The sequence below is a fragment of the Lolium rigidum genome, chromosome 3 (genome assembly GCF_022539505.1).
Source record: "Lolium rigidum isolate FL_2022 chromosome 3, APGP_CSIRO_Lrig_0.1, whole genome shotgun sequence".
Classification (NCBI taxonomy): Eukaryota; Viridiplantae; Streptophyta; class Magnoliopsida; order Poales; family Poaceae; genus Lolium; species Lolium rigidum.
In genome coordinates this window covers 270,257,344-270,329,432 of record NC_061510.1, presented here as the reverse complement: position 1 = coordinate 270,329,432, position 72,089 = coordinate 270,257,344, and the positions used below count along the sequence as shown (strand labels likewise).

The 72,089-nt window shown below is 43.8% G+C and overlaps 1 protein-coding gene, 1 long non-coding RNA gene and 1 pseudogene across 2 annotated transcripts; all 3 read right to left on the bottom strand.

The window, feature by feature from the left end:
• Positions 1 to 26,153: 26,153 nt before the first annotated feature.
• LOC124703424 lies at positions 26,154 to 26,841 on the bottom strand. The gene is made up of 2 exons (XR_007003108.1): positions 26,536 to 26,841; positions 26,154 to 26,412 (listed from the first exon to the last, which is right to left on the bottom strand). It is a non-coding gene; the product is annotated as an uncharacterized LOC124703424 (long non-coding RNA).
• A 1-nt stretch (position 26,842) lies between these two features.
• LOC124696508 lies at positions 26,843 to 28,068 on the bottom strand (annotated as a pseudogene).
• Positions 28,069 to 30,971: 2,903 nt separating this feature from the next.
• LOC124703423 (exocyst complex component SEC3A-like) lies at positions 30,972 to 43,076 on the bottom strand. The gene is made up of 25 exons (XM_047235639.1): positions 42,905 to 43,076; positions 40,925 to 41,001; positions 40,542 to 40,622; positions 40,381 to 40,448; positions 39,859 to 39,961; positions 39,539 to 39,702; positions 39,185 to 39,302; positions 38,907 to 39,011; positions 36,508 to 36,609; positions 36,285 to 36,422; positions 35,854 to 35,982; positions 35,680 to 35,760; positions 35,507 to 35,581; positions 35,159 to 35,332; positions 34,927 to 35,077; positions 34,773 to 34,837; positions 34,418 to 34,588; positions 34,236 to 34,315; positions 33,944 to 34,025; positions 33,637 to 33,734; positions 33,437 to 33,545; positions 33,271 to 33,339; positions 32,263 to 32,328; positions 31,589 to 31,678; positions 30,972 to 31,392 (listed from the first exon to the last, which is right to left on the bottom strand). The coding sequence occupies exons 1-25, from the start codon at positions 43,074 to 43,076 to the stop codon at positions 31,282 to 31,284; spliced, it is 2,679 nt and encodes an 892-aa protein (XP_047091595.1). The 3' UTR covers positions 30,972 to 31,281.
• Between the last annotated feature and the right edge of the window lie 29,013 nt (positions 43,077 to 72,089).

Genomic DNA, 72,089 nt, shown 5'->3' with positions numbered 1-72,089 from the left:
TCTAACAGAGGTAAATGATTTTTTTTTAGAATTTACGGGTTCGGGCCGATATCCGAGAAACCGAGCGCGCGGCCCCTATTGTACAGGCCGTGGAGGGGAGCTCGGTTCCAAAACCCTACTCCCACTAGTAGAAAAAAGGGCTTCCGTCCAGCTCCATTAGTCCCGGAATTATTCGAACCGTGACTAAAGGGGGCTTTAGTCGCGGTTCGGGAGGCGACCCGCGACTAATGCTCCAACCGCGACGAAAGGGTACCCCTTTAGTCGCGGTTGGTAACACCAACTGGGACTAAAGGGCTATGGAGGGAAGCGGCCGGCGGAAAAACCTCACCTTTAGTCGTGGTTGGTGTCCCCAACCGCGACTAAAGGTTTACCCGGTTAGCCAATTTTTAGATTCTCAAAATTTCAAATGGAAATATGAAAGCAGGAAGATTTTAGTTTTTGCCAGAAATTCCGTATTTTATATTTTTTTAAAATTCTAAATTAATAATTGCATCTTGCATAAAGATTACTATTACTTAACCATAAAGTTAGCCAATTTTTAGATTTTCAAATTTTCAGGTTTTAGGTTTGGCAAAAAAATAAGTAAAAAAATAAAAAATTAATTATAATATAAATTTAAAAAGTTAATATTTATTTATTTATTCAAGATTATTATTACATCATTACTTTTGTTTATTAAAATAATTATTTGGCATTCAAACAATAAAGAAGTGTGACATCGACCAACATGTTAATAGGATTGATATGATACTAGTATCAACAACATGTGCGCGAAGCACTTGGAAGGAGGATGGGAAAGGAACTTGGAAGTTAAGCGTGCTAGTGATGGAGTAGTGGGAGGATGGGTGACCGAGCGGGAAGTGCGACCACATGTAAGAAATTTGACTAGAGATTAAGTGTAGTTAGTGACTAAACTTGGCCAATAACTGAAATACTAGAAATTCTGAAAAAAAAAGAAAAAAAAAAAAGAAAAAAGGGAATGGAAAATAATTAGAAAACCAAATGGATTAAATTTTTTTTAACGAAATAGCCTTTAGTCGCGGTTCGTGTTACAAACCGGGACTAAAGGTCCTTCACCCTGGCGCACGCCAGCCGCCCACGTGGACGGGCCTTTAGTCGCGGTTCGTAAGCAACCGCGACTAAAGGGGGGCCTTTAGTCGCACTTCCTTAGTCGCGGTTGCGCAACCGCGACTAATGGCAGTTGCGGGCCGCGACTGAAGCCCTTTTTTCTACCAGTGTCCCCTTCGTCGCTCCGCCGTCTGCCGCTTCCACTTCCGGCGAGATATCCGAGCCAAGCCGCCGCCACATCCGCTCTTCCGTGAGCTCCACCGTGTCCGCATGGCTGGCGCCGGTAGCTGCGGGAGGGGAGGCGGCCGGATTGGCGGCAGCAAGTCGCCGCCACGCCCCCATCTTCCGCTCGGAGGCGGAGCGGCGGAAGTGGAACCGCTCCGAGGCCACGCGGAAGCGGAGCGCACGCCGGTGGACCAATTGGGGCCTGACGCCTCCGCGAAAGCTCGCCCAATAGCCGGCGAGGGCTCTTCCTCCGGCGCGTCGGGTCGTGCCCTTGCGCCGCCCATCGACGGCAGCATCATCGAGGAGGAGAAGGAGGCACCGCGCACCGTCTTAAACTCCGGGACTACGTCCTCAACAACGAGGAGGAGGCGACGGCGATCCAGCAGGTCGCTTCATTTCGGAGGTCGAGGCGCGTGTGCTTCCGCCGCGAGGAGGCGGACGCCGTCCGTCAGGTGCGCATATACGAGGCAGCGCAGAGGGAGGCCGCCCTCCACCGCGTGAAGAAGGAGGTCGTCGACCTCGTCTCCGAGTAGGTTGTCGTCGCTGTCGTCCGATGCCTCGTCCTCCGCCGCGCGCAGAGGCCCTGGTGGGGCTGATTTTTAGTTTAAGTTAGGTCGCGCGGCGGAGAAACATCTATATGTAATGTCCATTTTGCGATGGCAGTGTAGATTATGCAACTATGAAGTTTCAATTCAGTTTACGAACTTGTTTGCGATGAATAATTCTCTCGCTATATTTGAATTTCATTTTTTCGTTCCGAATACGCATGATGTTCTACGCCACCTCCGAATTCGCTCGAAAAACATTTTTCAGAAGATTGAACTCGCGCTTTTCAGTTCATCTGTTTACGGACTTGTTAGAGATACTCCAAGGTGTACTACTTACCTAGTCTTCTTTATCATGCATGTGCCTTTCTACTTTGCTTCTGAATTTGGCATTTTTGAATTAAGAAAGAGGGCTCTTCACACAATCACGTCGTCCAGCATGACTAGACAAAAGTCCAATCACGAGATTGAGGCCAAGCAAGAACCACTCCTAGCTAGCCACTTACTCCATGCGTGCCCCACCGATCCACCACACGTTTCTTGCTACCCAGCTTTGGAGTACGGCTACTATCCCATCAGCGTCGTCGTCGGACCGTGACATGTCTAGCTAGCTCGTCACCGTTTTCGCGTCTGGGCGCGGCGGCTCAACTCCGCCGTGGAAACGGAGACACCTGGCCCATTACCGTTACGTAAGGTCGACGTCGAGAGGCATCCTCGACGTTCGCAGTTCGGGACGACTTTTACGTTCTCTCTTGCCACGTTAGTTAGTTTGATGCTTTTCTTTCTCTCGATCCACTTAACTGATTGGTCCGTAGTATAGTTCTAGCTTATCTGGTATGGGCAATATATATGGCATGGCACGGAGTAAACGTGAAATGGGTCACCGGAATGTCAGAGTTTCACGCGTCAATGTTGTATGTGTAAGACGAAAGGAAGTTCATTTGTACACACATACATTGATCGGACATTCAATTCGGCTCCCAGGTGCGTATGCTCCCTATACCAAAAAATTATATTTCGAGTTGTCGAAAAGTTTTGAGAAAAAATTCTACATGTACATGTACATAATATATGTGCATTCATCAAGTTTCACGAAAAATCAATATTTTTTGTGGCCTATGCAAAAAAGTGAAAATTTATCTTGTAAAAAGCATTATTTTTAGCACTGAGTTTTGTCTTTTTTACACACGTCACATGAGAAGTCCATTTTTATGAAACAACTTTGTGAGCGCGTAGCACGTGAATATGTACGTGCAAAATTTTTGGTTTCAATTTTTTTGAAATTCAAAATATGTGTAAGATGAATTTCAAAATAGAGGGAGCATATGCTCCCATGTTCCAAAACACCACTCCCTTGATTGATCAACTATATTATTCGTTTGAGTTCACATAAACAAGTGCCCCTCCCAATCTATAATAAAGTGCCCAATCAAACAATACTAAATAAAAGGAGCGGAAGAGGCGATCAGGAGAGGCGGCGGCCAGAACTTTTGTTCTCCTTGCCGCCGATGCCGTAGGTTCGCTCCACCTCCGGTGCTCTTGCCTCTTGGGGTCTTGGAGGTGTGGCGGATCACGACCCCTCGCCGGCGAGAAGTTTCTGTTTTTTTAGCGAACCCGCAGGAGATCTGCGCGTCATTGCGTCATTGCATTAAGATTAAGGGAGAAGACGGACAAAGATGTCCCAATCCACCGAAATACAGCTGGGGGTGCCAAGCGCCATTTGGCGCCGACCATAAAGAAAGAAGAACCGCTCACTCTCCCGACAGCCTACCACTATACCACTATGCCTGGCCCTAACCAACCGTGCCACTCATCGACAATGAGCCCTAGCGTCACGGCATGGGGCAAGCGCTTATCCTCGAAGACACGCTCGTTCCGCTCCAACCATAGCGACCTGAGCGTGAGCATGATCAGAGAGTTGGCCGAACGGCGGTCTGCCTTGGTGAACCTAGCAGTCGCCTGCAACCACCAGTCGTTGATGCCGAGGTCGCCCGTGGGAGTGAAGTCCGGCAGCCGTAGGCGCACGACGAGCCCGGCCCAGATCGCACGCGCGTACGTGCAATGCAGGGACAGGTGATCGAGTGTCTCGTCGCTGTTGTCACACAGCTTACAAAGCGTATGTGACGGCAGGCCATGCCGCAGCCTTCTATCGGCAGTCCAGCAGCGCCGCCGCAGCGCAAGCCAGGCGTGGAACTTAAAATTTAACGGCGGAAAAGAGTTCCACACCAAGGGGGCCGCGGGCAGACCCACGGTGCCATGGAAGAGCGCGCGGTAAGCACCTTTGGATGAGTAACTTCCGTCCGCAGTCCACTTCCACCTGAAAACGTCGGAGTTTCTGTTTTTGTTAGTTTGTTTTTCAGTGTCTTTTTCGGGATGGTGAGGCGACGGAGCTACATCCTGTAATCAGCATAAGGTACTCCCCGCCCTATCCTCGCTCTGTTGGTGCATCTAATACTAATGGAGGGCGCGTGGATTTGTGTGTCCAGTGGATCTCCTTGGATCTAGTCGGTTTTCGTATTCGTTGGTGTGGTTTCATGTCAGTCTCTTTTCATCTACGGTTGTCATCATTAGCGATGGTTGCTGCTCTGGTGCACTGGACCTTTTGAGCCTTAGCACGATGACTTCCCGTCAATGTACTACAACAAATTCTACTACGACAAGCTTTTCCCAACTCTGATGATGGAGGGGCGAGGACGGTGGCGCGCATTCGGCTCGTGCTAGTGTTTGTAGTTTTCGCTAGGTGGTCCAAGTATCTATTTGTAATTTTTATTACTTTTTAGGCTATTTGTACTGTTGATGATTATTAATAGATCGGTAGCATTTAGCAAAAAAAACTAAATAAAGGGATTTCATCCCAAAGATCAACCGCACACGAGAATCTGAACAACACCCATTGCAAAAACTCCTCCATTATTACGTATGATGAATTAAGGTCAGATCTACAGTTCACTCCCCAAAGCTCAATATTCGAGAAAGCACCACGAAAACGAACTAAGTGTTGCCGCCACCATTTGCTGGCCCAATGAAGACGATGCTGACGTGGCCACTGCCATGCGCGGCCGGTAATCATTCATGCACAAACAGAGAGCCCACAAACACAATCGTAGGTTGTTTAACAAGAGAAATAGGGGTATTGTCAAAAAAAAAACAAGAGAAATAGGGGTGGAATCGAGGCTCGGCTCGAGCAAGCTTGCAGATTTTCGAGCCAAGCCAGGCTCGTCTTGCTGCAAATAAAAACCTGAAATTAAGGCTCGGGCTCGGCTCGGTCTTGGCTCGAGCTCGGCTCGGAAGGCTTGCGAGCCTAGCCACCGCGACAGAGCCATTCAAGTCTGTAGCTCGATTTCCCTCGTCACCGCCAGAATCCCACATTGGGGATGCTTGGGAAGCCATGCGCCTCATCCTCAGTGATAGCCGGTGGTAGAATATGAGTATGGCGCCACCTCTAGACAAATCCACTACACGCCTCACATTAACACAGAAGCCCGGGGACTCGGCGAATGATGTCTGATCAGACCTATCATGACGTGGATAATTTGAATTCACGGCTTGGATAGCCGCGCCGCCAACTGGTGTCAGTGAACTATTACCACGCAATGCCTCCTTTAACCCATAACACTGCCATTGATCTCCTCTACCGACCGTTGTTGCACATTATGTCGCCCGCACGTCTCACTCTGTCGTCCTGACCTATCACCACCCCTTTGTTCGATCCCTAATGCCTCCACTGCAAGTATGCCTGGCAATCGATTCACATGCAAATGTGAGATCTCGGGCCGCAATAGCCTCTGGAGGCGGCAAGGAGAGGTGGCCGTAAGAGCGACAATGGCGCTATCTAAGATAGCCACAATGAGGACGATCCGAGGGGATCTATTTTAAGTTTCCAACCAAAACTAATCCAAAAAATAAACAGACAAGGATATGTGTGTAACCTGACCAACATGTGGTTGGATGGTTAGGATTCTAGATTTGAAACTTTGGTGTCTCACTAAAAGACGAAATATTCCTACGGCAATGCACCCGTGGTGACTTCATCAGTATCAAGACCCGTCGAATGTGGGCCCAGCCTCTCAAAGGCACTCATAGGTGTTAGAGTATATATCTGTATATTGTAGTTTCCCCATATGTTAGGGGGCTTCCTGCATATTTGCACTTGTACATGTACTATATATTGTGGCCTTTGGCCCCTGGTAATACAACAAGCATATTGTCTTAACATGGTATCAGAGCGAATATTGATCCTCTAGTCTACCCTGGCTGACGTTGATTGTTCAATCTTCCGTCCGTTGGCCGATTTCTTTGTCTTCCGCCCGGCCTCGCCGTCCTGCCCGGCCGATTCCGCTCGTCCGGCCGATCTCCTCCTCTTGCTGGTTGGCCCGCCCGGCCGATTCCGCCGCCCGGCCAGTCGATCTCCTGCTCCCGCGCGTGGCCCGCCCGGCCGATTCCGCCGTCCGCCCGACGCCCCCTGGTCCCTGGCTCCCGCCTGACGCCCCGACTTGGCTGCTCTCCGCCCGTCCCTGCCTGGTATCCCAGTTCCCGATTGGCCCGCGCGTGGCCGTGCTCCTGGTTGCTCTCTGCCCGTTTCCTGCCGATCTCGCTGCTCCCGATCGGCCCGTGCTGAGAGAGATCGATTTCCTTGCGTTGACTTTCAGCTGAGGTAAAAAAAACAAAAAACAAAAAACAAAAAAAAAGAGCTATGTCTTCTGCTGATCCCGCCCTTTCTTTGGGCCACCTTCGGTACTTGGTACTTGTCCGCTGCCTCCGTGCATGACTGCTAGCTATTCGTCGTCGCCGCTTGCGGCCTCTTCACGCGGCTCTGTCCGCGCTTCACCGACTTCGTCTACGTCGGCTCGCCGCTCTTCACCGACTTTCGCGGCCTCTTTCCGCGGTTCTGACCGTGCTTCGCCGATTTTTTCTCCCTCGGTCTGCCGCTCTACATCGACTTTTGCGGCCTCTTCACGCGGCTCTGCCCGCGCTTCGCCGACTTCCTCTCTATCGGCCTGCCGCTCTACATCGACTTTCGCGGCCTCTTCCCGCGGTTATGGCCGCGCTTCGTCGACTCCGTCTGCGTCGACATGCCGCTCTACATCGACTTTCGCGGCCTCTTCACGTGGTTATGACCGCGCTTTGCCGACTCTGCCTTCCTCGGCGTGTTGCTCTCCGTCACCCCCTTTGGTGGCCTCTGTGCGCGTGGATGATAGCTCCTCGTCGGCACCTGATTGTACTTCGACCTCTCCAGTCGCGCCCCTCTCTGCGCATGAGATAGCGCAGCTTCACTGCATGCTTGATACTTGGGATTCCAGTTTACGTCAGCAGCCTCGCGGTCCGAGTCTCCGCCATCGTCCTCATTGCACCCTCTTGTGGCAAGGTTGGCCACACTTCCTCCACCTCGTTGGACGCGGGATCCCGGTTTACGTCGGCCAGTTCCGGGATCGTCGGCGAGGCTGGCTCTTCGGGATCTTCTGCGGTTGCACTCTCCGATCGGGACATTCTCGGGGGTCTTCGTGGTCCGCTCGCTACTCCGGACTCTTCCTCGCCGGGCGCTGCGGGTTCACGTGAGCGGCTCTTCTAGCACTGCGCGACCACCACTTTCTACACGGTCGGGTACGTCCCCGTGGTATCCGGATTACGGAGCTTCCTTTCATATGACCTCCGAGTCCTCTATCCTGTCTCGCTCTTCGGTCCCTTATTTCTCCTGTCCGTGTTGTCACGGCTGATGGTACCTCTATTCCCGTTTCTAGTACAGGCACCCTTTCTACTCCCTCTTTCTCTGTCCCTGATGTTTCTCATGTTCCTCGCCTTCAGATGAACCTTTTCTCTGCTAGCCTGACTCACCGATTCTGGTTGTCGCGTCATTCTTGATGCTGAGTCTTGTGCGGTTCGGGATCATCGCACACGAGCCCTGGTTGGAGCTGGCCCTCGTAGCCGTCGGTCTCCGGGGCTTTGGGAGTTAGAGCGGCTTCGTGTTCCTTCCGCTGCCACTTCATCTGCCGGTTCTCCTCCGGTTGTTGCCTCTGTCACCGGCTCTTTTCAGCGATGGCATCATCGTCTTGGTCACCTTTGTGACTCTCGCTTGTCGTCTTTGGTTCATCGTGGCCTTCGGGGTCTGTCTCTGCGGAGATGGGTCGTTACACTTGTCGGGGTTGTAGGTTAGGCAAACAGATTCAGCTTCCCTATCCTACTAGTGTGTCCGTCTCTCGGCGACCGTTCGATTTAGTCCATTCGGATGTTTGGGGTCCGGCTCCCTTCGCTTCGAATGGGGGCCATCGATACTATATCTTATTCATTGATGATTTTTCACGGTACACACGGGTGTTTTTCATGCACTCTCGCGGTGAGGTGCTCTCTATTTATCGGCGTTTTGCGGCCATGGTCCGCACTCGGTATTCCTCACCCATTCGCGTGTTCCGTGCTGATTCTGCCGGTGAGTATATCTCTCGGCGCCTTCGTGGTGTCCTTGCTGAGGAGGGCACCCTTGCTCGATTTTCTTGTCCCGGCGCGCATGCTCAAAATGGCGTCGCCGAGCGTAAGCATCGTCATCTTCTTGAGACCACCCGTGCTATGATGATTGCCTCTTCTCTTCCGCCACATTTTTGGGCTGAGGCTGTCGCTACGTCGGCCCACCTTATTAACATTCAGCCTTCCGCTGCTCTACAGGGTGGCATTCCTCTCGAGCGTCTCTCTGGTGTTTCTCCGGACTACTCGACTCTCCGTTCATTTGGTTGCGTCTCGCTATGTCCTTCGCCTCCTCGCGAACGCACCAAACCGACCGCTCGATCCGTTGAGTGTGTTTTTCTCGGATACAGTGATGAGCATAAGGGCTATCGCTGTTGGGACCCCGTTGGTCGTCGGATGCGCATCTCTCGTGACGTCACATTTGATGAGACGCGTCCCTTCTATCCTCGTCCCACCTCGGGTACTTACCCGGTGGATGATATCTCTTTTCTTCTTTTTCCAGATGCACCCCCTGCTGTCCCTCCTCCCCTACCTCCTACTTCTGATGTGCCCCCTTCGACGCCATCCTCTCGTTCGTCTAGTCCACCTAGTACTCCTCGTTCTCCGGCTTCGGCTCCTTCCGATTCTGTCCCCTCTTCCTCTTCTTCTGATGACTTGTCTTCTACAGATGACCTTCCTCCTTCTCGGCCTGTTCGTCAGCGTCGTGCTCCAGTTCGTTACTCTCCTAGTCAGTATGGTCTCTCTGTCGTTTCCGAGCCGACTTCTTATCGGGATGCCGAGTGTCATCCTGAATGGCAGCTTGCCATGGCTGAGGAGATCGCTGCGCTTGAGCGCACGGGCACTTGGGATCTTGTTTCTCCCCCTTCTGGTGTTCGTCCCATCACGTGTAAGTGGGTCTATAAAATTAAGACTCGCTCTGATGGATCTCTTGAGCGCTATAAAGCGCGTCTTGTGGCTCGTGGTTTTCAGCAGGAGCACGGTCGTGACTATGATGAGACTTTTGCCCCTGTGGCTCATATGACTACTGTGCGTACCCTTCTTGCCGTTGCTTCCGTTCGCCGCTGGTCCGTCTCCCAGCCTTGATGTTCAGAATGCTTTTCTTAATGGCGAGTTGAGTGAGGAGGTTTACATGCAGCCTCCTCCTGGGTATTCCGTTCCCGATGGGATGGTTTGTCGTCTTTGACGTTCTCTCTATGGTCTCAAACAGGCCCTCGTGCCTGGTTTGAGCGCTTTGCCTCTGTGGTGACTGCTGCTGGTTTCTCTCCTAGTCTTCATGATCCAGCACTTTTCGTTCACACTTCTCCTCGTGGACGCACCCTTCTCCTTCTCTATGTTGATGATATGATCATTACTGGTGATGATCCTGAGTATATTGCCTTTGTCAAGGCTCGTCTTCGAGATCAGTTTCTCATGACTGATCTTGGTCCTCTTCGCTATTTTCTTGGGATTGAGGTTTCCTCCACTTCTGATGGCTTTTCTATCTCTCGAGAGAAGTACATTCGGGATCTTCTTGCTCGTGCTGCTCTTGGGGATGAGCGCACGGTTGATACTCCTATGGAGCTTAATGTTAAGCTTCGTCCTACTGATGGTGATCCTCTTCCTGATCCCACACGTTATCGTCATCTTGTTGGGAGTCTTGTTTATCTTGTTGTCACTCGTCCTGATATTTCTTATCCTGTTCATATTCTGAGTCAGTTTGTCTCAGCTCCTACCACTGTTCACTACAGTCATCTCCTCCGTGTTCTTCGTTATCTTCGTGGCACGATCACTCGTCGCCTTTTCTTTCCTCGTTCTAGCTCTCTCCAGCTCCAGTGCTACTCGGATGCTACGTGGGCTAGTGATCCTACGGATCGTCGTTCACTTTCCGCTTACTCGTGTGTTTCTTGGTGGTTCGCTTGTTGCTTGGAAGACGAAGAAACAGGTAGCGGTTTCTCGTTCGAGTGTTGAGGCTGAGCTGCGGGCTATGGCTTTGTTGATTGCTGAGGTGACCTGGTTACGGTGGTTGCTTGCAGATTTTGGGGTTTCGTTACGACACCCACTCCACTTTTGTCCGACGAGTACAGGTGCTATCAGTATTGCACGTGATCCGGTCAAGCATGAGCTGACCAAGCATATTGGTGTTGATGCTTTTTATACACGTGCTCAGGTGCGGGATGAGGTTGTTGCGGTTCATTATGTGCCTTCAGATTTGCAGTTGGCGGATTTCTTTACAAAGGCACAAACTCGAGCGCAAGCATGACTTTTTACTCTCCAAACTCAGTGTTGTGGATCCACCATGAGTTTGCGGGGGGGTGTTAGAGTATATATCTGTATATTGTAGTTTCCCCATATGTTAGGGGGCTTCCTGCATATTTGCACTTGTACATGTACTATATATTGTGGCCTTTGGCCCCTGGTAATACAACAAGCATATTGCCTTAACAATAGGAATAGGGTGTGCATGCATACGTTCATAGAGGTGAGTATATGTTCGTATTTATGTGTGTCTACGTTGTTTCAAAAATAAACATGCCTACTAATAAACAAATACATAGCGGATATCAAGATTGGTTTGATTCCAATAATCAAAAGGTGCGGGAAAAAGGTCGAAGCTTCGGGCCATATACAAAATCATGTACTGTTTGCAATAGCCACATATACGAGGTAGGTCTAAATTAAACGCTATTCGTCTCGAAAGTAACTCGGACAACTGTAACTAACTCATGATTAAAGCGATATTATACTTTAAACCAACCGCACAAGGCATACGATCAAGCGAGATCATGCACATCGTACTCCCTTCGTAGATCTGGGACGTGAGCCTAAATATTTTGTGACATGTACACATCCATATTTTCGATCGTTCGAACACCGCTCCACATAAATTGGGCAAGAGGCCGGGCAAAGTAGATATGGGCCACATCCTCAGGGAGAGCACACAACACACAATTCCCCTCCGAAGTGCCATGCCATGACGCTTCTTGATTTGTTCACTCGAGGGTAGACGGCATTTTGCCTACGTTGCTCATTTCATGTTGTATGCATATTGCTAGTGCCCTGAGATTGTTGGAACTATTAGTTGGGGTATCTGATTCTATAGATGTCAACCTTTTTAAACCGTAATTCTTGTAGGGCTCACTCCTCATATGTTTCTTCATGTACTCCTGTTACGTGAAACTTGTCTAAGACTAAATTTAGATGTATCTAGACGCTAAATTTAAATTCTTGACAAGTTTCGTGAACGGATGAGTATTATAATTAATGGTACCTGTGATATGCACGCTTAATTTTGTGAAAAAAACGACGTCTTTTTCTTTCTTTCTTTCTTTCTTTATTTCTTTCTTTCTTTCTTTCTTTCTTTCTTTCTTTCTTTCTTTCTAGAACAATCATACTAGACCATGAACATCATGACTTTGAAACAGATAAGTTGCAGAGCACGATATATAGAACGCCTCGCTCTCATCAGGGGTTCCAAGGTTACCAACCCAACGCGATCACTGAGCGGTTAGGAAGTAAAAGCACACACAAGGAGTAGTACTATTATTCTTTTAACCAATGTACGTGTCCTCTGATCTTGCACAGGTGCGCACTGAATCGCACTAGAGACAAAGCCGTGTTGAACAAAATCTGCTCAGCTGCCAAAGTAGCTCAATTACCGCGAGCGTACCACCGAGATTATTACACTAATCGAAAAAAGGAGTGAAAGATAGAAGCTTCCCTAAAATTAATCATGCTTAACATCTCAGAGGTAGGCCTAAAGTGCAAATTTTATGTTAATAAACTGACCTAATTTGGAAAGTCCCATGCTAATCATCCTGCGTTTTCGATTTCTAGAATTCAAGCCAAAGTGTCATGTCCAAAATAAATTCAGAAGAGATAATATATTCTAGAGATCCTTCAGATCGCCAGCTAGTAGCACCAGTGCTTAGTTTACTCTTCCGTCGTAGATCTCCCGACGTAAGCCCAAATATCCTGTGACATGTACGCACGTCCATTTTGGTTACTATTTTTTGTGAGTAGCTTGGCAACGTGGATCGCCCGATCTGGATTTGTCAATTGACGGGAGACAAGAACGTGATCATCAATCGATCGAGCTGGTACTATATTTCAAGATCGATCTAACGTGTTTTTGACGGGCTTGCTTAGTATAACGCCGCCCCTAACTCGTGTCATTTGCTTGGGCACGGAGCCGCCGCGAAAACTGCAAAATGGCGTTGAATAAATGGCAGTAGCAAGTGCCCTTGTCGCTCTCTAGGTAAAAGCTAGAGGCCATTGAAAAGTGAAGATAGTCGAGTGACTAGGTAAAGTATACTCGAGCGGTCGATAGATTCGCATGACCGGCCGTGCGTCGTGTTTAATTACTATTAGTACTTGGCGGTGATTTATTATAAGTAAGCTGTTCTTGGATGGAGATATCTGGCAGGTCACACTGCACTTTCTCTCGTGCCAAAGTTGGAGACTGCGGTTGTAGGCATGTGTTGCCGTGGTGAAGCAAATTAAGTGTACAGTACGTGTATAGTGCATGAATATTAATTACTTATTAATTACGTACACCCATAAGGGCATGTACAGCGCCAGTGGCGGAGCCAGGATTCAAAAACTGTGATGTCAAGCTTTAAAATTGCGAAGAATTTCTTCCGAGAACACATGTATGTAGACAAGTTAAGATCTGACAACAAAAAGTTGTTGCTATGAAAAAGCAATTTAAGTAATTGATAAACAGAGAGAATATATCACATAGAACCAGTAGACAACAACAATTTTTAATTTTGAAAGTATACTAATCTTCTGAAAACTGGAAGATATGGAAAACAAAACAGGTCTTACAAATAAAAGGCAAGGGTCAAAGGACTCGGTCTGGTGTTGAACTGATCGACGAGACGACGAAGCCACGAAGTTGCTGTAATGCCATGGCCGTGCCTCAGCGGCGATCGAACTGATGTAGATGACTCGACAGAGACGGACGATTGGATGAACTGCGAGACTGGGTTCTGTGCTGCCTTGTGCATGGAGAGGTGCCCCCATGCCTCATGTCCGCCCTCACCGGTGATAAACGGAGGTAGGCATTTCTGGGCGTTGGAGCGGGCGGGTGTTAGTATGATTTAGGAGAGTCGAAATTGAGGATTTATACATGAGGAAGTTATTACAGAAACATCAAAACATAATAGGAGAAGTAGCTGCATAGGAATCGTGGGGATCATCTAGGAAGTTAGGCGTTTCCATTGCTTCCTTTTGCAAAGACCAGGCAAACGTTACCCATGCTTGAGTGTCAGTTTCCAAAATTCTTGCGTTGAGCAGCCGGGTATGTATACTTGGGTATTAAAGTTTCCAAAATCTTGTGTAGTCGCTTGACAAACACTGCCATAACATGGCTCCGCCACGGTACAGCGCGAGGCGCTAAGCCTAGGCGCCAGGGTCTAAATCCCAGCGATTTGGCAGTTGTATCGCAGAATTTTGCAGGCGTCGCTGCAAGATTTTGCGTCGGTCACTTCTTTAGAGTTTGGGCTGAAAATCTAATCAGCTGAGGAGATAAGATCTCAAATTGGAGGCTAGCGTTGGAGCTGGGCACTCTTGCGAAGGAATGCTCGGATTAAGTTTCGTTTTTCCTCTGCTCAAGCGTCTATACTAGCGTCCATCATTGAACATGCCCTAAGAGTCCTTAGTTTACTCTTCGGTCGTACATCTGGCGACGTAAGCTCAAATGTCTGCTGACATATACGCATCCCTATTTTTGTTACTATTTGAGAGTAGTTCAACGAAGTGGATCGCTCTATTTGGATGAGTGTCAATATACCGCAGACAAGAACATGATGAATTGATCAAGCTGGCATATGTATTGGCGGTCTAACTTGTTTTTGACTGCCCCCGTAGTTTAATGTCACCCTGAAGTCGAGTCATATGCTTGGGCACGGAGCCGCCGCAAAAACTGCAAAAAGGCGTTAGAAAATGGTTGTAGTAAGTAGTCTTGTCGTTGTCGCCTCTAGCTAAAGCGGCAGTCTAAATAAGATAAGAGAGCGACTAGGTAAAAGTACTCGATAGGCTGATAGATCTCCGTGCACCGTGTTTAGTTACTACTTGACAGTGGTTTATTTTATGTGTGAGTGCCCTTTTATTCGTATATATGGTGCGTCATGGTGCAAACTCTCTTGTCGCCAAAGTTGGGGACTATGATTGTACGTGTAAAGTGCATGTATGCAAATCAACGCTTGTGTACTCACCCCCTAGTAAAATAAATTAATCATGCTTCTCAAGGTGGTAATTAAAGTTCTACAACAAGAGATTTTGAACACGTGGGTTAATGAAGGAAATATGTACTCGACCACCAGTAACAAGAATTGATTGTTGGAAAGAAGAATAAAAAGTCCAGAAACTGCCTAGAAGAGATTTTTATTTTCGTACTAGTAGGCATATCCTAAACTGGTTCAAATTCAATGCCGCACATGGTAGTAAACCAGTAAGTTGGTCTCGAGGCACATTCATTTCTGCATACATGACATGGTTATTGCATTTGAAAAGATTCAATTTAAGATGTCGTTCATTATCTTATAAGAAGCGATTGGAAGGAAATGTTTCAGTAACCCGTGAGAAAGCTCACCGTGAACTTCAGCAAAGAAGAAGAAACATACATATCCGCGTACCATGCACACCAACCATATATGCAAGTTAGTATAGAAATTCTTTTTGTAATGGATGTGAAACTGGTCACTATGTGGTAGGAGCTCACATTTTAGGTCTAAGTTTGGGAGGCATCTAGGAATGCAGGAACACTATATTGCGGTGTCTTGCTCCATTTTGTGATTCTTATAGGTCGCAAATGAGCAGAGTTCTTTGAAGAAAATTGTTTTTTCTACCAAATGCCTCCGAGCTATGAGCGGATACAAAAAAAATTGTAGCAACATCTACAAGATTATCTAATGTTATCAGAATCATCATGAAATATATTTTCGTAATATATGTATTTGATATTATAAAAGTTAATACATTTCATATATAGTAGGACTTATAAAGTTTGACTTTAACCAAACCTAATATGCATCCTAAATTGGGAAGGAGGGAGTAATTGACATTGGTTTATTATATGTGAATGCCCCGTTTATTCGTCTAAATGTTGCGTCCCCGTACATACTCTCTTGCCCCCCAAGTACAATAAGGCTTAATCAACAACCTCTAGGGGTTTAAATATTATATTTGTGCTTAGTTGGATGAGAGAGAATATGAGAGAGAAGATAAGTGGGTCTCATGCAAGAGTTGGCTCTAGCACATGCTTCTAGGTACCTTGTGAGAGTAAGAAGTGGGTCATGTATTAGTAAAGTAGTACGTCCTTTCTATCTAGCTATTGTACATATTAGCTATAAGGTTGGCTCTAAATAACATGGCAATGCCTTATGCTAGTTGTTGCATCTACTATTGAACATGCTCTAAGACTAGTCATAGTGGGGAGTAACATAGAGTAGTAACATGCACATGTTACTACTCTATGTTACTACCTCCATAGTGGGTAGTAACATATATGTGGTGTCATGCAAAACCATATTAATTAGGTTGTAGACTCATCTTGTATTGAGAAGTGTGATGTTATGGTAACATAGCTAGTTACTACCTCACTCTCTTTCTTCATTTATTACCATGCCATGTCACCAAAATACTTTGGAGTGTGTGATGTTACTAGCTATGTTACTCCCACTATGAGTAGTCTAAGACTAGTCACAATGCATAGTACTACCTCCGATTCAAGGAATAAGGCGCCCTCGTTTTACGTGTTTTTCGTTTGACTAAAAATTACTTCAAATATATAAAAATTGTTTGTATGAAATTAACATCATTAGAAAGTGTTTTTTAATACGAATCCAACGATACTAATTACATATAATATAACCGAGATTTTGTTGCTTAATTTTTATGGTCAAAGTTCGCCTTGGAATACGCGTGCGCCTTATTCCTTGGGATGGAGGTAGTATCATATAGAAGTATCATGGGTATGATACTACTATATGTTATTATGTCCACAATGCATGGTATAATATGCTAGTATCATAATGTTTCTATATTAATTGATTTGTAGAACCTCAGTGCAAATGTACAAGATTTGTTTGGCATTAAATTTTCTAGTACTACGTACGTGCTATGATACGGTATCTACCTATGATACTACTATCATCTCTCCCTTATTAGTTGCACTGCCACATCAGCTTTTTGCATGCACATGATGCATGATACTACCTATGATACTCCCATTATGGGTAGAGTATAATTTTCATTAATGATGCAAATCAATTTCTTCGACCATTGTAATTAGTTGTTTTATTTTACTTTTTGCAGTGTAATTACTAATTAGTGGTCGTTTGATGACATACCATAGTGTTAAATCTATATACTGTTACATTTAAGCTCGGGTGACAATGAAAATAATTGGTCTAGCACAAGTTTCCACGGTTTGATGGCATGTCCTAAACAATTTGTACTTTATATTTAGTAAAAAACATGAAAAAAAATGAAGAAGGGTCTTATTATTCACAAGATCCGAAAATTATAGGAATAAAAAGTATTTATGGTGTCTTTATTTATGAAATAATGTATCAAAACTTAAATATATGTTTTAAAAATATTTTCTCCCAAATCATATTTAAATGATTCGGGAACCATCCAAACATAATAAGAAATCATTAAATTAGTTATGGTATCTAAAGCAATTTGGACACATCATGAAGCATTTGTATTGGTAAACCGAAGAAATTCAAGACTAGGAAATGTTAGTTCTCTTATAACTATTCCGATTCTATTATAGGCAGCACTACAACAAATGCAATGTTAACGGCACATAGGCCATTAACATTAATATGAAAAATCCTGGAAGAAAATCTAGATATATTTAAATGATCTCGTGCGACGTGCATGGACGCGTGGTAGAGGATAAGGCGCGGAGAAATAAGTGGTGGGACCCACATTTAGAACGGTTTCTTTGACCATGCGCGCTGGACACGTGGCATGCTAGCAAAGCGGGCGTCGTAGGAGGCTGATCCCCCAGGGGAATTGAATCGTTTTCCTATAAATATCTGCCCATACAACTATACAAGTACCACGCATGCCAATTGTATGTGCAAGTTACTATAGTACGTATTTCTTTTGTAACGGATGTGAAACTCGACAACCATTGTGTAGTAGGAGCTCACATTTCAGGTCTGAGTGTGGGAGGCATCGAGGAATGCAACGGCACCACGTGTTTGTTCATCTCTACTTGTATGTCCATTCTGTTACCATTCGATTAGCTTTCAAATGAGTTGGGAACTATCCAAACATATTAAGGAACCATTGAATTGGGAATTCTATCTGAACAAATTGAATTGCGCATGAAGCGTGAAACATTAGCATTGGATAGTAAATGAAAATAAACCATATGTACTAGAATATTAATCAATCATACTAACCCGAAGAGACACAACATAGGCAACACTACTTGCAGCAACCGATGCAATGTAAATAGCACACAAATCATTAACATAAACATGAAAATCCCCAAAGAAAATCTAAATATATCATCAAACTCGTTTATTATAGTAAATGTAAATCAAATAAAATGCGTACTCTAGCACCACAAACAAGCATTAACATTTAAAACGAGAATAAAAATTCCAGAAACCACTTAAATGAGCAGAAATACTCTACCTCTTAGAACTAGATGCGCCCATTCTGGGAAACACATATCAAAACGTCGAAGTTTTGTGAAAACATATGGGGTCCACATCCACATACTATATGCGTGCATATAAAGTTTCGCGGAAAAAAATATACTCCTTCAGTTCCATTGAATAAAGCCTATATTTTTTTAAAAAAAGTCAAGCTAAGTCAAGTTTGAAAAAAAATAGAAAAAGTATTAAGAACTATGGTATTATATAGATATCATATGAAAATATATTTCATGATGTATATAACGGTATTGATTTTGGATTGCATGTGTTAATGAATTTTTCTGAAAAAAACTTGGTCAAACTTTACTTTATTTGTCTTTTGGAAAAATTATAAGCCTTATTCATTAGAACGAAAGTAGTAATTTCTGCGACTTTTGTAAAGAAAAAGAAAAAAATATTGGTGCCACAAAAATGACTTTTCACGAGACTTTTTTCTTTGCCTTTTACCTACGTCACTACATATGTTTGTTCTTACAAAATGTTTCATGACATGTAAAGGATACATATATGTAATTCTCAAGAAGAAATGTTTTAAAGACGTTTTAAAATTCCTTTTCCGTGATGGGAGCATTTACTCCCGTGAGCCAAAATGCCATGTCCCTAAAAGAGACTTCCCTTTATCAATAGGCATCTCCGATCCCGCTTTTAATTCAATGCGGCACGTGGTAAGCCTCTAAGTTGCTCTCGAGGCACATTCATTTCTGCATATATACATCGCATGGTTGTTTCATGGATTAAATTCACTTAAAGATGGTGGTGTCCGTTCCTTCTCTTAAAAGGGGCAGTTGGAAGGGGATGCTTCATCAACTCGGGAGAAAGCTCAGCGTGAACTTTCGCGAAGAAGAGGCAGATACATATCAAGTACGTCCTCCGTCCCATGAGACATGTTGGAGGTTTGTCAAAATTTAAATGTATGTAGATACTATTTAGTGTTTAGATACATCCAAGTTTAGATAAATCTTAGATAAGTTTGATGGGACGGAGGAAATATCATGCATACCAACCACATGTACAAGCTAGTATAGAATTTCTTTGGCAATGGATGTGAAACTGCACCACCATATTGTGTAGTAGGAGCTCACATTTTAGGTCTGAGTTTGGGAGGCATCCATGAATGCAGCAGCACCAGGGATCAGTTGTCGACTTCATTTTGTGATTCTTATGTAGGAGTATTGCAAATGGAGAGTTGTTGACGTAATTTGTTTGTTCGACTATCAGCCCCCGAGAGCTATATATTGACCTGGCAGGAACGAACAAACTATGTCGCTCAACTAACCTCAGTGCATCGTGCTGTTTTAGGGATAAAGAATCTAAAGGTATAATTGCCACACCCCCATGGGGCTCTCACAGCGCTTAGCGCTTCTCATCCGTTGGATCTTGCCTGATACTGGATCTTGGGTGTCCATTGTTTGCACCGCAGCAGTATAAAAGGGACTCCCCAAAGTGAGAAACCCTAGCCGTCTGCAGTCTCTCCCCCAATCCCACCTCTCTCACCCTCCCCCAATCCCGTCTCTCCTCCTCCCGTCTCCCTCTCTTCCTCCTCCTCCCTGGACATCTCTTCCTCCTCCTTCCCCATGGACACAAATCGCAGTGGATGCCCCGAGCTTCACGCAGCAGATCTCCTTAATGGCCGGCCCATGGGGAGGAGCACGGGAGCCCGCCGGCCGCCGTCATGGCCGGCCGCCACCATCGCCGACCGCCGCCATCACCGGCCGCCGCCATCGCCGGCGCCACAGCGACAGTGCCTTGGCTGGGCGAAATGGTTGGCTCCCGGTGGGAGGCCCATGGAGAGAAGCTTGGGAGACCACCGGCTGGTTGGCCGCCGGCGGGAGGCTCATGGGGAGGAGAACGGGAGTCCACCGGCCGCCTCCATCCCCGGCTCAACAGCGACCTAGCCATGGCTGGGGGAACGGTTGGTCGCCGGCGGGAGAAGCCCCGACATGGCTCGAACCGCCGATGTGTGTCAGATCGAGTCACGTATGTGAGACATCCAATTTTTCGTGGTGCTAATTCCTTGCCTGGCCATTTTTACTATGCAATTTATTCAATTGTTTGCTCTATGTATTTGTATGTATGATTTAACATCAAATCGTTTCTCTAGCAGAATTGGATTTGGGACTACAAGGCTTGGGAGGTCAAGAGGGAAGGCCCTGCCATAAATGGTCGCGGAGAAAAATGATGTTGCCACTGATGATAAGCTAGAGGCTCTGTGATTATGCAATATATACATAATTACTTCTGGCCAATCCCACTTTTCCCCGTCATTTTCTCCTTAAACAATATGGCTTGCCTTGATCTATCTATCAATCTCCTCTACTGATTGTAGTTGTTGATTAGTGAAGTACATGTGCCTTTTTTAAACAAAATCTCACCAGTAGTTATTTTTGGGTATATTAGATCTGACTGCGAGCTCGTAATGGCTATTCAGCTGGCAGTATGAGATAAATTGGAAAAAAAACTCTGGTTTGTGACTTCTTGTCATGTAAAAGGGCTTTAGTTTCTATTTTGTTCACAGCATGAGATTACTGATTTTACTTTAGTCTTTGTATACAACTAAACATGGTTGAAGACAGAGTCCAGTGATTTCATTTCTTATTGATGGCTCACTTGTGTTTGTGCTAATTGCCTACTGTTTTGCCTAAAAGCAGTTTTCTTACGAGTCGAAGAGGAGGATATTATTGCGGACAATTATGGTGCCAAAAATAACGAAGTCTCGGGATGAATGGTCCCAAAATGGCCTTGAGATTGGGTCTAATGGTATGGATGGAAAATCTGGATTTATTTCATAAGTTCTAAGGGAAGAGCAAGTAGCTTCTTTGAACAAGTTTTCCCATAATGCAAACATAATGTCACATCCGATTTGGATGGCGAGACTCTATTCCACATGGTAACTTGTCTTTTACTAAACAACTATTATGGTTCCCACATTGGAATGCTTACCTATTATTTGTCATAAGCATTCCATTAGTTTATTTATGGGATTGTATTTCGTTCTATATTTACTTGTTTTTGTTATGTGTCGTGCAGTGATGGAGGTTGAGAAGCCAACTTTGCAACCGTATGGTCTTCTAGAAGGGTTTTTGGGTGCTTGTTTATGTCAGCGGAGGTTGTTCACATATTCATACTACTTGTATACGCCCTTATGACACAAAGTTTGGAATCAGATCTTGGACCCTATGGGCAGTGTCGTTGGCTGTGGAGCTCACGAGGCTTGGTATTCACTCAGATGCAATAGTTCTAAATCATAGGGCCGAGAAAGTTCATCAGCTCCTATATGCTGAGAGGGACAAGGTTAGATGGTTTCAGTTCTTTGTTACTACCAAACTGAGAAAGTTCATCAGCTCCTATATGTTGTGCTTTGATATTTATTGAATAGCCACATAAATCAACCTCATGCCCCCAACTAATGTATCTTACTTCGCTCTCTCAGAAAAGCTACTGAACCTTACTTAAATAAGTAACTGCTTGGTGCTCCAAGACATACATGTATTGGGCATTGCTGGTTTTGATTGCTTTATTTTATCAGATAGTTGTTGATGAATCTTCTTAATAGATCAATAATTGAGATTCCTTTGGTACACAAGAGGATATCATTTTAGAGCTTTAATTCACTTACCATTTCCACGTTTATTTGTGAACATAGTGGATTGAAAACCTTTAATTTGTTTTACCAAACAATTGTAATGGAACTTTACATAAGTTTTCAGTTTGTACATATTGTTTTTCAAACAGCTGTGTATGGTTATGCGATGCAGGTGTCCCAAGCCAGTGGCAACATCATATGGCCGGTGCCACTATAATTGAACCTTGCCGCCCTCCTGCATACATAGGTGAGTTGCGCTTCCTATGTAGGATCTAACTTGGTGCTGCTGCTTTCCTTATTATACGGATGATTAAATTTTGTCTCTATCCTTTGTCTCCTGTTTGGAAGAAAAGTTCTATGTGATTCATAGCATTTCCCTTCCCAACTAGCGCATTGCTGAGACCAGTGCTGAAATAGCTGTAGAATTTTGTATGTACTTCATTTTGCAACTTTAGGCATCCAGACAGTTTGGTACTTTGGTTAAGCTCAGAATTATCCATATGCTCTTATAATTTTATCATGTAGTGGAGCTCTTCCACCTTTTGTTTCAAACAACTGAGATCAAGGCAGAGACATATTTACTAAGAGTATATAGCTAGGTTTACAGAAAATCTCATGAGAATACGATTTACTTCTCTTGGAGACTGATGTTTTCTCTTCAGCCAAATAATTGTATTGTTCATGTCTTCTTCTTGGATGTAGGTATTTTAATTTCATCTCTATTGCTCTCCAATTGATAGGCTGAAGCTATAGGGCAGTCTGCCACATCGTCGATATCTCCTTCACCTCATTCACCGCCTGCTCTATAGTGTGTTGTATACAGGTATCTACCAACTACCATATCGACTTCATGTATTGTTGCTTCTGGGTATGGACAGTAAAGTAACCCTTTTCGTGTTTTCTTATTTATGATTGTGCTGCTATAACTAGGTGTCTTCTCCAAGGTTTTCAGTTATAATTTTAGTAACTTTCAAGCATGGAAGCAAGATGAGAATAGGTAAGAACCATGTTTTTGGGTTTCTCTTTTAAAAGGGCACTTCAGTTGTCAAGTTTCTTGAATGTTGTCTTGCTAGCCAGTAAATTTCAATGCATCAAGTTAGTTTCCACTGTTGAATTCTTATTTGTTAACTGCACAGCTTGGCATACGTAACTTTTGGTTTTAAGAAGCTATTGCTTCCCAGAAATTCATAGTTGCCATGTTAGATACTCTGGGTGATATCACTGGACATTTTGTTTGAATAAAAATGAAATCACTTCTTGCCTCTGTATTCTATTTATTTATCAGGGTGTACTGCTCCACCATATTTATATTTACTTCTGAGCAAAGCAGTGAAACCTGAATTTGTGTATGTTTTGTCAGAATCATCAGAAATATTAAAACTAATTATTGATGTGTGCTGGTGATGGTAATGTGTTGGACATGAAATTTTTACAGGTGTGCGACTGTGTCAGTGGTTTTGGATTCTCAGTACATGCTGGCAAAACTTTCAAGTCAGGGGTTCAGGTTTGAATGTTTCGAGTTAGAATTGTCCCTATTATTGTAGGAAGTTTGACGCATCTCTTATGACTACTTGCACTTGTTTCGATTAAAAAAAAATTTAGCTGTGTCTATGGCACATTGCCAACCTGCAATGCTGGCAGGAGCATCCACGTCATGATACTATTGTAATGATGTTAAACCTTTTACTGCATACTATAGTAGGTCCATATAGACCATACCAATAATAATATGTGGCTGCTTACATGGGAAGAAAACTTGTTTTGTGATGCTCTTCAAGCATTGCGGATACATAACTTCTGTTCTTAGCTGTTAATGTTTTGTGTTTGGTATCCTGGATATTGACGTCTCGCAAGTTTGCATTTACTGATGTTTCCAGATATACCACTATTCTGTCCAAGACTGTTGGTAATATTGAACAGAGGTTTGCATAGGCTATAGACTGTACATGTCAAAGTTTTTGATGCATAAGTAAATTTGGATTCAGAAACTGATAATCCCGTGTCAAACCACCATGCCACGATTCATATAAATATTTAGAAATTCCATACTAGAGCAAGGCTGGAAGGGGGGTGGGGGGCATTTTGGCTCAAATTTCTTGCTGATACGGATAGGGTAAATTCTACAGGGAGATAGGAGGATATGGGTATTAGAAAACTGTGTCAAAGATAAAAACATCCGCGATCAAATTGGAAACATCACATTTATTTTCTTGAACTCAAAAATAAGAATTTTGGGTTAACTGATACAATCAACTGGTGCATGTAAATAAAATATGATTTTTCTTACTCAGGAAAGAGGAACATACCGTTTAGCAGCAGGTTGGCTCTCATTGTTGACTTAAATGGATGATTCCAAACATGGCTTTCAGTCTAATTGACAGGATCCGAAGAACCAAATATCCAATGACCTGCATTATATGCCTCTTCTTTCTCTATCGGTGTAGGCTTGTGATGAGGAAAATGGGTTAGGCAGGAAGAACTAATAATAAAAATATAAATAAATAAAAGAAAAACGAGCCATAGTTGATAAATAAAACACGTATGGGCCGAGTGTGGCTCAGTCCATTATGTAAGAGAACCCCACATTATCGTCGCTGGTCCGGCTCATGAAACTAGACATTCCACTCTTTTCACCGTCCATTTTCTAATATAGTTTAAAATTTACATAAAAAGTTCTACTTCTCTGAAGATTAAAAGAGAAGCAACATGCAAACTTCATTGGTCCAGGATATCTCACTTAATTCTCATCCTTGAGAAGTCCTTGCATGTATTGGCCAGATCTGGGAGAATAGAGACTAGCAAACACGACATAAGTGAGGTGATCTTTTACAATTTCATGCATTGAGATCACGTTTACTCCCCTTTTGATGAAAACAATACATTGCTTCGCCTTGTATATTTTTCTCTCTATACAAATTATTTTTAGCTTCTAATATTTTCAGCAAGTAAATGTTACAAATGCTTAACCAGCATTATTTCCATCTTCCTAAATTACACATTATTTCTGATATTTTCAGCAAGTAACAACTGTTCTTTCTAATATTTTTTGCACCTTTAAATGCAGTTGTTGTGGCTATTCATTTCAGGTCAGTATATGCAATCTATGCTTTTCTTGCCATTGTGTTGTGTTTTATTTGGCTCCTCTAACTGACCTGGGTTTTTTAGCCCAAATATATTTTGGTTATTTTATATATAAGTGCATGTATATACTTATTTAGTTTGACATTCCATTGTAGCCAATACGGAGAAGTTTAACCTTTGCCGCATCTATTACTTACCTGCTATATTGGATGGAAGACCTACTAAAATAGTAGCAGTATGTTCTTTTGCAAGTCACAAAATGTGACAAAACTATTCAAGATCGGTCTGGCCAGGTAATTGCCTGCATATTATCCATGTTTGTTCATAGTTATATGTGCTCAATATGCTTTTTTTCTTCATGGTTTACTCAACTCGCATGCCAGACCATTCCATCCCTCGCCTAGGATGTGAAGTAACCACCGGAACCATCTGACATGTCTTCATCGGATAAGAGGTGACCCGTCTTCTTCCTTGCGAAAACCAGTTTTTGTGTACATGTATATAGAGTATACCCCGCGCAGCACTAGCTTGAACTAAGTTCATTATAATTGTTCCCAGAATCAGGCAGCCGTCAGAGAAAGGTTTGTTGGATCTGCAGCCCAAGAAAAACTAAGTTCATCCAATTATGTGTAGGATTATTTTGTTTTTGTATTACGATATGGCCATCGGTGTTACTCTTGTGTCGTTCGCATGCTCTGGACTATGAAGGTTGTGGTATTCACTGTTGTACTCTTACTGTAAATTTGAACTAGCTCTATTTCTTCCTCCATGCAATTCCTCTGTTAGCTATTTTTTTACTTTCATGTGTGCAAAATTTCTTTGGCGAGGGACTTCTTGCCAAACTGCATAATTTGCGAGTTTTGCTTCTTATGTAAATCAATAAATGTATTGATTGTTGATGATACTTCCAAATATTTGAATTATTCATTTGACATGTTTTTTGAAACATTGTATTGATAAGACCTTGCTGTTTGACATGTTTTTGAAACCCATGACCATGGAAATGTGACACCTTCAATGAAAGTACACTGGTTTAGGATTTTGGTTATACCTTTGTTGCACACTGCTGCTGCCAAAACCCAGCAGGTTGGCCATCATATGTATTCAGTGTGACACATTCACTGCCGCAACCAAGGCCCAGTAAGTTTAGCATCATATGTATTCGGTGTGACACCTTCAAGGAAAGTACACTGATTTAGGATTAAAATCATGTATACTTCTATTTTAAATAATTGACAAATGTCATGTAGCATACAAGAAACTTCAAAGCCTGGCAGCTAGCCATAGCACCATTTACCTGCTCCATTGTTGTGATTTGACCCTTGCTCCGATCAAGCGTATCATAATCACCTTGTTTTCTTAGGAAGAAAGAACTTCATCTGAAATTTTGAAAGCTTTTCATAAAAATAAGCCCCAATGTAAAATATGTGTAGGAAAAAGGGTATGCAAGGACACAGCCCCAACCTACCGCTAAAACTCAGGGCCTGAGTTTCTTATCAAGAACATATATCACACTATCACACATAAAACAAATAATCCAAGGAAGATCTTGTATTACATGGTGCTTCTACTTGTTTTCCTTTTAGATACTATGATTACATGCATGTTTCTAATTTGCTGAATTAGACCCAGTAACGTTATGAGAAAGTTTGAATTGTCACTGCATTTCATCACTACCATTTTGAATGATGCGTTCATGCCATTTTAGGCGAATCATACAAGTTTGTGAAACCAAAGAAGACATGCCAAAATACAGACTTGGAATATCACAAGACCAATATGTTCCTGGAACCTGCAAAATATAAAGCAGCAAATTACTCACCGAGGAACCAGTAAATTTGATGTTCGAGTTGGGGGCTACGAATATAAACCAGATTTCAGTTCTAAGACTCATGCAGAAGATAAATTTAGTTACCCAATAAGGTGGGGAGGCCGTCGGCGATTCACCCCGGGAGGCCTGCGACACGACCAATATGCCAAGCAGGGCGTCCTCGCCGGCGTCCCTCGGCTCTTATTCCGATTTATCAGCGTGTCCCGCGGGAAGAGGAGGCCGGCTCTGTGGAGCCCTCTGATGTGGGATGCCTGCGGCCGCTGATCTGGTGGAGATGAGTCCCGGGCCTCCACGTCCGCCGATGTCGACGCCTGGCGCTAGGTCACCCGCGAGCATGCCGAGCTTGAGCGCCCACATGGGCACTTCAGCGACCAGATTCAACGAGGCGAACCACGGGCACCTTGAAGGCGCCCACGGGGACCTGGGTCATCAGGCTCGAGGAGTCGTCGAGCAGCGCCGGGCGGGACCCTAGCATCTGCAGCAGGGCCTGCAGGCCATGGCACTCGTTCGGGAGGTAGATGTACATGGAGAATCACCGTCGGCTCTTGCCGCCGCGGCTACCGAGCGCGTGCGGGAGCCTGAGCACCTTGTAGCCGGAACGGCAGGCTCCCGCTCGCCGCTCGACATGAAGGGCGCGCGGACGTGGTGGCCGAAGGCGTGCATGTAGAAGGTCGAACATGCTGCGCCAGGCGCCCTTGAAGTAGATCGCATTCCCGAGGACAGCCACCATGTAGCTGTTGATGGTGCCTTGGGGCACGAGCTCCGTGATCCGGCCCGCCGTCACGCTCTCGAACCACTGGTTGATCTCGGCTCTCGCTTCCTCGGGCATGAAGCAGATTAACTGTGAGAGATAGATTGGAGTCGAGCATTGGGGCGAATTCCTGGGAAAAAGCTGCAACGATCGACAGGGGCGGACTGGGACTCGCCATGGCTTTGAAGGACGCCGGGCGCGCCTGGGAGCGGTAGTGCTCGGAGACGACGGCGGCGTAGACGGCCCTGAGGCGCATCGCGTCGTCGACCCACACGCCGTTGGCGAACCGCACCGTGGGCTCCCCGTCGTCGCCGGCGCTGTCGGAGAGGACGGGCAGCGCGAAAGTGCGACGCGAGCGCCGCGTGGGCGCGGCCGCCAGCGGGGCTGAGGAAGACGACGATCTGGTCGAGCGTGTCGCCCTTGGCTCCCGCGCCGAGCAGCGCCAGCGCGGCGTGGATGAAGAGCGGAGAAGAGCAGGGGCGTGTGAGTCTCCTGCCGAGGATGGGGACGAAGGGAAAGGGCGCGGCCTCACGTGGTTGGGAGAGAGCAGCGGTGGGGAGTGAGCTGCCGACCACTCAATAGGGAGCGGGGTGGGGAGGAGACCGGAGAGAGAGAGCTACAGAGCGTGGCTTGTCCTTTTTCTTTTGTAAGCTCATTTACTCATGTTCGATTCAGCATGCTTGCAAACTGCTTGGTTAGTACCGATGCAACACACACGCTCTAATTGCGACTTAGTCAACACTCAGCATGTCGTTGTAATGGAACACAACGACGACGTGATCCTTTCAAGAAAATAAACTTGCATACAAAAGTGGTAACGTAATCATCTTTGAAAGCAAAAATAGAAGAAAAAAACATACTTCCATCGTCCCATAAAAACATTTATCTAAATTTAAGTACCAAGATACATTTAAATTAGACAAAGTTATGAAATATTTTATGGAACGGGGGAGTATTAAACTAAATATGATATATGTTTGTACATCGCCAATTTTGAGTGAACACGTGTGTGGATCTTTGTGTAACACACACGATTTCATGGTCTGGCCATGAAACCTATCTAAGTGGCTTCAAATAAAAAAGTTGATAAAAGAAGGAAAATATGAAATACATGTTTATAATATAGATTAAGAGGTCTATATATGCTTACGCTTACTAATCAGATTGAAAAATGAGCTATTTTTTGCAAACAATAAGTTACCCTCAAACCATGAATGATGCAACAAGCTTATGTATATGTTGCTTTTGCTTCTCCTTCCTTACTTCTAATGCTCCTGATAAAACTAGAGTGTTGGTTATTGTAATATATATTTCTCTATTTCCATGATTGTTTATAAGAATGTGCTGCTTCCTTTATGATTCCATGTGTTTTATCCTAATTTCATCCTATTAACTTAGTTTTGTGAAACCTAAGTAATGTATATCATTCAACTACCTGAAATTTATCGTTGCTACACAAACTGTAAATCAGTGAGGATTACACGGGATCGTGCACCAAGGTGGCGTTACTATATCTCCACCAGCAGCGTTAGATGGACCGCTGATGTGACAACACTCAATCTCCGCCACCACCAGCGGACGGACAGCCGTCACACATGTGTTCCATCTCCGCCACCACCATCGGTGGTACACCGCTCCACCGACTGTCAGCGCGGCCGTGCCCTATCTCCACCGAAAATGCTCGCTCGCATGCCAGCTAAACTGGATTTCTATTCTCTCACTCTCTAAGCCCACAATGACAAGTTGGTCCTTCTTCTCCACTCCATTCGTATCATCAGACAAAAGACCACTTGGATTGGCTCAAGGAGTAAAAACAGTTCAAATCTCCACATGAAAAGTACTTGCAGTATTGCACGTATATATCCTATAATATTATCTACTCATATCACTTCAAATAAAATAAAATCAACATAACATAACCATTGAATTAGAATTAGGTTTAGATTTTATGTGCGGTGTGGCCTCTAAAGACCGAACTGCAGCGAGCTTACCTTTTGGTGTATTATATTTTGCTTTTTTTTTGATTGTGCATAAAAATTATTGTTATGTTGTTCATCTTATTAACTTTGTTTTCTAAATCTATATTCCCATTTATCTATAGTCTGTAGATCAGTTCGAATTTCACGGGATCGTGCGCCAAGGCGCACATTTAAATCTAGTGTAAATTCACAGAGCAAACTGCTCCTAGCTCTAGATTAGTCGAGCTTTTTATACTTAGGAGTTTCCAGATCTGCAGTTCCCTCTTCCGTCGGCAGCTCAGCATTTGCCAGTCAGCTTCTCCTCTCCATCATTTCTCTGGGGCTATTGCTCCGGTGTCCCCCCCTCTAAACTTTGTTCTATTTAGACGGCTAGGATCTGCTGATACCCCTTCGTGGGTTGACTTAACATGTGTGTTTGGTTCATGGGCAAACATGTACGGGATGGGATGGGATAAAATATGTTTAATTAACGATTAATAGAAAAGGATAAATATGCCATTAACACACCGGTTAATATGTAATTAACGGGTCCTTTCCCTTTGTGGTGGAGGCCGGACCTAGCGGGCGGCCGCCTACCCGTGCCTAGCAAGGTCACTACCCGCACATATTTAGCGAGACCGTTTCTGTCGACTGGGTGTGGCGCAGACGTAGGAAGCTCGTTGTTCGCCACGCCATGGAGGCCGCCGCTGTCAAGCTGGGGAGCCACGCGGAAAAGCAAGCCCACCGCTCGCCGTGACATGGTGGCCGCCGCTGAGCTGGGGAGCCACACATACAACGGTGGCAGGTGTCGGAGTCGCGTCGACGGCCATGGATTCTCAGGCGGCTAATGAGATTAGTCATGAAATTCACGGATCATATGGTCCAACCTTTCTCAGAAATATTCGGCTTTTGGGATGGGATTATTCATATTTTCTGGTCACGAACCAAACGCACGTTTACCACCTGAACGTCGTTCGCAAGTGGGGTGGGGGGGGGGGGGGGACACCGGAGCACAGCTTTGCTTCTTCCTCCTATGTTGGTCATTGCCAATTTGCCATCTCGATGGTTTTCTTGGTCGAGTTTCTCTTTATTTTTTCCCGTGGCGGGGCTTTCCTCGGTGATGATTACAAATAGTATTAGATTACAAGCCCGAAATCCATTCAAACTTCCCATCTGAACAAATCGAGGCATTTGTCTGAGAAAAGAAAGTTACTCCCTCTTGCTTCCCGTATTCTCGTTTACACTACATTGCAATTTCTTGATTTCTTTGCCAATGGTTTTCAAGTTAGAAACATTGGTTGCCGTTTCCAGCTACTCAAGTTTGTGTGTATTTTTTTGCATGTCCTCGTGTCCAGAAGAGGGATTTTTTTTGTTTCCTTCAAATTTTCGAATGGGATTATCCTTTTCTTTTTCGAGATTGACAAGGGAGCCATGCAGCAGTGAACCAGTGATAGACAAAAAACGGATAGTAAGATCATGAGGTTTGCCCTGTGACAAACCATGATTGCTTTCAAGCACTTCTTTATCCACATTGGTTTGTTTTATCTTTCACTCACGGCGTCAAAAATGAAGTATCACATCTCAATCAGTCACCGATCTCTACCGTGGGCATTTCAGCTTTTGAATGTACCAAGCCAATGAAGCCAATCTGATATGTTAGCCGTCAATAGGCAGCTTAATGCCTATCAGCGCAAGCTAAATAAAGAAGACCAACGTGAACTTTTGCCGATGTGAAGCTGGGCACAGTAAAGTTGGATTCCTAGCTTACGCGCACATCAGGAATTCAGAGCAGAGGAACTCACAAGAGGAGAGACATGAACAAGAAACGTTTTGGTGTTTCAATATTCGTGATAATCATGCACACGTTTCACCAGACTTGTTACATTCATATTCCTTTGCACCAACAGAAGCTGGTTTGAGATCCTGATTTAAGGATGCAACAGCTCACATCCACTTCTATACAAGGGCCACACACACACATACAATTTGACAAGGAGGAGACATACATATAGAACCCTAACAAGGCCTAAGAAAAAGTGGATCAGCAAAATTAATAGAATGAATTGAATATAGATTAGCTACAGCACTGTGAAATGATACATGGCACTATACTCGTTGTATCTAAAAGGTGGTGAGGACGTCCCTCATTTCGGCAACCGGCATTATGGGCTCGTTTCCATAGATTCGTGTTACCATCTGGACAAAGCTCTCGTACTTGTCCAAGAACTCTTTCTGCAAACATCGAGAAGGTAATGTTGAAAAACATGAGTGATCAAAACATTTTGCAGCCTTCTAAACAAACCATATTGTGTATTGAACCCACGTCAGTCACATAACTCTAATGATTGACCTTACTGCTCTAGAAAATCATAAACCAATCAATAATTTCAAACGAGCAAATTAATAGGGCAATATTAAGGCCGCATACCTTGCATTTATCCCATAGCGAGGGAAATAATTCATCAGAAGTCAATGTCTTTTGTAATCTCCTATACATGGCACCAATCGATTTGTCAATCTGCACAGTTTTAGAATTTCATGAGGAAACATTGTCGAGATGTTACACCACCATCTGAGCCAAATAGAATATGAGGCATGAAACTGTGATCAATATTCCAAATAATTATGGCATGGCCAATGCACTCAACATACTGGACATGTTTAAGCCACATTTGAAAAGGGCATGCACCAAGTGCAGAAAAAATGAGTTAGGAACCCAAATACAACACAATAGGAACCCGTCCAAATCAACAGAATTACACTGCATGCTCCTGTACATATTGAATTAGCAAGGCATCAAAACCATCGACCATTCAGAACATGCAAATGCCAAAAGAACATGCCAGTTTCATTCAACCAAAAATGAATGGCCCCAATCACGGTGGCAAGATGCTCAGTCTTTGGGCTATTTCTATTTTGAAGAAATAAAAATCTGTTATTGGTATGGAAGTACACGCGAGGACAACCCTATCTACCACTCTAAGGCATAAAAGCTCGTCATTTTTTTAAAACGTCAATGACGAGTTTCTGCTCTATACAATTTGTTTAGTAGAAAGCACAGAAATACATTGCAGTCGTGAAACAACTTCAGTGTCTACTTACCCCAGATAAACTTGATTTCAGCACCCTCCTTAGATCAGTTTTTGACAACCCAAGCTGGAAAGGGATCTGTGGAGTTCAAGATAGAAAAAATAGTCGTTCCGTTATCAAGCAATCAGCACTTAACAGAATGCAGGAAAAGCATGCGAATAACTATGTAACAAAACCCGTGGCCTTTTGGTTTCTTCTTGGTCTCCTCGAGTCAGGGCTATCCATGCCAAGAGACCTTTCCACAACTGGTTTGCTTGAAAGCAGAAGAGGGATTTTCCGGTTGGGCATGACATTTGGGGTTACCCCCTACAGGGTCCGGCGGCCACCCTTAGGTTTAACTAAAAAAAATCGAGAAAACGCAATGACATTGCGTTTCTTTTCATTGCATGGAAGAGTTTGTTACAGATTCACACCTCCTAGGAGGCTGTTTTACAGTTTGGGATTGGAAAATTTCTCTTGTACTCATTTGCATTGTTGATGGGATATTTACTCTGCTCAACCCCCAACAACCACCACAAATCCTTCAGTTTTGTTGTGTTATATGGCCATGGGCAGTCTCCCTGTAACTATTGACAGATTATGTTACTGGATTAATTGTTATACTTGTCCAAGCATTACTACTAACTGATAACAACCTTTGAAACTGCTGAATAGGGCAGGAACCAACTGGATCCTATTAAACCCATCAACTTAATGGTTGGTTATGATAGTTGCAAGAATTTTGTATCTCTAAATGCAACAAGTATTGTGAAGACTGTGTTTCGTAGCAGACTAGAAAGGCACATTTTCTAATCCCTCATGGTTATGATAGTTGCAAGAATTTTGTATCTCTAAATGCAACAAGTATTGTGAAGACTGTGTTTCGTAGCAGACTAAAAAGGCACATTTTCCAATCCCTCAAGCATGCCAGCTTAAACAAAATAAGTTCGATTTAGGATTGCTAGCTAGGTTGGGAAACCATGGAGGATAGTAGAGCACTTAAAAGTCCAAAACAGAAATTATGTTACGAAGTTAGCTCACCTCCTCAGCAGCTATTGTGTATGTCAATTCATCGACTTTTCGAGAAAACTGAAACAGCCTCTCAAATTGCTGCCATAAGCCCAAAAATAAGGATGATCTTAGATTTAAAAGTAAGAAAGAAAGGAAAATCCATGCCAAGTAGAATTTAACTGTGTTTTTTACTTACAAGATAAATGAGCGAGCTGATATGGCGAGTGCAGGCTTGTTCATAAGATTCACTAGCCTGGTGGTAGAACTTCGCAAGAGTTGGCACAACATTAGCCAGGTCATAGAGACTGCATAAAACACAAGTATTTCGTTAGTCTCCTAGAACGATCTTTGATGCTAAAAATAATCGGCTAAGATTAAGAGACAATGAAGAGTAACCTGTTCTGAAAAGCAGCATAATTCTCGATTAGTACAATATCCGCAGTTTTAGGATCACCTTGTGCAATTTTCTCCAAAGTTGTGAACATTGTGCTAACCTATACCACAGTACAAGGAGCAATTCATTCATAAATCAACAGACTAGTGAAATATATATTTATCAGCTACAAAATATGCAAGTACAAACTGGCGATTTCGTAAAAGCAAAATAGGACTGAAACTAGTTCAATCAATAAGGCATAAATTTACTAGCAACATAGAGAATACCAAAAAAGTTAGTTGCAATACTGGAAGAAGTTATACTCACTAGCTTTGTGTATGCTTTATCAATTAAGTCTCTAGATTGTCCTTGAATATATTGCTCCATCCGTGACGCGAGGACAGCAAATCTAAATAAAGAGAAGATCATAAAATGATCAGATCTTAGTTTGTTTATGTTAGCAAATAGATACAAAACAAACAACTATAGCAAAGAAGGTTCCATCAGTATGTCTGTAACCAAATATCTAAAGCAGCACTAAATTATAGCACCATGCTATTAGGGATGAGGAATGTATATGCATATTGTCCTTTTTAATGCCATTCATCAAGTTAAGTACCTCGGGATGTAAGCTAGAATTCCTGTTTGACGCACATTTCTTTCATTACGCTCAATTTGATGGCACGCTTCATCAATGAACTGGAATCAGATTAGAACCAAAAGGTATCAGTGAGTAGATAGAAAGCTAATCTCTACTAAATAACTATAATGTAGCTTTTCAGCCTCAACAGGAGCACTAACCCTGCCAAATTGTACTGATATTCTTGACTCCAGGTCATCAAGTAGTTTGCGAACAAATCCTGCAGCATCAGCTTTCTGACCCGAAAGGTAACGTTCTGTAATACCATGCATTGAAATGCAACGCAAGGGATCAATCTTGTATGCCCAATCTACAACAGCATAGAAGTCTTCCTGGAAAAGAGGGGAATAAAATTATACTCTTCAATCAATAAAAGGAGGGTGCAATACTTCATAAGCAGCTGGTTATGTCAAAAGGATTGTGCATTTGACTCGCATAATAGAACTACTCCCTTTTGGTCTTAGAAACTGAATTTTCTTTTGTTCTAGTTTCGTTTCAACATATCATGAAATATACCTGGATTCCATCAAGTAGTTCTTGAAGAGCATCATTCAGTGTACCCAGTTCCACAGATGTATTATCTGGAAATAGAATTGTAACAGATTGCACACTATGGTTATTTGAGAGAAAAGGAGTGTGTACATTCCTCAGCACAGGATGAGAACAGTACCTGGCTTGATATCATTGCCATCCGGATCCATAAGATTCAGGTCGTCATCATCTGGGTCATTTGCTCCAGATCTGTTCTTGTTAACATTAGGAGCACCAGCTGGAACAAGTGCAGGTACTTCAAAGCACATAAAATGTGCAAAAAAGGAACTCTGCAAATGTAATATTCATTAGTTTGTCTGAAAGCCAAACAAGTATAATAAGTAGCTGCATTCAAGGATAATAAGTATAACCTCATCCACAAGAAGCGGGATAAATATTGTAAGCATCTTTGAGTATGCATCAGACACTGTTGAAGTATCAGCACTACTGCCATTCTGGCCACCACTATTAGAACCTTCAAGCCAAACAGCTGGATTTTTGGGTGCTTTGGTACTTGCACGAAGTTCATTGGCAAATTCACGTGCCTGAACCAAATTACATGAAAAAACAATTATGTAGTATACAACTTGCGAAATGGAAGAGCTTGACGCACATTATAAAATCAAGCATAACTGAAGATAAGGTGCAAAATGAGCATATCAAAACTAAAAACAGTAGGTAGAATGTAAAAGTGCGAAGGAAACATATCTTCCCCTGACCTCTCGACGAAGTAGCAAATTAAGAGAAACGCAGTATGCCTTCCTTAAGGGGCCTAAACAGCTCTTGTCCAGACTCTGCGCACAAATGAGCAACCATAAAATGTGAGAAATGGGACTGATGTGAATATATAACAATCTGACATATTAGCAATGAAAACTAGGAGGATTGGGACCTTTAAGTGCTGAAGAAGTCGGGCATAAGTCCTGCATTTGTACCTTAGGTCTGCGTGATCAGGCCGCTTCAATTGCCCTCGCTACTTTCAGTTCAAAGTGAATATCTAAGTCATCCGACCCGAAAAAGTGGAAGATGTAATAAATTACTGCAAACAATGAGGCTATCACGAAACCTGAGAAAAGTAGCTTTTGTCACTTATCATAAAGTCCACCAAGCTAGAGAAGTAGTTCCTCAAGAACTCTGATGCTCGTCGAACAAAAGTTAATTTCAGCTTCTCCAGTTCTGCTCTTTTTTCCCTAACCTGAAAACATTTAAGAAGTTACTTTATTTCTGGTTTGGAGTTGCAGAATCATACATGAACTTAATGCAACGGATGTAAAACTTAAATTGGGTGCTCATCTGAAACATTAGGTCCCAAATACTCAACCCATCGATGGTATTCTGAGACAAAACATTTTTCAGCATTGCAGCTACGGTTTATTCGATGTTCAGGTTGTCACTATTCCATCGTTAAAATGATAAAAAAAATGTACTGGACTTGGTATAAAACTATGAAGAAATGCTATAATAACCGAAACAAGGGTACAGCGGAAGATAACTTACAGCCCGCATGTTAACATAGGAGGGGTCCAAATTTGGCACTTCAAGGGAGCGAATGGCCCCAGTCAACCATTCACAAGCCTCAACATTTTTCAGCATCCGTGATTCTTCAAATGAACCTCCGGTTAATGATGCTGCAAACTGCATTGTATTTCAATGAAATAATGAATATTAGACATCATAAATTCACTATGGGAGATAAATATCCTTCCTCTCTGAACCATACCTCCTGTGGAATTCGCAGCCGCTCAAGCAATTTCTCCAGCTCTTCGACAAGTCCTTTATTATTTACAGATTGCATCTCCAAGCCATTGTTACGCGATTCAATCTGCAAAATATGAGCATAATAAGGAATATCGTCAAACAAAATAGCAAGCAGATATTATAATAACAATAAAACATGGATCTTTAACTATTTGTGAGATATGTGAAATAAATTTTCTTACAGATACTGGTAAGGGAAATGTCACAGACTACAGTTCACCGATAGAACCAACAAACACATAACACATGGTCACACAGGATCACAAAACAAAAATGAGAATGCTCTGTTTGCAACTGGGACAATGGGAAAAGGATTAATTCCTTGTTATTCAAAGTTGTGTTCTCCACATTTTGAGGGAGCCTGAAACTGATTACAAGTGTCCCATGGTCATACCCAAAAAAGGATCTTTCCCAGAGTATGAAACAAGTACAAGGAGGCAGTTCTACCTGTAATCTATATCGAAAAAGTTACTGCCAGTAACAGGATAAACCAGTTGGAGCAATTAAGACGATTAAAGCAGCTCATATATTTCAACAGGTTACTGCCAGCTGTGATTTGTGAAATAGTAAGGTTTACACTAATTCTTTTGCGTGGAATCACATTTCAGTGTCATAAGCGAAGTTCCATGGACTAGAAATAATCTACTGTATGAACACGAGCTCTGCAAGGATGTATGCTAGAACTAGCAGCCTTATACTTATGCATTAAGAAAGGCACACATATGAGGCTGCAGCCTTATAGCGGACTCACACACTTCTGCCTCATATATATCTTTAGAAAGTGTCATAGGAAAGAGTTTACTAGTGATTTGTGTCGGGGTCGGCAGAGTGGCAGTTAGGAGTGGGCAGAAAAGCCGATGACCGAAAACTGAACCCAAAAAGGCCGAGAAGAGAAACAAAAAAACTGAGACCAGACACAAATTAATTTGGGTAGCGGATATGAATGATTGAATTCAATTTGGTAAGAAAGTTCCGGTTACCGATTTAACCAAAACGACCAAAACATAATTATCCGAGGCCTGAACCCACCCATAAGTCCATCGCAAATTAGGACCGTGCTGCCCAACCCACAGGCCACAGCCATACACATCTCCGCTTTCCTTCCCACTCAGCCACTACCCACCCGACCACTACTAGCACCACAGGCAACCCTAGGCACCGCAGCCCGCACTAGCCACCAACCCGCAACACCGCTGGACGCCTGGAAGCTGCCTCATTGATCGCCCGCCACCTGCTGCTATTCTCCAAGGGGCAGGGGTGCATGAGCCAGACAGCAAACACATCCCCAAGGACGACGCACGACCGACAGCGTCAACAAACACCAAACATTCCTACAACATGAATCTCTTCCAAGCTTTATTCTTCGAAATTTCGTACTTAGTACTGTCCAATTTTGGTGCTGACAAACACCAACAGTGCAACACACGGTCCAGTCATGACGGAATGCCCACCAGGAGTGGCAGTGGTCTGTGCTCTTTCAGGCAAAGACATCAGAAGTGTCTTACCAGCTCGAAGACTTCCAGTGCAAGCTTCTTGTGCTGGAACTGATAGTTCCAGGCTTTGATTTTTTTACACGATATGTAACTCACCGCTTATCTTGGCACTTTCTGGTGAGATTTTTGTTTGGTCTTTGTAATAATTTGGCTGCGTGCATCCTTAGTTGGTGCAGAGGCCAGGGGTAATAAAGCTTCCATTTTCTAAAAAAATTACCTTGCTTTGTGCTTGATACATTTGCTCTTTGTACGTATCTGTACGAACATGATTAAAATTATAAGGAGTACTTTTCACTTGGAAAGGTCAGGTTTCTGGTTGGGTTAGGAGTCAAATTGTCTATGTGTATCAAGTCAATCATATTTCTAAACAGCTACCGTGTAAGCCTTTTAATCAAGCAATGAAGAACCAATAGTTCAATTAAGCCTGTCATGTTATCATCGCAGGAAACAGGCAATGCGGCAGCTAGATGAGAGCAAGCCCCTACCCGGTCTTTGGACCCTTACCAAGCCAAACCATAACATCCAAAATCAAAGGGGGGGAAACCAGCAGAACATGCCAGCTAATGACTAAAATTAGACAGTTTCAGTGCATGGTATATTCTGCAAGAGTGCTAAGTGTTTGCTTCGAGATAATTTAATCTCCAAACCATTTTGATATCATACTAGCAACTGTTCAGGATTAGTACTAGTTGCCACAGAAACCATACTACAGCCAACTAGCTACATTCCTTGGAGTCAAAGCAAAAGGGCCAATTCTGAACTCGACTCAGTAATATTGTGGTTGCCAAACATGTCAACTGGATGGATTGGCATTTCTTCCCTTCCAAATGACATCTACAACTTATCATATAGATTTTATGAAGCATACCGATGAAATATCTTCTCTCATATGTCTCAGCTTCAGATTGAAAATCCGCAACCACTCATCCATATCATCTACGGCTGCACTAGCAGAATCCAGACCCTGCAAAACCTGCAAAGTCAAGCAGTTGTCAGTCAATGGAATAAAATAGTGTGATAGAAGAATCAACAATCATGATTTTAAATAAGTGACATACGCAGCAGGGCAGTTTGATACCACAGAAAATCCATTAGCGTTGCAAACAAAATTTGATGACAGAAAGTAAATAATATAGAATGATATACCTCCTCTACTAAAGGCTCACTTTCCAGTAACTGATAGACATTAGCTGCTTCCAAAGCAACAAGCTCCTGCTTCAATCTCTCAGAGAAAGCATCGGCTTCACCTATTCCCATAACATACCTGCATCATCTAGACATGTCAAATATGTGCTGCCAAGAAGTCAGCAATGCTACGTTGAAACAAGAAACAGAACATGAATTAATTAGTAGATATGCAGCTTTAAATATCATAAATTAAGCTTGACAGAAAAACTTGCTACAAAAAATTAATATGATAAGAAATAGCTATATTATACGGTTTGAGAATCTGTGTGAATTGGAAAAGAAAACTCAATGTAAGATATAACAGGTTCTTACGTGTCGAGAAGTGCCTCCATGTCCTCCTCCTCATCCTTTGCTTGAGACACAAGATCATTTTCGACAGTAACTGTTACTGTTACTTTCCTCTCAGTTTGAGTGACAACAGATGTTTCTTGGCCATCTTGGTTACTCACTTGGTTATCTAGTGTCAATGCATTTTCCTAAAAAAGATAATTTAAAAAATATCAAGCCAGCAACAATTAGAGTGCCTCAGTTTGTACAGAAAAAACTATCGTCAGCTTGAAAAGAGAGGGCGGCGGGTACAAGGGAAGGTCATAAGCAGGTCTTGGTAATAGGAAACAAAGTTTTATATGCACCTTTGCCCAGAGAGCTAACTCCACAATATCAATCCCAACAACTTTTGGAAGATAACTAAGTATCTCTTTGCACATGTTCAAGATACAAAAAAGTAGGCGATTTCTGCAAAATAAATAACAATCAATTGTTAAAGGTCTCCTAGGTCAACACATGAATGTGATGTACCTTAACCTTACCATCCACATGGACACATGTTAGTCTTTTACTTTTAGTCTTTTGTTATGCATAAACCTAAAAGACTGGTTTGCTACTCCAGGTCTTCTAAAGGACTGGGTAGCTCAACATGACGATAGAAAGCAAACAGACACTACATATGAACAGTTCAGTTTATATATTACCAGGCAAATACAGCGCAAAGAAGATGCAAAAAAGTTATTGAAAAATAATAGTTAAAAGCAGAGTAGATAGCACTTAAGAAAGATAACTCTATTTATTGTTTGCTAAATTTAAAATAGGAGGCAAAACCAGCTGACCAAAAGTAACAGATCTAACACCACAGAGCAAACTTTCTAGGAAACAACCTGTCATCAATGTTTCGCATTGTCCATTGTGGAGGGGCAACAGTCTGACTCCTAAGGTTATCAAACCCCTGCAGTGCAGGTCATCAAAGAGTTAGAAGTGGATATAACAAATAGCTCTTTAACTACTCAACAGAAGAAGAATGCAAGGGGAGCTGAAGTACCAGAACAAATGTGCAACCACTAGGATCACTTGAAATAACCTCCACCTTTGTAAGATGTTTCAACTTGTAAAGTTTGGCCGGCTGAAGCAAAAGGATCAGGTTAAGTTTCTATCAGAAGACCGAAAGAGTGGAGGAGAAGTACCACCACAGAACATAGTGCAAATCCATTATCCGGTTGGTTGATGATGCGTATTATAATCAGATAGTAGGAATGTTCATGCACTATCATGAATCATAAGGTAGACAATGATTGAAAGATAAATGTGCATATGCACCATTAGCAAAAAAATACTAGACAAATCAAACAGTGTTTTCATCTGGTGGACAACAGTATAAAGCTATCACATAACTAATGCCACTACACAAGACACTGTGAAACGAACCTCGAGAACTGCCCCTGATGAATATTTCAATACTCGGAGAAAAGCTTTATTTGCCTCGCCTTTTGATGAATGTTTAGCTGCATGAAGTTGGCACTGTTTAGCAGGTGTTGTAAAAATCTTGTATTACAGAATAGTTATTACCTAGAAGTTTCCTAGCACAGAGCAATTGAGCCATAATCAAATGTCATCAAAGCTACAGCTGATAAATAAAAATATTAACTAATCTCCACCACTAAAGAAACTAACAATGCGAAGTGAAGCGCACCAAACAGAAATTACATTATGTGATTTGAACATGCCGCCCATTGTGACACAACACTGAACCAATCCAAACCAAATCTGAGCACTCATAGTGTGCTTCAAACAAAAAGAAGTCACCACTGGGATTAGAGCTATCTAGATCATCTTCTTCCTTTTGAACAGTTCCACGTGACAAATTCCTGACTAAGCTATGGATTTATGTATTTAAAATTTTCAATCCCACCATAAATTTTGTGAACCGAAAACTGCACTGGCAATCCTACAAGCAACCCAGCAGTCTCTGTCAAAAGATCAAAATAGAAACTATGTGGGGAAACATAACTCGGATCCTGTACTTATATGAATAAATTTTGAGGGCCAGTTTGGGAACCCTATGCTAGCGTGGATCGTTCAACTACGGATTGTTGAAAGAGACTGTCTGGGTAACCTGGACTGGAGAACTCCTGGGTCGATCAATTTCATCCACGGGTAGAAACTAAGTGCCTTCCAAGTCCCTAACCCACTCTGTGACAAAGTATGGCAGACTCTTTCTAACAGTGCAACAAATCAGGTGCACAAGGCCCAACTAGTGAACAAATTAAAAACTTATCTGATGCCATCCAATCCCATTCATGCACCCTAAGACAAACAATGATATGTACAACTCCAACGCCAGCACCACCCACATATTGCTTGCTCTGCTTTGTCCCGTGACATTAGAGAATAGGGATTGTTCATTGTTACACGTCATCCACAGTTCCACACATTCTGGATTTGATCCCAATACAAGGCATTCATGTTGGACAGCTTCCATGGGCTGACTTAGGAACTTCCTTTAAAATTTTCCTTTATTTCCTTTCTGCTAGGTCAGTTTAACCTCTACCAAATTTTTTTCATTCATAACTATGCTGTTCCTTGTTACTGCAGACTGCAAATGAAAGATTTTGGCAAGTCGGGTGCACAAACATGCTTGTATTACTGTTGAAGAGCAGGCAGCAGTGATTTTCCATGCAGGGGCAGGTGGGATGGAATCGTCTTGGATGAGTTTGTGTACCGATTTGAGGCTTGTGCGCCTTATAGGTTGCCCTCCAACAACGATGACCATCTCGTCTCACAAGTTGCGAGTGCTCATTGTCATCTCTGACCAACTACCTTAGCTCCAACAGACTGTGGTTCACGAGGATTTAGCTAATTAGCTCCAGCACCCGGCTCGGTCGATTCTAGCTACAATCTGCTCCATTGCTAAGTTTTTGCAACCGATCCATGTATTAGGTCTCTGGGTGCCGGTATTTGCATTTTCTACATCTCAGCTCAGCGTGGTGAGAGCTCAAAAGGACAAGATTTTGTACACATGCGCACTGGATGGATCTGGCTAGTGAATGTAGGCTACTTCCAGCATCAGCTGCTGCTCCAGCTTCAGATAGTGAATGGGAGCTGACCGCGTCAAATAGGTAAAATGGATCTAGATACTCTGCTGAAACCAGCGGCTGGCATAACCATTAGTTCGGCCCAAGCTACCAAGATCACAGCAACGGTCTCCTATAAGTGGAAAACAGCAAAATTCGGCTCCAGAAAAGCTTGCTGCCCGAAGTAGCTAGCATCTCCGGTCAACGAAATCAGCGCCGCGCTAATCCAAACCCTGACATGGCGGCAGCAGGAAGCAAAGCAGAATCGAAGCAGCGCACAGCAAAGCTAGGCAGGAGAGGGGTAAGGGGGGTGTAAAGGAAGGAAGCAACAGACTTGTGAGGGCGAGCACGCGTGGCTTGGCGAGGCGTCCGAGCTTCTCGAAGATGCCGCGGCCCTTGGCGACGCGGATGGAGAAGGTGACCTCCTCGCCGCGCGCTCCCGACGCGGCCACGGCCGCCGCGCAGGCCCGGCGCAGCTCGGCGTCGTCGGCGCTGGACTTGGCCATTCTGAAGCGCGCCGCTCCTCTTCGCCGGCCCTGGCTCCCCGCCGATCTGATGGGAGGGAGGGGAAGGGGTCAGAGGAACGGAACTGGTTGGTAAGAGAAGAGCAGCGTGCTGTGTTGTGGTGGTGATTAGTACTAGTATAGTCAGGAAATGATTTCCTTCCTTTAGGACAGGCGAGGGCTGGATTGCTGGGCGTGGCGACGGGTTCAACTTGACTTGGTGGAGACCCGCGGTGGAACCGGGCTCGAGTCGGAACTCGGAAATCCTCATGTTAAATTTTCATGAAGCCACTTTATGAGCGTAGCACGTGAAGATGTACCCGTGAGTTTTTCTGTTTTTCCTTTCAAAAAAATTTAACATTTTAAAATATGTCTAAGATGTATTTTAAAAATAAAAAGGAGCATATGCTTTCATGTTCTAAAACATTACTCCCCAAGATAGACACATATGTAATGCCATGTGCTTGTCAGTTTGCTAACGGGCAAAATTCATTCAATCAAATCATTTAAAACTCAAAATAAATTCATCTATATACATGTCTATCTATACTAAATTCAATATACGATCGCATTAAGCCACGCCACGAAAACTATTTCTCCCAGCAGTTCTGAACCAAGCCGCCACCTCCGCCCCTTAGTCTGACATAAGTCGGTTCGCTCTCCTCTAGCCGGCCTCGCTGACATCAGGAGGGGGTGGAGAACCCGATCTATTAGTTGAGATTTTGATGTATTAGGTTAGGGTTTTGTTACCGTACGTCTTTTTTTCGCCCTCGCGTTAATGGACATTGGCATCGTCTACAATAGTTATATCCCCCGATGATGAGATCTTCTTCCTGACGGCAATGATGGCGTTGATAGATCAAAATTCATAGGTACGGTCTTTCAGATCTTGCTTCAGATCGGTTTTGGAATTTCTATCAAAGTTGTCAAGAGGATGATGATTCTCGCAATTTGTGTCCCAGATGTTAAATCTTCGACAATGGTGGTTCGCATAATCATCTCCCCAACGATGCTTAAGGGCGGTTCGGTTATTGCTTCCTGAACTATTGGTGTTGGTACTCAGACGATGTTGGTTGTTAGCACCGTTATTTATCTTTTTCTACACATAATATAAAAATATCTTGTTTCGTGGAACGACTTTGCGAACGCATAGAATATCAAGTTGTATACGCACTTTTTTTGTCAGATTTTTTTAACATTTTATAATATGCTTAAAATTTATTTAAAAATCAGAAGCATATGCTTCCGGGTGAAAACCGCCTGTCTCCTACCTAAAAAAAGAGGAATTTTACTTTTTGTCATGCTTTACTTTGGCACTTTATAATTTGCCCTCTTTTACATTGACCTCTACCTTTTGCCACTATTTACTCTCGCAATCGATTATTTGCCCCTTCATACCCTTGCCCAGACGCTGTGACGAAAATGTCCCCATAACTGATCGATCGAGATGAGGAGTCGATCCTCACAGCCAACGCAGAAAAAGCGACGGCGGCCGGCGGAAACGCTCACAGGGGACGACATTGATTCAACAATTGTAGAGTTGTCGTTGGATGTTAGCTAACACCACAAAAAAATTTTACGACAATCCATTTTCATGGTAGTAATCCTTTTCATTGACAAAGTTTTTGTCAGTGGAATGCATTCCGTGGTTGAAGACGTGTGATAAATGGATCTACCATGGATCGCCATGGCAGATGTGTTCGCATTACCATGAAAATGGCTACTGTGGTAGATTTTTTTCCGAAATGGTGTTGGCGTCAGAAACCCACCGGCGGGCAGCGACTGGCCAACACGGTAGAGCCGGGAACGACTAGGGCTGCGGCTGGCCCCAGTCCCTCAGAGCGACGGCCCGCAAAGCCTCCTGGTCGCGCGCCGATGCTTCGGGTCGCAAGGGCGTGCCACCGACCTATACCCGGTCGGGAAGGTGTGGATGATGCCTCGCTTAGTTTCCTGCAGGGCACACACGTACACGTTAAATACGAGCCTCGATCGGCTCTCGAGTTGTCCTGTAAATCGGCTCAGGGAGCCGATTCACCCATGATTCGTCCAAGGTGGCCGAATATATGGTGGTCCTGCTTGATCAACATAAAGCGTATGAGATCCACGACGATCTAGGGTTTTCACCGCATAATCGGATCATCCTACTCACGATTGGGCCTCGCGCTCACGCACGGTAAACGTAAGCCAGCCCTAGACAAGGCCTAAAAACCAACACTAGGTCGATCCTCGGAACGTCTCCGTCTAGGGGCAGCAAACTACACCCTGCATGCCGCCGGATCCTCCAACCCTTTGTAAGGCCTAACTATTGCAGATATTAAACTAATCCTTGACGAATCAAGGATCGACCATAACGGATCGGATCTACTAAACACCGATCAAGCGGGGTGCCGCCCCTGCACCCATGATGAGGCACAAGGACGGCTAGACGCGCAAGGGCTGCACTACGCGAGCATATGATGCTAAGAACGATGCTAACCCTAACGCGTCTATGATAACTACGTTGCTCGCCATCAAAAACGCTTCGATGACGAGCAACGCATGAACAACTAGGCGAGGCTTGTGCTGCCTAGATCGCGAGATGCGATCTAGGCGAGCATGATGCTTACCGGAGGAACCCTCGAGACGAAGGAGTTGGCGATGCGCCGAGATTGGTTTGTGTTGAACGTTGGTTGTTGTTTATTCCATAAACCCTAGGTACATATTTATAGTCCAGGGGACTTTCTAATGTGGGCGTGCACTAAACCGTGCACGAGATAAACTCTAATTTCTAAACTAAGACGCGATCCAATATGTTACAGATACATGGGCGGTTTAGCCCAACTTGGTAAACAAGGCCGATTCACGTATTTCCTTCCATGTATAATATTCACGTCCATCTTGATCGCGGCCCACCTCTGACTTGGCCAAATTCTGGTGATAACACATGCCCCCTGGTTTTGGAAATGACATTTCCAAAATCATTATGCCTTTCCCGTCGGGTCACGTCATGGCAGAGCAGAACTGTCGCAGTATACTTCGTGATGACGTCTTGCCTCCTCGCCTTCTCTGCATGACTTGACGGTTCGTGCTCGCGCTCTCGAAAACCGCTTGGGCATTAAATCACTTTGCCCCTTTTTATTTGGCCACCCTCATAATTCCTTTCTTCATCCCCTTGTCCCACGGCGGCCATCGGCAAACCATTAGCCGCCATGGATTCTTCCTCTTCCACTGCCTCCTCTGGCCTGTCCCTCCATTCCTCCTCCTCCAGCGAGTTCGAGCAGGAGGTCGATCTGATGGCCATCTACGAAGCCCGCGCCCCAGAATATTGGGACGCGCGGGACTGGGACTTCTCCAATGAGTCAGAAGAAGACGAACCCCTCACCGATGGGGAAGAGGACCTTCATTTCCTCCTTGACGGAGAGCTGGAAGTGACAAGTGACGACGACCTCTTCTCCTGGGAAGGGAGCTTCTCCTCCGATGAGGAAGAGGAGAAAGAGGAAGAAGACGAGGATGACCCCTTCGAGGGTTACCCCCCAGCGAAGCGCCCTCGCATGTGGTGGGACGGCGACGACAGCGATGACGAAGAAGAGGATGAAGCCCCCGCAAAGGGCCTCGGGCGCAGCGACGAGGAGCCCGTCGGCAGCAGCGCTGATGGGAACTCCGGGGATGAGGACGAAGGCAGTGACAGCTCGTAGATTAGGATCTACCAGTGTAGGTCTAGTAGTAGTGGCCCCTCCTTTGTTCTTCCTTTCTTAAGCAATCGGTTCCTTCCTTGTAAGAAATCTAGTCATCAATGGAAAATTCCCAACTTGACTTCACTGATTCCCTTTTTTTTATGCTAACTTGGCCGATTGTCAACTCAATCGTTTTTTCTAAATGAACTGATTTCCACACATCGTTCCCCATCCTTTTGGCATCGGAATGATTGTGAGCCTGGTCAGTGCTCAACAAGCTTGTATCCGCGAAACCAGCCGATGACCATGTAATCGGCTTCTCCAACAGAGCATCCAGGAGGCCAGCCGCTCCCCGAGCCTCGACCCAGGTGAGAACCATGATGGGAGTCCGCAATTCAGACAAACAGTCACAGGTATGATCACGCCTGGAAGAGACATTGCGCGGGGCCAACCAGCCGATCATCCTTCTCCCACTGTCAGGTGCCCCCCGAGCCTTTGATCAAGGCGAGCATGAGAGCGTATCACGAGTATCGGGCCACTATCCGCTTCTCAGCCGCGGTACAGCATCAACCGATTCTGACCCAATCGGTACGTTTAACAACAGAGGACCTTCAAAGAGCATTGCCCCCCGAGCTTCTTCAGCTTTCATCCATGTAGCAGAAAAAACTTCTATCCAAAGGGCCGATGCAGTCAACCTCCCCCTTGAACTAAGAAGCCCCCAGACGGGGTGGCTCTAACGGACTAAAAGTAGCCCTGGATGCCCATTTGCAACAGCTGTATTCCTTGAGTCGATGTCTGCGCATCGGCTGTGCTAAAAAATTTTTGAATAAATTAAATTTTTTTTTAGGCCGATTTGTGTATCGGCCCCCATATTTGATAGTACTATCTCGTATCCTCATGTTTTATCCACCTAGGTGCCCCCCCGAGCCGATTCTGTCAAGAGAATTGATGGTATCGGCTCTTCGAGCGATCCCTGTTGGGTCGAACGTTGATCCCAGGCAAAATAGGTGGTGAGGATAATTTTGGCCGATTGCTGGAATCGGCCTCCACGTTGCTTGCTCGGTGAAGGTTTAGTAATATCCCTTCAACAGTTTCGGAGGGCCGATCGCAAGGATCAGCCTCGTCATCTCTGTCCATCGATGTTGTTCTTGCTACACGGTCAGTCCGGTGGATAAAACCAGCCTCACCCCGTTCCTTGTCACATCGATGCGTTCGCAGTCGTCCAGATTGATGCCCGAGAGTGGCTCTTGGCCTGATGTCTCCCAAATGTCCATGCCGGCTGTCGAAATCTCAGCTGAGTCATCTGCGTGGACGACTTCCACTTCATCTCCATCCCACTGTATTAGGCATTGATGCATCGTGGATGGAATGCAACAATTGGCGTGGATCCAATCTCTTCCCAGCAGTACAGCATAGGTACTCTTGCTGTCGACGACAAAGAACGTCGTAGGGACAGTTTTCCTTCCTACGGTCGGATCCACATTCAGAACACCTTGCGCGTCAGATGCTTGGCCGTTGAAATCGCTCAGTGTTACGTTGGTCTTGATAAGATCTGAGCTGGAGCGTCCCAACCGACGTAGCATGGAGTATGGCATAATGTTAACTGCCGCTCCGGTGTCCACCAACATCTTATTGACAAGCTGCCCATTGATGTAACCTCGTAAGTACAGGGCCTTCAGATGCCTGTAGCTTCTTTCTCGCGGCTTCTCGAAGATGACCGGCCGTGGGCCACGATCCAATTGCGCCACAGGTGCTTCACATAACCTTGGAGCGCTAAATTCCGCGAGAAGGATGAAGACCATGTTCGTGCCGGCCGATGTTTCATCATCGGCTTTCCTCGCTTAGGGCGCCACTCTTTTCTTTGTGGCCGACCTTCTTCATCCAGGGTTTGCTGAATTTTGGCGGCCGGGTCAGGCCGTGCCTTCCTCGGCGCGTGCAGATATAACCTTTCGGCTTCTTCCAACGCACGTAGTCGCTGAACTCTTCGTTTTTGGGAGCGGCTGAGCCCGTCAGGACACCATCTTGGCCGATGATACTTATCCTCTTCATCATCGTCCTCTAGTTCCTCGTGATCTCCCATCCGAACGGACTCAGTATGCTTGCTCCAAAGCGGGAGAGGTCCCAGACGCTCGAACACGGATACGTTGGCTGTCTCCTTCTTCTTCTGGTTGCATTCTGGGCAGTTGCCGATTGTTGGTAATCGGCTCATTCCTGAATCCCAGCGAGTGTCCGAAGAAGGGGCAGTCCCGATGCCTTCCCACGTTATCCGACCCTTCAGACCTTCCTCCGGCGCGACGTTCATACCCGTCGTCGTGGCCGTTGGTCCGACGATACCTCCCGTCCGCATCAGACCGATGATCTCTTTGCTCGCCTTCGCCGTAGCGGTGATGTCGGTCGTATGGCTGATCGTATTTGCTGAGGAGGTGCTCGGGAAACGAGCGTGGACACTGTGGGTTCCTCACCTCCTCCTCGGCCGGGTACCGTTTATCGTCGTCTTGGGGCCGGTCTCGCGGACCGGCTCCCTCCTTCTCTCTGCCACGAGCATGGCTGCTCTCCGCTTTGTCCGCGCCATGGCGAATCACGAACCCTGCCATATTGGCATCGAACGAGAACCCTGGTTCCCTTATGGAGGGGCTGAGGTCGACCGTATCGTCGCCAGGCAAAGGACGTGTGCCTCCGTCGAGCCTGATGCCGTGTGAACGGGTCTTCCCATAGGAGCCGATGAGTGCGGTTCCGATGACCGCCTTGGCCTTGTTATGCTTCTTCGTGGGCTCGCCAGTGAGCTCCTTGCATGTGACCGGAGTTTCTTCCGCCATCTCCGATGTGGATGGCGAGGTGGTTGTCGCTGAAGATGAGTCGTTGAAGATTGGTCCCACCGGGCGTGCCAGAATGTGTTGGCGTCAGAAACCCACCGGCGGGCAGCGACTGGCCAACACGGTAGAGCCGGGAACGACTAGGGCTGCGGCTGGCCCCAGTCCCTCAGAGCGACGGCCCGCAAAGCCTCCTGGGCGCGCGCCGATGCTGGGTCGCAAGGGCGTGCCACCTGACCTATACCTGGTCAGGAAGGTGTGGATGAGGCCTCGCTTAGTTTCCTGCAGGGCACACACGTACACGTTAAATACGAGCCTCGATCGGCTCTCGGGTTGTCTCGTAAATCGGCTCGGGGAGCCGATTCACCCATGATTCGTCCAAGGTGGCCGAATATATGGTGGTCCCGCTTGATCAACATAAAGCGTATGAGATCCACGACGATCTAGGGTTTTCACCGCATAATCGGATCATCCTACTCACGATTGGGCCTCGCGCTCACGCACGGTAAACGTAAGCCAGCCCTAGACAAGGCCTAAAAACCAACACTAGGCTGATCCTCGGAACGTCCTGTCTAGGGGCAGCAAACTACACCCTGCATGCCGCTGGATCCTCCAACCCTTTGTAAGGCCTAACTATTGCAGATATTAAACTAATCCTTGACGAATCAAGGATCGACCATAACGGATCAGATCTACTAAACACCGATCAAGCGGGGTGCCGCCCCTGCACCCATGATGAGGCACAAGGACGGCTAGACGCGCAAGGGCTGCACTACGCGAGCATATGATGCTAAGAACGATGCTAACCCTAACGCGTCTATGATAACTACGTTGCTCGCCATCAAAAACGCTTCAGTACGAGCAACGCATGAACAACTAGGCAGGCTTGTGATGCCTAGATCGCGAGATGCGATCTAGGCAGCATGATGCTTACCGGAGGAACCCTCGAGACGAAGGAGTTGGCGATGCGCCGAGATTGGTTTGTGTTGAACGTTGGTTGTTGTTTATTCCATAAACCCTAGGTACATATTTATAGTCCAGGGGACTTTCTAATGTGGGCGTGCACTAAACCGTGCACGAGATAAACTCTAATTTCTAAACTAAGATGCGATCTAATATGTTACAGATACATGGGCAGTTTAGCCCAACTTGGTAAACAAGGCCGATTCACGTATTTCCTTCCATGTATAATATTCACGTCCATCTTGATCGCGGCCCACCTCTGACTTGGCCAAATTCTGGTGATAACAAATGGGGAGTGAAACCCTGGCTTCTGCATCATGATGATGCACATGGCCTTTTATTAAACAAAATCTGTGAGCACAAAGTTTAATACATCTCAGGCATTGCCTAGCGTTGATACAAAAATCAACCAGCGAAAGAAATCTTTGGTAGATGTGTTGTGCTAGATCATCAACTGCTGACGTCACACTAATTGTCATGTTTCAAAAACCGTTAACTGACCGGTTACAACGACATCTATTCTGCTACAATTGTATATCTGTCATATATAACATGCCCACATAAGGGCTACTTAAGTATAAGGGTAGCCCATGTAAGGCCGCTTACCATTCAAGTCCATCATTGTGTCAACCCATTTACAACATGTTATTGTTTCGATTAGGCATAATCCATGCATGATTTAGGCACATTAGTGACCTAGTATACATCCTGCAATTATAGGCGCACTACACATACAACCCGTCAGACTCATCATCATAATACTTTGCCAAATGATCTTCTTCCTCATCTGAAACTTCTTCGCAAAATTGCTTCCCTTTCTTCAAATTATGTTTCCACTGAGTTAGATACTGTTGCACATCTTTAACAATGACAATTTCCCTAGAATTCTGTAAATTATTACTCTTATGGGTATATAGGTACACCAAATTATCACCGACGAAAACAAACACCACTATCATCAACATTGTCAGTAATTTACACTCTAATTTCAGAAATGGGTACGCGTTCCTCTTTTACAATACTAATAAGTGAAGAAAGTTCAGTTCAGTCCTCCACAAGAGTGATTCAAATGCAACTTTTGTCCTAATATTTCTTCACCATTTTCTCAACCTTATCCATTCCATCAATTAGATCCATTCCTGATGACATACCTTATTAGGTATCCACCGTTACCATACCTGGTGTCGTCCAGCCGAAGGCCCTTGAAGCCCAAGGAGCATTGGCAGTCGAAGTCCAGGCAGCTGGCGTGTAACGGAAGAACTAGCCCATACAAGGGTATTCTAATATCTACCGACCGGACTCATGAGACCTGGCCTACTTTATAAGGACCAGGAGGGATCGATGCGGAGGAGGATCCACGATACACAACCTAGAGTACACAATTTCCATCACGGCGACATTGTAACCATAATGATCATCAATCAAGAATAGACAAGATCCTGAAGTTGGGTAAATCGCGCACCTTGTGTTGTGTTGTTTGTATGCCGATGAATCCACCAGCACATCTTCTTCCATAAAACCCAAGTCCATACCTCATGGGCATTGTCGTGGTACCCCCATGTCACCTGATGCCCATTTACCCTCATCATTCACATAGTACACAATGTTGTTTATTCATTACTTTCTTTCTCCATGAGAGCAAGGAAATTATGATAAGTGACGTCATGCTCCGCTAAGGTTATTTCTAAATTTTACGGCCTTGAAATGGAATCCGACATCCCATATACAATCATCCACGCTACACAAAATAACAACAAAATTTTGAATTAAGACCCCTCTCTACTCTGGAACAGTGACCCTGATGTGGGAATTTACCATTCGGGTGCCCTACTTCATCATACCTACTGCGGTCCAACTAGAGGCTGATACGTCTCAAACGTATCCATAATGTCTTATGTTCCATGCTACTTTGATGACAATACCCACATGTTTTATACATACTTTACATCATTATTATGCATTTTCCGGCACTAACCTATTAACAAGATGTCGAAGAGCCAGTTGTTGTTTTCTGCTGTTTTTGGTTTCATAAATCCTACAAAGGAAATATTCTCGGAACTGGACGAAATCAACGCCCAGGGTCTTATTTTTCCACGGAGCTTCCAGAAGACCGAAGAGGATACGAGGTGGGGCGACGAGGCACCGACACCACAGGGCCGCGCGGCCTGGGTGGGGCCCGCGCCGCCCTATGGTGTGGGACCCCTGCGCCGCCTCCAACTCTGCCCTTCCGCCTATAAAATCCCTCCGTCGCGAAAACCCTATTACCGAGAGCCACGATACGGAAAAGGTTACTGTGACGCCGCCGTCGCCAATCCCATCTCGAGGGATTCAGGAGATCGCCTCCGGCACCCTGCCAGAGAGGGGAATCATCACCGGAGGGCTCTACATCACCATGCCCGCCTCCAGATTGATGCGTGAGTAGTTCATCCTTGGACTATGGGTCCATAGCTGTAGCTAGATGGTTGTCTTCTCCTCATTGTGCTATCATGTTAGATCTTGTGAGCTGCCTATCATGATCAAGATCATCTATTTGTAATGCTACATGTTGCGTTTGTTGGGATCCGATGAATATTGAATACTATGTCAAGTTGATTATCAATCTATCATATATATGTTGTTTATGTTCTTGCATGCTCTCCGTTGCTAATAGAGGCTCTGGCCAAGTTGATACTTGTGACTCCAAGAGGGAGTATTTATGCTCGATAGTGGGTTCATGCCTCCATTGAATCTGGGACAGTGATAGAAAGTTCTAAGGTTGTGGATATGCTGTTGCCACTAGGGATAAAACATCAATGCTTTGTCTAAGGATATTTGTGTTGATTACATTACGCACCATACTTAATGCAATTGTCTGTTGTTTGCAACTTAATACTCGGAGGGGTGCGGATGCTAACCCGAAGGTGGACTTTTTAGGCATAGATGCATGCTAGATAGCGGTCTATGTACTTTGTCGTAATGCCCTGATTAAATCTCGTAGTAATTATCATGATATGTATGCATCTCTATTTGTCAATTGCCCAACTGTAATTTGTTCACCCAACATGCTATTTTTTATCGGAGAGACACCACTAGTGAACTGTGGACCCCGGTCTATTCTTTTACATCTGAATACAATCTACTGCAAACTCTGTTATTTACTGTTTTCTACAAGCAAACATCATTTTCCACATCATACGTTTAATCCTTTGTTTTCATCAAGCCGGTGAGATTGACAACCTCACTGTTAAGTTGGGGCAAAGTATTGTGATTGTGTTGTGTAGGTTCCACGTTGGCGCCGGAATCCCTGGTGTTGCGCCGCACTACACTCCTTCACCAACAACCTTCACGTGGCCCTTGACTCCTACTGGTTTGATAACCTTGGTTTCATACTGAGGGAAACTTGCTTCTATACGCACCATATCTTCCACTTGGGGTTCCCAACGGACGTGTGCTTAACGCGTATCAAGCTAAATTTCTGGCGCCGTTGCCGGGGAGATCAAGACACGCTGCAAGGGGAGTCTCTCACATCCAATCTCTTTACTTTGTTATTGTCTTGCTTTACTTTATTTTATTTACTGCTTTGTTTGCTTTCGCTATATCAAAAATACAAAAAAAAATTAGTTACTTGCATTACTTTATTTCCTGTCATTTTTGCTTCCTATATCAAACACACACAAAAAATTAGTTACTAGCTTTACTTTATTTAATTCTGTTCTGCTTAGTTTATTTTTATTTTTGTTAAAATGAATACTCCTGAAAACACTAAGTTGTGTGACTTCACTAGCACCGATAATAATGATTTTATATGCACTCCTATTGCTCCACCTGCTACTACAGCAGAATTCTATGAAATTAAACCTGCTTTACTAAATCTTGTTATGAGAGAGCAATTTTCTGGTGTTAGTTCTGATGATGCTGCTGCCCATCTTAATAATTTTTTTGAACTTTGTCAAATGCAAAAGTATAAGGATGTAGATGGTGATATTATAAAACTGAAATTGTTTCCTTTCTCCTTAAGAGGAAGAGCTAAAGATTGGTTGCTATCTTTGCCTAAGAATAGTATTGATTCATGGACTAAATGTAAAGATGCTTTCATTGGTAGATATCATCCTCCTGCTAAAATTATATCTTTGAGAAGTAGCATAATGAATTTTAAGCAATTGGATAATGAACATGTTGCCCAAGCATGGGAAAGAATGAAATCTTTGGTGAAGAATTGCCCTACCCATGGACTAACGACTTGGATGATCATCCAAACCTTTTATGCAAGACTGAATTTTTCTTCGCGGAACTTATTGGATTCAGCTGCTGGAGGTACTTTTATGTCCATCACCTTAGGCGCCGCAACAAAGCTTCTTGATTATATGATGATAAATTACTCTGAATGGCACACGGAAAGGACTCCACAAGGTAAGAAGGTAAATTCTGTTGAAGAAACCTCCTCCTTGAGTGATAAGATTGATGTGATTATGTCTATGCTTGCGAATGGTAGATATAATGTTCCTTTAGCTTCATTGGTTGCTCAAGAAGAGAATGTTGATGTGAATTTCATTAAGAATAATAATTTCAACAACAATGCTTATAGGAATAATTCTGGTAACAACTATAGGCCATATCCTTCTAATAATGGTAATGTCCCTTCTATCTTAGAGGCAAACACTTGTGTTAACTGTGTGCATTGATTCTTACATGTTTACTTATTGCACCTGTTATATTACACTATGTTGACAAATATTCATGAGATATACATGTTACAAGTTGAAAGCAATTGCTGAAACTTAATCATCCTTTGTGTTGCTTCAATGCATTCTACTATGAATTTATTGCTTATGAGTTAGCTCTTATGCAAGTCTTATTGATACTTGTCTTGAAAGTATTATTCATGAAAAGTTTTGCTATATGATTCATTTGCTTAGTCATTATCTTTGTTAGCAATCTTTTGTTCAGATCACTCCATTTATCTCATATGCTTACAATAATGTTGATCAAGACTATGTTGGTAGCATGTCACTTCAGAAATTATTTGTGTTATCGTTTACCTACTCGAGGACGAGTAGGAACTAAGCTTGGGGATGCTTGATACGTCTCAAACGTATCTATAATTTCTTATGTTCCATGCTACTTTTATTACAATACTTGAGTGTTTTACACATACTTTACAACGTTATTTTACATTTTCCGGCACTAACCTATTAACAAGATGCCGAAGTGCCAGTTGCTGTTTTTCTGCTGTTTTTGGTTTCAGAAATCCTAGTAAGGAAATATTCTCGGAATTGGACGAAATCAACGCCCAGGGTCCTATTTTTGCACGAAGCTTCCAGAAGTCCGAAGAGGAGACGAAGTGGGGCCACGAGGTGGCGACAAACCAGGGCGGCGCGGCCCAAGCCCTGGCCACGCCGGCCTGTGGTGTGGGCCCCTCGTGACGCCCTTTGACCTACCCTTCCGCCTACTTAAAGCCTCCGTCGCGAAACCCCCTGTACCGAGAGCCACGATACGGAAAACATTACTGAGAGGCCGCCGCCGTGAATCCCATCTCGGGGGATTCAGGAGATCGCCTCCGGCACCCTGCCGGAGAGGGGAATCATCACCGGAGGGGCTCTACATCATCATGCCCGCCTCCGGATTGATGCGTGAGTAGTTCATCCTTGGACTATGGGACCATAGCAGTAGCTAGATGGTTGTCTTCTCCGCATGTGCTTTCATTGTTATAGATCTTGTGAGCTGCCTAACATGATCAAGATCATCTATTTGTAATGCTACATGTTGTGTTTGGCGAGATCCGATGAATAGAGAATATTATGTTAAGTTGATTATCAATCTATCATATATGTGTTGTTTATGTTCTTGCATGCTCTCCGTTGCTAGTAGAGGCTCGGCCAAGTTGATACTTGTAACTCCAAGAGGGAGTAATTATGCTCGATAGTGGGTTCATGCCTCCATTAAATCGGGACAAGTGACAGAAAGTTCTAAGGTTGTGGATGTGCTGTTGCTACTAGGGATAAAACATTGACGCTTTGTCTAAGGATATTTGTGTTGATTACATTACGCACCATACTTAATGCAATTATTTGTTGTTCGCAACTTAATACTGGAAGGGGTTCGGATGATAACCTGAAGGTGGATTATTTAGGCATAGATGCATGCTGGATAGCGGTCTATGTACTTTATTTGTCAATTGCTCGCCTGTAAATTTTTCACCCAGCATGTTAGTTATCTTATTGGAGAGACACCACTAGTGAACTGTGGACCCCGGTCCATTCTTTACATCTGAATACATTCTACTGTTTTTACTGTTCTTTGCAAACAAACACCATCTTCCACTCGATACGTTTAATCCTTTGTTTTCAGCAAGCCGGTGAGATTGACAACCTCACTGTTACGTTGGGGCAAAGTACTTTGATTATGTTGTGCAGGTTCCACGTTGGCGCCGGTTTCACCGGTGTTGCGCCGCACTACACTCCTCCACCAACAACCTTCACGTGCTTCTTGGCTCCTACTGGTTCGATAACCTTGGTTTCATACTGAGGGAAACTTGCTTCTATACGCATCATACCTTCCACTTGGGGTTCCCAACGGACGTGTGCATCTACGCGTATCAATATCTTCCAATATCTGGTTTGTTCTCTCTGTTTGTCCACCTGTCTGAGGATGATAGGCGGTGCTATAATCTAGCTTGGATCCTAAAGCTTCATGTAATTGCTTCCAAAATGCTGATGTGAACACGGATCCTCGATCTGACACTATCTTCTTGGGAACTCCATGTTTACTCACGATCTCTTTGATGTAAAGATCGATGAGTTTCTCCCCTTTATCCTACTGGTTTACTGCTAAGAAGTGTGCACTTTTCGTCAATAGGTCCACGATTACCCATATCATGTCCTTCTTTTTATTAGTCATGGGTAGTCCGGTGATGAAATCCATTCCTATCTCCTCCCATTTCCATTCTGGGATTGGTAAAGGTTGTAACTTTCCTGCGGGACTTTGATGTTCAGCTTTAACTCTTTCACATGTATGGCATTCTGCCACGTATTGTGCTATTTCCCTCTTCATGTTATTTGATACGTCCAAAACGTATCTACTTTCCCGAACACTTTTCCTATTGTTTTGCCTCTAATTTGTGTATTTTGGATACAACTAACACGGACTAACGCTGTTTTCAGCAGAATTGCACTGGTGTCTCGTTTTTGTGCAGAAATTCGGCTTTCAGGAAAAACCCCGGGAATAATCGCAATGGGCTTATTTTTACCGTGAAGATGAAGGGCCAAAAGGGCGAACCAGGGGGGGCCCATGGCCCCTAGATCACAGGCCGGCGCGGCCTGGAGGGGGGGCGCGCCGCCCTATGGTCTGGGTGCCTCGGCGGCCCCCCGACGCTCTCCTTTCGACTACATATGCCTTTCGACCTAAAAACGCAGGGGGTTCGACCATATTTCCACAGACCATCCAGTACGCCGCCGCCATCGCGAAACTCCGCCTCGGGACCAGAAACTCCGTTCTGGCACTCCGCCGGGACGGGGAATTGGAGGAGATCTTCACCGCCATCAGCACCGACGCCTCTCCATCGACCAGCCATGTTTCCCCCATCCATGTGTGAGTAATTCCCCCGCTGTAGGCTGAAGGGGATGGTAGGGACTGGATGAGATTGATCATGTAATAGTCATAAGATTGTTAGGGCATGGTGCCTAGTATTCGTAGATGTTACTTTTATGATATTGTTGCAACTTGTTATGCTTAATGCTTGTCACTAGGGCCCGAATGCCATGATCTCAGATCTGAACATGTTATTGTTTCATCATGATATGCATAGTTTTATGATCTTACCTGCAAGTTGTATACACATGTTGCTGTCCGGAACCCGAGGCCCCAAAGTGACAAAAATTGGGACAACCGGAGGGGAAGGCGGTGATGTGAGGATCACATGTGTTCACAGAGTGTTAATGCTTTGCTCCGGTACTCTATTAAAAGGAGTACCTTAATTTCCAGTAGTTTCCCAAGAGGCCCGACTGCCACCGGCTGGTAGGACAAAAGATGTTGTGCAAGTTTCTCATTGCGAGCACGTACGACTATATATGGAACACATGCCTATTGATTGATTAGTACTTGGATACCGCTTTATTATTATCTGCAAATGCCCTACCATGATTGTTATATGAATTCTCTCATCCATGCAACGCCCGTTCATCCGTCCCTCGTGCCTACGATATTTTAATCCTGCTTGTTTACTATAATCACTACCGCTGTCATTATTTCACTACTTGTTGTTATTTCACTATTCCTATTGCTATAAAATTGTTGCTACGATAAACTCTTGCGAGCAAGTCCGTTTCCAGTGCGAGCTGAATTGACAACTCCGCTGTTAAGGCTTACAAGTATTCTTTGTCTCCCCTTGTGTCGAATCAATAAATTGGGTAATACTTCCCTCGAAGACTCATTGCGATCCCCTATACTTGTGGGTCATCAAGACTATTTTACGGCGCCGTTGTCGGGGAGCATAGCTTTATTTGCAAGTTCACTTGGATTGATATTGTTCGCTGCAAATCCTCCATCATGGGTAAACCTCGCGATACTAAAGTCGCCATATTACCATCCACTACAAGAAAAGGTACAACTACGAGTACCTCTGCTGCTCTTGATTCACCATCCGTGATAAGTCAACTTGTTTCACCACCACAAACTTCACGTGTTGGTATTTCTGCTGAATCTGAAAATTCCTCTGATAATTTTGATGATGCTTCTACTGTGCTTGATAATACTGGTTCATTAGGTCCTTTTCTAGATGCTACAGTTGCTAGGTCTAAATAAATTGAAAATACTGAAACTCCTAATGAAAAATACTGTTACACCTGTTAATTCACCTGAGACTAATGATCTTGATGAAGATTATGTGGAACTTGATGATGACTTTATTGATAAATGCAATGCTACGACTAGTACAAGTAACCTTAAAAAGCTTATTGCACAACATGCTGTTAGATATAAACTGTCTCCTGATCCTAAATTTGTCACATCTCCCATAAACATTAAGGACAAAGATTATGACTTTTCTCTTGATTTATCTCATATATCTATTGTTGATAAAACACCTTTTTGTGGTACTGAAAAAGAAAGTGACGTAGAGCACATGAATGAGCTTTCTACTTTAAGTAGCTTGTTTTCTGATGATGTTAAGATGCGTACTTATTTTGTTGCTAAGATTTTCTCATTCTCATTAAAGGATGATGCTAAGATCTGGTATAATAATTTGCCTCCTGATTCTATTGATAGTCCAAGTTGTTTGCTTGATGTTTTCTTTCGGAAATACTTTCCTGCTAGTGCTCAACATATTGCTGTAACATCCCAAGTTTTCAAAATTCAAAAGGTCATCATGCATTCATTTCACCCATGCATTAAAAGTCAAATAAAATAAATAAACCACAATAAGTAAAACCCTAGTTGTTTTATGTTGCTATTTAGCCTATGTGCTAAAATTATTTTATTTATTTTCAAAATGAGCCTTTTCTTGTCCCTTTTGGTCCTAAAACAAACCCCTGAATTTTACAAAATTTCTGAAACAAATTTGAGGTCATTCGGAGTTGTGAATCAAAAGTTATAAAAGAAAACGAGAAAAAGAAAAAGAGAAAGAGAAAAAAAGTAAATGGATCGGCCGAACCGGGCCGGCCCAAACAAACCAGCCCAGCCCGGCCAGAATTGGCCCGCGCGCCCCTTCCTCACCCTCTCTCCTCTCTCTCACCGCCGGGCGGGCCCCACCCGTCATCTTCCACCTCCAACCGCCCCCAACCGCCGGCCACGACCTCCACACCCCGCACGCCCGGCACCCACTCGCCCCTCACTCCCCCGCGACCCTCTCTCGGCCCCGAGCACACCGAGTATAAAGGCCCGGCCACCCTCTACCTTTTCCCCCACTCGCCCTCTCAAACCACGCCGCCGGGCCGGAGGAATTCCTCGCCGGAGTCGCCCCTAGCGCCGCCGCCTCCGGCCGCTGCCCCGGCCTCTCCTCTCAGCAGCAGCACGCCGCGCCGCCGCCAGTCGCCTCGCCTCTGCCGGGCGCATCCCGTCCGCTCCTTCGCCGCCGAGGGGGCTCGCCAAAGCTCCGACGAGGCCCACGTCTGAGCCACCCTGCCGCCACCGCACCATCTCCGGCCGGCAAGGTGAGCCTCCTCCACCTTTTTTTTTCTTTCTTTTCCTTTTCGTTTTTAACCGTTGGATCTAGATCCAGCGGATCACAATAGATCCCCAACCCGAACAGGTACCGGCCACTCATATCGCGCCACGTAGCAGCCTAGTCAGCACGCCCCGGTCAAAAGCGATCAAACCGAGTTCAAATTCGAATTTAAATGTCAGATTGAGTCTCTAACTTGTAAAATCAATATAAAATCAACCGTAGTCCCAAATTTATAAAATTTTATGTTGTTGGAAAGCTTACAACCTGTACAACACAACCATGCAACAATACAGTACATGTTCTATGATGAATTTTGCACCATAATTCAAAATAGAGAATTGACCCTTTGACACTATAAAATTGGTGTAAATTAATCCAGTGGCCAAAAATTTACAAATTTGTAGTCTCTGTAATCCTTAGAACATGTAGTTAATCATGGAACCAGAGTTGACCAAAGTTCATACGTGCACAAACTTGCTTTTGCAAATCTATTCAAATCAGTAATCTGACAATAATTCTAATTCTATAAACTATTTTTGAATGAATCCAATTGCTATGGTCTTGTATTACTGTACCCCATCCAGAGATGTTGAGTTTGTATTTTTAGAAAACATAAACACTACAGTACCTATTTTAATTGATGCTCATGCATTGTTTAAGTGATTAATTGTGCTACAAATAAAATCTTAATAAAAGAAATACAACTGAGAGAACCATACCAACATTATAAAGACCAGAGGACACTAAATACAACATTTTCACATCATACCTATGTGTGAAATTAAATGATGCATATCATGCATGCATACATGTCTATGGTTGTGCATTTTGAATGTTATGTTTATTTGGATTCTGTTTGCTTGTTTAGATTGTGAAGGAGGTCAGAGCTACACTTGCGATTGTTGCGAGTGTGTTGGTTGCTTTGATCAAGGCAAGTGACATTCAAATCCTACCCATTTTTACTTATGCATTAGTGTTTTTAAACTAGTATGCATGGTAGGGTTTTGTTTTCAAAGTAAAGTATTATGCTATGCTAGCAAACCTAGTAGTGTGTAGCCACTCCTGAACCCACTGCTAGAATTGCTTAGTTTGCCTAGCAACATCAAATGCCAATGCTGTTTCATTTTCTTGGTTGTAAGTGTTTGAAAAATTGAAAATTAACAACCTCAATGAAACACCTGGGTGGAATGGTATTGCTTGGTGGGCGGCTACTCAGGGCCACACACCTGGTGGATGTAGCCAGGGGTGTGGTGGTTTTCACCTGAGGGTGCGCAGATGTTGAGTGGCTACTCGGGGCCACATACCCGGTGGATGTAACCAGGGGTGTGGTGGTTGTCACCCGAGGGTTCACTTGTGGTTGGCCACCCGGGAACAAAGAGATTACCAAGTCGTCCATGTTTAGATAGCTTCCGATGCAGCCTTATGGTATTATGGGCTCTGCCAGGATTATTAAGTTGTGAGGTTCAACTTGTTTGCTAGACATTCGATGTGGCTCGTGCCAAGTGGGAACGGGTCTAGCTGGTATGGTTGAATTCTCCTTCCGAAAGATCTTGTCTCATTCTTCTCTCCGGGTAGAATGGGTCGTAAGGTGAAAGTGCACAACCTCTCGAGAGTTAAACCTAAGATCTTAGCCGTGTCCCCGGTTATGGACAATTTGAGCTCCTGGACAGGGAATGCACGGAAGAATCTCATCACCTTTTCCGAATGATTAAAATTGTGTAATCAACTCTTTAAAACCCATGGTGGATGTAACCATGTGAATTCTTTTTAAACTCATGGTGGATGTAACCATGTGATTTCTTTAAAAACTCATGGTGGATTTAACCATGAGGCTGTTTATAATATCAATCAAAGGTTTTACAAAATGTTTTGCTTTAAACAAAATATAGGATAAAATTGGCTTTATGCAAATTATCTCAAGACTCCACTAGCCAAATATCATGTAGTTAGTCTTTCACAATTGCCACCAAATAAGTGTCGTTTGCCAGTACATCATTGTACTAACCTCCATTCGTGGGGCTGCATATTCAAACGTGCAGGTTCATCTGAAGAAGATTACTAGATTGGGTCTCGAGTCTGCATTCCAACATGTCTTCCTGTGGCGCATGATGAAGATGGAGGCTCCATGCTACTTTATTTCCGCTGTGTTAGATATTTGAACTTTATTTGAAGGCTAGTCATTTGGACTATGCCAGTTGTATCTTCCCTTATTTGTCGTACCGGATCATTACGTTGTAATATTGATACTATTGCTATGAATGCTATATTTTGTACTGTGGTGCTATCAGTGATCCAGTGAGTAGCACTCGAACACAGGTGTTCTACCTTGGTTAAAAGGTAGGACGTTACAAAATGGTATCAGAGCATAGTGTTGCCTGTAGAATCGAGACCCTAGGTTTGGATTAGAAATAGGAAGACCCTAGGATAAAAATATATATCTAATCTTGTTTCTATAGAAAAATGTGTGCCTTGTGAACTTCTAGTACTCTCATCTATTCCATCTTCAAAAAAAAAATTCCTCTTTCCTTAGATGACCTAACTCATGAAGACCATCAAGGAAGATGAGCAAGTAGCCATATTCTTTAGCTTGTGAAGGTAGTCAAGAGGCATTAGATGACCCCATTGACTCAAATGTATTCTGTTACGTTCTGTTGTATTGCCCTACTACCAGAAGTATGGCAGTACTAACGAGACTATGCGTATTTTGAGCCTTGTGGCTTATTAAAGAAAGTTTGGAATTTCTTGCTTTGAATGTTTTTGTTTGTTTGTGTGAATTGTTTGTGCATGGGTAGGAAATTTTATTCCCTAGATTTATCTATGTTGTTTCTCATCTATGCTAAAACAAACACAGATGCCACCAAGACGTGACCCAAACCAGGAAGCAATGCAACAGATGATGACAGCTCAGGCACAACTCATGCAGATGATGACCCAGTTCATCCAAGCTGCCAACAACAACAACCATCCACCACCTCCTCCACCTCCACCTCCACCACCACCCCCGCCCCAAGTGGACAGACTTGCTAGATTCTTGAGGCTCAGACCAGCCAAGTTCTCCAGTGCCACTGAACCAATCATAGCTGATGACTGGCTTCGTTCTGTCAATAAGGACTTAGTCACCTGTGAGTGCACCGAGGCTGAGAAGATTCGGTTCACCGCACATCTGTTGGAAGGACCTGCTGCAATATGGTGGGAGACATATCAGCTTACCCATCCCTTAGAAGACTTAGACTGGGAGACCTTTAAGGAAGGTTTTCGTACTGCCCATATCTCTTCGGGCATTATGAATTTGAAGAAGGATGAATTCCGTAGTCTGAGGCAGGGAGGAAGAACTCTGAAGGAGTACATGGATGATTTCTGTGCATTGGCTAGGTATGCCCCAGAGGACATTGACACTGATGTCAAGAGGAAAGAGAAGTTCCTCAATGGACTTAAAGGTGAATTGAAGATACCCTTGTCTGTGGCTTATGCGCCCAACTACCAGTCCCTGCTTGATCAAGCCATAACTCTAGACAATAACATCAAGAAGGAAGAGAATCGCAAGAGGAAGTTCAACAATAAGAACCAGATTGAACCCTTCCATAAGAAACACCACTCGTCTGAAGGAAGTGGAAGTTATAGCTCACACAAGTGATACGTCTCCAACGTATCGATAATTTCTTATGTTCCATGCTACTTTATTGATGATACCTACATGTTTTATGCACATTATATGCCATATTTATGCATTTTCTGGAACTAACCTATTAACAAGATGCCGAAGAGCCGATTGCTTTGTTTTCGCTGTTTTTGGTTTCGAAATCCTAGTAAAGAAATATTCTCGGAATTGGACGAAACTTTCGCCCGGGGTCCTATTTTTGCACGAAGCTTCCGGAAGACCGAAGACCTAACGAAGTGGGGCCACGAGGCAGCCAGGGGGTGGCCGGCGCGGCCCGAGCCCCGGCCGCGCCGACCTATCCCCCGGGCCCCTCGTGTGGCCCCTCGCGTTGACCCTCCGCCTACTTAAAGCTTCCGTCGCGAAAACCCCGCACCGAGAGCCACGATACGGAAAACCTTACGCAGACGCCGCCGCCGCGAATCCCATCTCGGGGATTCTGGAGATCGCCTCCGGCACCCTGCCGGAGAGGGGATTCATCTCCCGGAGGACTCTACACCGCCATGGTCGCCTCCGGAGTGATGAGTGAGTAGTTCACCCCTGGACCATGGGTCCATAGCGAGTAGCTAGATGGTCGTCTTCTCCTTGTTGTGCTTCATTGTTAGATCTTGTGAGCTGCCTAACATGATCAAGATCATCTATATGTAATTCTATATGTTGTGTTTGTCGGGATCCGATGGATAGTGAGTACTATGATTATGGTGATTATCAATCTATTGTTCATGTGTTGTTTATGATCTTGCATGCTCTCCGTTACTAGTAGAGGCTCGGCCAAGTTTTTACTCTTAACTCCAAGAGGGAGTATTTATGCTCGATAGTGGGTTCATGCTCGCATTTACACCGGGACAATGGATGAAAGTTCTAAGGTTGTGTTGTGTCGTTGCCACTAGGGATAAAACATTGATGCTATGTCTAAGGATGTAGTTGTTGATTACATTACGCACCATACTTAATGCAATTGTCTCGTTGCTTTGCAACTTAATACTGGAGGGGGTTCGGACGATAACCTCGAAGGTGGACTTTTTAGGCATAGATGCAGTTGGATGGCGGTCTATGTACTTTGTCGTAATGCCCAATTAAATCTCACTATATTTATCATATCATGTATATGCATTGTTATGCCTTTCTCTATTTGTCAATTGCCCGACTGTAATTTGTTCACCCAACATGCTTTTATCTTATGGGAGAGACGCCTCTAGTGAACTCGTGGATCCCGGTCCTATTCTTTACATAGCATACAATTCTATCGCAATACTTGTGTTTTATTATTTTCTTGCAAACATCTTCCACTCGATACGCTTAATCCTTTGTTACAGACAAGCCGGTGAGATTGACAACCTCACTGTTTCGTTGGGACAAAGTACTTGGGTTGTGTTGTGCGGGTTCCGCGTTGGCGCCGGAATCCCGGTGTTGCGCCGCATCACATTTCGCGACCATCAACCTTCAACGTGCTTCTTGGCTCCTACCGGTTCGATTAAACCTTGGTTTCTTTCCGAGGGAAAACTTGCTACCGTGCGCATCATACCTTCCTCTTGGGGTTCCCAACGAACGTGTGAGTTACACGCCATCAAGCATAATTTTCTGGCGCCGTTGCCGGGAGATCAAGACACGCCGCAAGGGAGTCTCCACTTCTCAATCTCTTTACTTTGTTTTTGTCTTGCTTTATTTTATTTACTACTTTGTTTGCTGCACCTAAACAAAACACAAAAAAATTAGTTGCTAGTTTTACTTTATTTATTGTCTTGCTCTCTATATCAAAAACACAAAAAAATTAGTTACTTGCATTTACTTTATCTAGTTTGTTTTATTTATTGTTGCTAAAATGAATACTCCTGAAAATACTAAGTTGTGTGACTTCACAAATGCAAATAATAATGATTTCCTATGCACACCTATTGCTCCACCTGCTACTACAGCGAGAATTCTTTGAAATTAAACCTGCTTTACTAAATCTTGTTATGAGAGAACAATTTTCCGGTGCTAGTTCTCGATGATGTCGCTTGCCCATCTCAATAATTTTGTTGAACTTTGTGAAATGCAAAAGTATAAAGATGTAGATGGTGATATTATTAAATTGAAAGTGTTTCCTTTCTCATTAAGAGGAAGAGCTAAAGATTGGTTGCTATCTTTGCCTAAGAATAGTATTGATTCATGGACTAAATGCAAGGATGCTTTTATTGGTAGATATTATCCTCCCGCTAAAATTATATCTTTGAGAAGTAGCATAATGAATTTTAAACAATTAGATACTGAACATGTTGCTCAAGCTTGGGAGAGAATGAAAACTTTGGTAAAGAATTGCCCAACCCATGGACTGACTACTTGGATGATCATCCAAACCTTCTATGCAGGACTAAATTTTTCTTCGCGGAATTTATTGGATTCAACTGCTGGAGGTACCTTTATGTCCATCACATTGGGGGCGGCTACAAAACTTCTTGATGATATGATGATAAATTACTCCGAATGGCACACGGAGAGAGCTCCACAAGGTAAGAAGGTAAATTCGTTGAAGAAACCTCTTCCTTGAATGATAAGATTGATGTGATTATGTCTATGCTTGTGAATGGTAGATCTAATGTAGATCCAAATAATGTTCCTTTAGCTTCATTGGTTGCTCAAGAAGAAAATGTTGATGTGAATTTCATTAAAAATAATAATTTCAACAACAATGCTTATAGGAACAACTCCGGTAATAACTATAGGCCATATCCTTCTGCTAATGGTAATGGTTATGGTAATTCTTATGGGAATTCTTACAATAATAATAGGAGTGTACCCTCTGGTCTTGAAGCCATGCTTAAAGAATTTATTAGTACACAAACTGCTTTTAACAAATCTGTTGAGGAAAAGCTTGATAAAATTGATACTATTGCTTCTAGAGTTGATAGGCTTGCCTCCGATGTTAATCTTTTAAAATTGAAAGTTATGCCTAATAATGATATTGATAATAAGATTACTACTACAGCAAATGCCATCCAAGTTAGAATTAATGAGAATATAAGATTAATGGCTGAGTTGCGAGCTAGGTGGGATAGAGAAGAAAATGAAAAACTAGCTAAAGAGAATAATGTAGCTAAAGTTTGGACTATTACCACCACTAGTAATGCTAATTCTTCACATGTTGCTGCACCTCCTACTATCAATGGTAAAATAATTGGTGTTGGCAATGTTTCTACTCCTAGTGCAAAGCGAACAAAACTGCCTCGAAATTGCTAAAGCTGCCGAAACTCGCTTGTGATAAAACTGCTGAAATTTTTTCCAACCTTGGGAACAATGATCCCATTGCTGTAGCTCATAATGATTTAGATTTTGATGATTGCCACATCTCTGAAGTTATAAAGTTCTTACAAAAACTTGCTAAAAGTCCTAATGCTAGTGCTATAAATTTAGCCTTTACAAAACATATTACAAATGCTCTCATAAAAGCTAGAGAAGAGAAACTAAAACTTGAAACTTCTATTCCTAGAAAGTTAGAAGATGGTTGGGAGCCCATCATTAAAATGAAATTCAATGACTTTGAATGTAATGCTTTATGTGATCTTGGTGCAAGTATTTCGTTATGCCTAAAAAGATTTATGATATGCTTGACTTGCCACCATTGAAGAATTGTTATTTGGATGTTAATCTTGCCGATAATGTTAAAAAGAAACCTTTGGGGAGGATTGATAATGTGCATATTACGGTTAACAATAACCTTGTCCCCGTTGATTTTGTTGTCTTGGATATCGAATGCAATGCATCTTGTCCAATTGTGTTGGGAAGACCTTTTCTTCGAACTCGTTGGTGCCGTTATTGATATGAGGGAAGGTAATATTAAATATCAATTTCCTCTCAAGAAAGGTATGGAACACTTCCCTAGAAAGAGAATGAAGTTGCCTTTTGATTCTATTATTAGAACAAGTTATGATGTTGATTCTTCTACTCTCGATGTTACTTGATTTGCACTTTCTGCGCCTAGCTGAAAGGCGTTAAAGAAAAGCGCTTATGGGAGACAACCCATGTTTTTACCTACAGCAATTTTTGTTTTGTTGAGTCTTGGAAGTTGTTTACTACTGTAGCAACCTCTCCTTATCATGTTTTTGTGCCAAGTAAAGTTTCTATGTCAAAGTTGATGTTATATTTGGGATCGCTGCGCAGAAACAGCATTGCTGTCTGTCACGAATCTGGGCACAGTCCTCTGTAGAAAATTCGAAAAAATCTGCCAATTTACGAGCGTGATCCTCAGATATGTACGCAACTTTCATTAGTTTTGAGTTTTTCCATTTGAGCAAGTCTAGTGCCAGCTTTAAATTCGTCTTTACGGACTGTTCTGTTTTTGACAGATTCTGCCTTTTATTTCGCATTGCCTCTTTTGCTATGTTGGATTTATTTCTTTGATCCATTAATGTCCAGTAGCATTATGCAATGTCCAGAAGTGAAAATAATGATTGTGTCACCTCTGAATGAGTGAATTATTAATTGAGCACTAACCCTCTAATGAGTTTGCTTGAAGTTTGGTGTGAAGGAAGTTTTCAAGGGTCAAGAGAGGAGAATGATATACTGTGATCAAGAGGAGTGAAAGCTCTAAGCTTGGGGATGCCCCCGTGGTTCACCCCTGCATATTTTAAGAAGACTCAAGCGTCTAAGCTTGGGGATGCCCAAGGCATCCCCTTCTTCATCGACAACATCATCAGGTTCCTCCCCCGAAACTATATTTTTATTCAATCACATCTTGTATTCTTTGCTTGGAGCGCTCGGTTTGTTTTCGTTTTTGTTTTCGTTTGAATAAGATGGATCCTAGCATTCACTTTGTGGGAGAGAGACACGCTCCGCTGTTGCATATGGACACATGTGTCCTTAGGCTTTACTCATAATGTTCAAGGCGAAGTTTCTTCTTCGTTAAATTGTTATATGGTTGGAATTGGAAAATGCTACATGTAGTAATTCTAGAATGTCTTGGATAATGTGATACTTGGTAATTGGTGTGCTCATGATTAAGCTCTTGCATCATATGCTTTGCACCCATTAATGAAGAAATACATAGAGCTTGCTAAAATTTGATTTGCATATTTGGTTTCTCTAAGGTCTAGATAATATCTAGTATTGAGTTTTGAACAACAAGGAAGACAGTGTAGAGTCTTATAATGTTTACAATATGTCTTTTATGTGAGTTTTGCTGCACTTGTTCATCCTTGAGTTTGCTTCAAATAAACCTTGCTAGCCTAAACCTTGTATCGAGAGGGAATACTTCTCATGCATCCAAAATCCTTGAGCCAACTACTATGCCATTTGTGTCCACCATAACTACCTACTACATGGTATTTCTCCGCCATTCCAAAGTAAATTGCTTGAGTGCTACCTTTAAAATTCCATCATTCACCTATGCAATATATAGCTCATGGGACAAAATAGCCTTAAAAACTATCGTAGTATTGAATATGTACTTATGCACTTTATCTTTTATTAAGTTGCTTGTTGTGCGATAACCATGCTTCGGGGAACGCCATCAACTATTGTTGAATATCATGTGAGTTGCTATGCATGTCCGTCTTGTCCGAAGGTCTATCATTTTAGTGGTTGGAGCATGCAAAATTGTTAGAGAAGAACATTGGGCCGCTAACTAAAGCCATGAACCATGGTGGAAGTTTCAGTTTTGGACATATATCCTCAATCTCATATGAGAATAATAACTTTGCTACATGCTTATGCATTTAAGAGGAGTCCATTATCTCGTTGTCCATGTTGTCCCGGTATGGATGTCTAAGTTGAGAATAATCAAAAGCGAGAAATCCGAAATGCGAGCTTTCTCCTTAGACCTTTGTACGAGCGGCATGGAGGTACCCTTTGTGACACTTGGTTGAAACATGGCATGCGAAGATCCGGTAGTCCAAGTTAAGTAGGACGAGGTGCGGGCACTATTAGTATACTATGCATGAGGCTTGCAACTTGTAAGATATAATTTTCATAACTCATATGCTTTATTACTACCGTTGACAAAATTGTTTCATGTTTTCAAAATAAAAGCTCTAGCACAAATACAGCAATCGATGCTTTCCTCGTTGAAGGACCATTCTTTTACTTTTATTGTTGAGTCAGTTTACCTATCTCCTTCCACCTTAAGAAGCAAACACTTGTGTGAACTGTGCATTGATTCCTACATACTTGCATATTGCACTTGTTATATTACTTTATGTTGACAATATCCATGAGATATACATGTTACAAGTTGAAAGCAACCGCTGAAACTTAATCTTCCTATGTGTTGCTTCAACACCTTTACTTTGATTTATTGCTTTATGAGTTAACTCTTATGCAAGACTTATTGATGCTTGTCTTGAAGTACTATTCATGAAAAGTCTTTGTCATATGATTCACTTGTTTACTCATGTCATTACCTTTGCTTTGATCGCTGCATTCATTACATATGTTTACAAATAGTATGATCAAGATTATGATGGCATGTCACTTCAGAAATTATCTTTGTTATCGTTTTACCCGCTCGGGACGAGCAGAACTAAGCTTGGGGATGCTGATACGTCTCCAACGTATCGATAATTTCTTATGTTCCATGCTACTTTATTGATGATACCTACATGTTTTATGCACATTATATGCCATATTTATGCATTTTCCGGAACTAACCTATTAACAAGATGCCGAAGAGCCAGTTCTGCTGTTTTCTCGCTGTTTTTGGTTTCGAAATCCTAGTAAAGAAATATTCTCGGAATTGGACGAAACTTTCGCCCGGGGTCCTATTTTTGCACGAAGCTTCCGGAAGACCGAAGACCTAACGAAGTGGGGCCACGAGGCAGCCGGGGGGTGGCCGGCGCGGCCCGGGCCCCGGCCGCGCCGACCTATCCCTGGGCCCCTCGTGTGGCCCCTCGCGTTGACCCTCCGCCTACTTAAAGCTTCCGTCGCGAAAACCCCGAGTACCGAGAGCCACGATACGGAAAACCTTACGGAGACGCCGCCGCCGCGAATCCCATCTCGGGGATTCGGAGATCGCCTCCGGCACCTCGCCGGAGAGGGGATTCATCTCCCGGAGGACTCTACACCGCCATGGTCGCCTCCCGGAGTGATGAGTGAGTAGTTCACCCCTGGACCATGGGTCCATAGCAGTAGCTAGATGGTCGTCTTCTCCTTGTTGTGCTTCATTGTTAGATCTTGTGAGCTGCCTAACATGATCAAGATCATCTATATGTAATTCTATATGTTGTGTTTGTCGGGATCCGATGGATAGTGAGTACTATGATTATGGTGATTATCAATCTATTGTTCATGTGTTGTTTATGATCTTGCATGCTCTCCGTTACTAGTAGAGGCTCCGGCCAAGTTTTTACTCTTAACTCCAAGAGGGAGTATTTATGCTCGATAGTGGGTTCATGCTGCATTTACACCAGGACAGTGATGAGAAAGTTCTAAGGTTGTGTTGTCTTGTTGCCACTAGGGATAAAACATTGATGCTATGTCTAAGGATGTAGTTGTTGATTACATTACGCACCATACTTAATGCAATTGTCCGTTGCTTTGCAACTTAATATCTGGAGGGGTTCGGACGATAACCTGAAGGTGGACTTTTTAGGCATAGATGCGGTTGGATGGCGGTCTATGTACTTTGTCGTAATGCCCAATTAAATCTCACTATATTTATCATATCATGTATATGCATTGTTATGCCTTTCTCTATTTGTCAATTGCCCGACTGTAATTTGTTCACCCAACATGCTTTTATCTTATGGGAGAGACGCCTCTAGTGAACTGTGGATCCCGGTCCTATTCTTTACATAGCATACAATTTACTTGCAATACTTGTGT

Coding starts and splice junctions, on each gene's coding strand:
- LOC124703423 (XM_047235639.1), bottom strand. CDS start 43,076: ATGGCCAAGTCCAGCGCCGACGACGCCGAGCTGCGCCGGGCCTGCGCG. Junction 39,012..39,184: donor GTGAGCCTTTAGTAGAGGAG/GTATATCATTCT, acceptor TTGACTTTGCAG/GTTTTGCAGGGTCTGGATTC. Junction 32,329..33,270: donor ACACAATAGCTGCTGAGGAG/GTGAGCTAACTT, acceptor TGAACTCCACAG/ATCCCTTTCCAGCTTGGGTT.